At 38.1% G+C, this 72089-nt stretch overlaps 2 protein-coding genes, 1 long non-coding RNA gene and 1 pseudogene across 3 annotated transcripts; 2 read left to right on the forward strand and 2 right to left on the reverse strand.

Annotated features, from left to right (window-relative positions):
• The first annotated feature begins 12686 nt into the window (after positions 1-12686).
• Positions 12687-13719, forward strand: LOC122011604. Its single transcript, XR_006119983.1, has 2 exons — positions 12687-13308; positions 13468-13719. It is a non-coding gene; the product is annotated as an uncharacterized LOC122011604 (long non-coding RNA).
• Positions 13720-26798: 13079 nt separating this feature from the next.
• LOC122038132 (protein WRKY1-like) lies at positions 26799-29527 on the forward strand. Its single transcript, XM_042597741.1, has 3 exons — positions 26799-28083; positions 28184-28309; positions 28984-29527. The coding sequence occupies exons 1-3, from the start codon at positions 27323-27325 to the stop codon at positions 29126-29128; spliced, it is 1032 nt and encodes a 343-aa protein (XP_042453675.1). The 5' UTR covers positions 26799-27322; the 3' UTR covers positions 29129-29527.
• Positions 29528-37750: 8223 nt separating this feature from the next.
• Positions 37751-39482, reverse strand: LOC122011612 (annotated as a pseudogene).
• A 10314-nt stretch (positions 39483-49796) lies between these two features.
• On the reverse strand, positions 49797-54535 carry LOC122038133 (protein ELC-like). Its single transcript, XM_042597742.1, has 2 exons — positions 53231-54535; positions 49797-49920 (listed from the first exon to the last, which is right to left on the reverse strand). The coding sequence occupies exon 1, from the start codon at positions 54453-54455 to the stop codon at positions 53238-53240; it is 1218 nt and encodes a 405-aa protein (XP_042453676.1). The 5' UTR covers positions 54456-54535; the 3' UTR covers positions 49797-49920; positions 53231-53237.
• Positions 54536-72089: the final 17554 nt, after the last annotated feature.

A 72089-nucleotide genomic window follows, 5' to 3' on the forward strand; every position in this document is an offset into this window, starting at 1 on the left:
GTTGGGCGGCCCTTGCGGCGGTCCACTGGCGGCCCTTATGTCGTCAACCCATTTGGCCGTGCCGTTACTCACTAGGATTTTCCACCCCTGGCCAGTGGATTTTTGCCTCCCCCAAGATTCGAACTCTAGACCTCCAGGCTTAAGTACTAGAATTTATGAACTCTAGTACTTAAGCCTGGAGGTCTAGAGTTCGAATCCTGGGGGAGGCAAAAATCCACTGGCCAGGGGTGGAAAGTCCTAGTGAGTAATGACACGGCCAAAGGGTCGTCGGTCGACGACATTAGAGGTCGCAAAATGGGCGACGACATAAGGGCCGCCAGTGGGCCGCCGCAAGGGCCGCCCAAGAGGCCAAAAGGCCGGGTCGTTACAATAAAAAAAAAATATTATATCCAATGGATATCCACATATCTTCATAATGACATAATATTGTCAACTTTGGGTCTAGGTCCTCATGGCTTTGCTTTTAGACTCTCCCCAAAAGGTATAATCCTTAGAGTTCGAATCCTGGGGGAGGCGAAAATCCACTGCCAAGGGTGGAAAGTCCTAGTGAGTAACGACACGGCCAAGGGTCGTCGGTTGACGACATGAGAGGTCGCCAAATGGGCCGACGACATAAGGGCCGACGGTCGACGACCCGAGGGTTGCCAAATGGGCCAAGAGGGCCGGGTCGTTACAATAGAAAGGCGCCCTTGGCTGTGTCTTTACTCACTAGGACTTTCCACCCCTAGCAGTGGATTTTCGCCTTCCCCAGGATTCGAACTCTAAACCTCCAGGCTTAAGTATTAGAGTTTATGAATCCTGGTAACCAAGTGAGAGTCCTAGTGAGTAACGACACGGTCAAAGGGTCGTCAGTCGATGACATGAGAGGTCGTCAAATGGGCCGACGACATAAGGGCCGCCAGTTTGGCCGCCACAAGGGCCGCCCAAGAGGCCAAAGGGCCGGGTCGTTACAATAAAAGGCGCTTTTTATTGTAACGACCCAACCCTCTTGGCCCATTTGGCGACCCTCGGGTTGTCGACCGTCGACCCTTATGTCGTCGGCCCATTTGGCGACCTCTCATGTCGTCGACCGACGACCCTTGGCCGTGTCGTTACTCACTAGGACTTTCCACCCCTAGCCAGTGGATTTTTGCCTCCCCCAGGATTCGAACTCTAAACCTCCAAGCTTAAGTATTAGAGTTTATGAATCCTGGTAACCAAGTGAGATGAATTGGTTACCAGGATTCATAAACTCTAATACTTATGCCTGGAGGTTTAGAGTTCGAATCTTGGGGGAGGCAAAAATCCACTGGCTAGGGGTGGAAAGTCCTAGTGAGTAACGACACGGCCAAGGGTCGTCGATCGACGACATGAGAGGTCGTCAAATGGGCCGACGACATAAGGGCCGACGGTCGACGACCCGAGGGTCGTCAAATGGGCCAAGAGGGTCGGGTCGTTACAATAAAAAAATCTGCATACTATTCTACTAAAATTCTGCTTATTAATACTTTATAGAATCTATATTGATCGACATGTAAATCTCTTTTATCATCTTCTAAACTAAACTTCTATTCTGAACTTATTACTTGCATAACTAAATCACTCACATACTTCTCACCTTTAGACTAAACTAACCTCAATAATCGGTACAGGAATTATCTTCCTAAATATAGAACCCACTTGATCTCCTGAATAAACTAGTATAACAGAATGTTATATCTTACAGACATCTGATTATATGTAGTGAAACCCCATTGAAATAAATCATATGATCTTCTACCCAGCAGCTCTAATGCATGGACTCTTAATCTAGAAAACATAGCTTCAAGTTGTCCATCTGCTTCAAACCTTTTCAAAGCATAATCGATATCCTGCAAACAAAAGGATTAGGTTCTCTTCACTCTTCTTAATCCGCTGATTTAGTTCTAAAATCTCCATCAAAATACCAATCATCAAGCTAAATCCACCGACAGAATCTGTCCAAGATTTTGGAAGCTCTCAAAAGAACAAAACCTCCAACCATTGAATCTTAACCTACCAATAATCTGTACCTTCCACATTAATTCCAATCCAACAAAACGTAAGGAAAGGATGCAGCAAATGCTAACAAAACTGGAATGCTAAAACTGTGATACTAATTAAGGTAACAAGGAGATCTAAGTTTGATACCATGTAAAACCTAAGTAAAACTTACACTTGATACACTTACCCATTCTAAATTAATCCTTACTAAGCAGAGCATAAGGAAAATTGCTGCTGTTATCACAAAAATTAATACAGTGATGTACTAAAACATGCACCCAATGAATCTACACAATCTAATTCTTCCAACTACGCATAGCATAAAGAAAAGTTGCTCAATAATCTATACCATTACAGGTTCATCGATTGGCAGCAAAAATTCCGAAACTTGCAAGGCTCAAATGATTCGAAAACAGAGAAAGCAAGGAAACTCATGCAAAGCTTCGGGAACAAGGAGAAAATCAAGGATTAAACGTCGGAGCTATCTTACTGCAGGTGAGTAGCAACTTACAAAATCAAGGATTATACCTTTTGGGGAGAGTCTAAAAGCAAAGCCATGAGGACCTAGACCCAAAGTGGACAATATTATGTCATTATGAAGATATGTGGATATCCTTTGGATATAATATTTTTTTTTATTATAACGACCTGACCCTTTGGCCTCTTGGGCGGCCCATTTGGCGACCTCTCATGTCGTCGACCGTCGGCCCTTATGTCGTCGGCCCATTTGGCGACCTCTCATGTCGTCGATCGACGACCCTTGGCCGTGCCGTTACTCACTAGGACTTTCCACCCCTGGTAGTGGATTTTTGCCTCCCCCAGGATTCGAACTCTAAACCTCCATATTTAAGTATTAGAGTTTATGAATCCTGGTAACCAAGTGAGATCACTTGGTTACCAGGATATCCACTGGATACAAAATCACTTGGTTACCAGGATTCATAAACTCTAATACTTAAGCCTGGAGGTTTAGAGTTCGAATCCTGGGGGAGGCAAAAATCCACTGCCAGGGGTGGAAAGTCCTAGTGAGTAACGGTATGGCCAAGAGTCGTCGGTCGACGATATGAGAGGTCGCCAAATGGGCCGACGACATAAGGGCCGCCCAAGAGGCCAAAGAGTCGGGTCATTACACGAACTCCCCCTCAAACTTTGGTGGGTAGATACTTGGTCCGACCATCTCGTGTGCTTCATTTAGCGGTTAGTCCTCCTGAAGTGTCCTAGCTCTGATACCACTTGTTAGGACCCTTGGCGACCGACTAGAGGGGGGGGAGGGGTGAATAGCCCCTGCACAAAAATAAAAGGAAAACACCTTTCTCGAACTTATAAATTAATTAAAACACTTGCATAAACATAGAAAGAAATAATGAATCAGAAAGTCGAGGCTCAGCGAATTTACTTGGTTACAATCAGGGAGGTTGTTAATCCAAGACAGATAAAAAAACACACTAAAAATTTCCTTTGGGCGGAAAAGCCTCTTACATCAATGAATGCACAGAATCATAAAGCTAAATAGAAAAAGTGGACAAGTGTTGTTTCACAATTTCTTGTTGTTATTAGCTTTTGGGAGCAGGGCTACTTATATAGCCCTACTCGGGGCGCCTGGAAGGGTTACAGGTGCCTAGAATGGGATAAAACTTTATCCCTAATCCAACGTTCAAACACCATGTCGAATTGACTAAGAATTAGGTTCCAAGTGACCGAAAGGGTTCCGGGCGCCCGGAAGGGTTCCGAGCGCCCCAGGCTGGTCCCGGCGCCCCGGGGCCAAAAATCAGCTTTTGCTGATTTTTTGTCCCGGTCTCCTGCTCTGGTTCCGCTTGTATCAGTCCAAGTCTTTCGCTCTGACTCCACTCCCTTGGGTGATTTCGACCATCCGGAATAGGGTTCACACGAACCCAATGTAACGACCCGGCCCTCTTGGCCCATTTGGCGGCCCATTTGGCGACCTCTCATGTCGTCGACCGTCGGCCCTTATGTCATCGGCCCATTTGGCGACCTCTAATGTCGTCTCATCATCTATAATCATGTAATATTTTTATATTAGAGTTTATGATCTCGCAACCAAGTGAGATGATCTCACTTGGTACCGTGATTCATAAACTCTAATACTTAAGCCCGAGGTTTAGAGTTCGAATCGGGGAAACTAACCAGGGGTAGAAAGTCCTAGTGAGTAACTGACGGCCAAGGGTTGTCGGTCGACGACATTAGAGGTCGCCAAATGGGCCGATGACATAAGGGCCGACGGTCGACGACATGAGGTCGCCAAATGGGCCGGGTCATTACAACAAAAAGGCGCCTTTATTGTAACGACCCGGCCCTCTTGGCCCATTCGGCGACCTCATGTCGTCGATCGTCCGATTTCGATTCGATTTCATCGTTAACCGACGATTTCAGCTCACCAGACTTTTCACCCACGGCTGATTTTGCCTCCCAGATTCAACTCTAAACCTCCAGGCTTAAGTATTGAGTTTATGAATCCTGGTAACCAAGTGAGATGATCTCACTTGGTTACCAGGATTCATAAACTCTAATACTTAAGCCTGGAGGTTTGGAGTTCGAATACTGGGGGAGGCAAAAATCCACTGACCAGGGGTGGAAAGTCCTAGTGAGTAACGGCACGGCCAAGGGTCGTCGGTCGACGACATGAGAGGTCGTCAAATGGGCCGACGACATAAGGGCTGACGGTCGACGACCCGAGGGCTGACTGTAACACCCATAGGGTCCTTAGCAAAATTCTAGAATATTCTATCATGAATAAAGAAAAATATATATGCTTTAGTTGAATTTTGCTCCTAGCCGAACACTTAAACAAATAAAATAGAAATAAAATTCACTTGGTTACCAGGATTCATAAACTCTAATACTTAAGCCTGGAGGTTTGGAGTTCGAATACTGGGGGAGGCAAAAATCCACTGACCAGGGGTGGAAAGTCCTAGTGAGTAACGGCACGGCCAAGGGTCGTCGATCGACGACATGAGAGGTCATCAAATGGGCCGACGACATAAGGGCTGACGGTCGACGACCCGAGGGCTGACTGTAACACCCATAGGGTCCTTAGCAAAATTCTAGAATATTCTATCATGAATAAAGAAAAATATATATGCTTTAGTTGAATTTTGCTCCTAGCCGAACACTTAAACAAATAAAATAGAAATAAAAATACATACATAAGATCTAGGACTTGAACTCTAGATCTCTCATTAGATGCCTGAATAAGATAACCACTAGACCAAGAGAAATTATTATTAGGAAAGAGAGGGAAACCATAATTAAATGTAAGAAGAAAAGACTCTTCTCTTAGAAGGAGAAGTGAGAGTTGTCTTCTCCCTCTCTAATGAAGAGATGCTCTAGAATATTCCTTTCTTACTCACCAAGAAGGGATGTATCTAGACTTTTCTCTTAATTATGAAGAGAGTAAAAGAAAGGAGGAAGAAAAATATATTTTCCTTCCTCCTCTCATAATGAATAAAAGGAGGAAATTAAAGATGAGTTGTCATTTGCTCTCATTCTCCTCCTACTCTCCCTCACCGTGACCTCTCTCTCCCTCTCATCCTCTTGCCGAGACCAAGGAGCAAGGAAGCTCTCCTCTAGGAAGGATTCACAAGCAAGGTTCCCTCCTTAGAGAATTTAGCGAAGGATGTGAGTATTCCCCTCACTGCAGTACAAGTTGTTGTCGAATCGATCGTTAAGTTTTTTTCAAGAGTTTTCAAAACCGTAAAAATTTTCTTGTGGGTTTTGATGGATGATCTTTTAGGGTCAACAAGTTTCAAGTTATATTTTATAAAAAAAAAAAAGAAATCTAAACCCTCACTATGAATATTTCGGCCAAGAGACAAAAGAGGGTAAAGGCTAGGTTCTTTTTCTTGTGAGAACATGCTTGATTTCATACTTATATGATATGTGAATTTTATGTGTTGATAGTTAAGTTCTCATTCTTCATGTTGTGACAAAAACAAGGAGATTTCTATACATATGTTTCGGCCAACATGACTTATAGGCCTTAGGTCAAGAATTTTGCATAGAAACCATAGTAGTTGTACTCTTTTATGATGTAGGAAATTTTATATGTGGATAACTTAATTTTTTTTTATGCTTGATATGGAATGAAAAATCATGAAACCCTATTGATATGTTTCGGCCAAATTTAGATAAATAAGTTAGGGTTAAAATTTTGAATTCAAATAGTCTCATTCATGAAGTATGGTGCATGACTTGTATGTGCTTGTACAATGCCTTGTATATACTTAGATTAAGTTTGCATGCTATATGGTTAAGTTTTATGCTTCATATGGAATAAAATGATATGAAACCCTACTGATATGTTTCGGCCAAATTGAAATAAATATGTTAAGGTTAAAGTTTTGAACTCAAATAGGCTTATTCATGAAGTATAGTGCCTTGTATATGCTTGTATAGTGCATTGTATATACTTAGATCAAATTTGCATGTTATATGTTTAAGTTGTATGCTTCATATGGAATAAAATGATATGAAACCCTACTGATATGTTTCGGCCAAATTGAGATAAATAGGTTAAGGTTAAAGTTTTGAACTCTAATAGGCTTATTCATGAAGTATAGTGCCTTGTATATGCTTGTATAGTGCCTTGTATATACTTATATCCAATTTGCATGTCATATGTTTAAGTTTTATGCTTCATATGGAATAAAATGATATGAAACCCTACTGATATGTTTCGGCCAAATTGAAATAAATGGGTTAGGGTTAGAGTTTTGAACTCAAACATGCTTATTCATGAAGTATAATGCCTTGTATGTGCTTAGGTCAAGTTTACATATTATGTGGATAAGTTTTATGCTTCATATGCAACCAAATGATATAAGAACCCTACTGATATGTTTCGGCCAAATTGAAATAAATTGGTTAGGGTTAGAGTTTTGAACTCAAACATGCTTATTCATGAAGTATAATGCCTTGTATGTGCTTAGGTCAAGTTTACATGTTATGTGGATAAGTTTTATGCTTCATATGGAACCAAATGATATAAGAACCCTACTGATATGTTTCGGCCAAATTGAGATAAATGGATTTAGGTTAGAGTTTTGAACTCAAACATGCTTATTCATGAAGTATAATGCCTTGTATGTGTTTAGATCAAGTTTACATGTTATGTGGGTAAGTTCTATGCTTAATATGGAATGAAATGAGGATGAAACCTATTGATATGGTTCGGCCAAGATGGATTAATTGGGTTAGGAAAGAGTTTAAACCTAACTAAACATGTTATGTATTCTCATGATATGTAGCCTTTGATATATGAGTAGATTAAGCTTTCATGCTTCATGATATGATGAAAATATGCCTTATGATATGTTGCATTGCTATGTCTTATGATATGATATGCCATGTTCATGATATGATATGATAGACTTATGACATGATATGCCATGTTAATGATATGATATGCTAGACTCATGATATGATATGCCATGTTCATGATATGTATGCTAAGTTCATGAGATGATATGCCATGTTTGATGATATGAAAATGACATGTTATACTTTATGTTATGATAAGAACATGTTATGTTTCATAATGCATGTATGAATGGCTTATGTAAGAAGAAAAGCCTAAAGAGTTGCTTCCCTTAAGCTGGGACCAAGAGCACTCTTCATGTTATGGAAAAGAGTTGCTTCCCTTAAGTTGGGATCAAGAGCACTCTTCATGCTATGGTAAAGAGATGCTTCCCTTAAGTTGGGATCAAGAGCTCTCTTAATGATATGACAAGAATTATGACATGTATGATATGATGAGATATGATATGCATGATATTTTACTTTGTATGGCTTGTACCAAGGGTGGGCTCCATAAGCGCCCCGGGGTCGACGGACTATGAACGGACCTCGTTAAGGGATGGGCTCCTCAGTACGCCCCTAGGTCGATGGACTATGAACGGACCTAGATCCCTAGTAGGTTCGGGGCTAGCTACCCTGTCCTAGGGATTGCACGCATTTATGTTTACATGTGGTACAAGTCAGGGCCCTTCTCATGATGATGATATGATATTCAAGTATGTATACTATATGTTTTGAAAGAAGCATGATGCATATGTGCATTCCATGATACATGTTTTAAAAATATACATATTGCATCTACATGCACAAATTTATGAAATTATGTTTATGCACCCTTATGAACAGGTATGAGTTATGATACATGTTTACATGATATGATAGACTTCATGATATGTGCTTACAGAATGTGATATGAATCATGATATACATTCACATGATATACTTTGATATGTTATGCTCCTTATGTGATATGATATATTATGTTCTGCTTCCTCTCATGTTATGTTATGAGATGTTATGGTTTTTACATGATAAGATATGTTCTACGTTATGATTCTCCATGCTATGTTATGCTATGCTATGGTTTCTACATGTTATGTTATGTTATGTGTTTTTTTTTCGGATTTATGGGTAGGCAAGGACCTCACTAAGCCTTTGGCTTATAGCTACACGTTTTCCTTGTACTGCAGATAAAGGCAAGGAATGGATCAATTAAGGGGAGTAGCAGGAAAGGTGATGGATGTGTGTGGAAGTGCTCGGTGGATAGATCTACTTAAGTTTTGGAACTTATAATTAGTTAAGCTGTGCATGTGAACTAAGTTGGACCCTATGCTTATGATGATGATTTCAGCTAGTATTTCATACACTTATGATATTTTACTCATGTTAGAATGATGATGATATGATGAAATGTTCAGTATGCTTTGATTCACATGCCATGATAAGTAAACTAAATGCATATGATAAAAGAGATAAAAATTTAAATAAGTCTTCCGCTGCCATGAATCCATATGCATTAGAAATTGATGTCTATGTTTCAGTGACGTCCGTCCCTCCGGGGTGGCCTTAGTGCTACCTGGAAGGGCGGGCGTTACACCCAACTTCCGACCTTCTCGAGAAAACTTTCGCTCCGGCTTCTCGTCCCTCGGAATCGCTGCTTACTTCCTTCTCATCCACTAGCGTACTCTTCCATAGCTTTTCATCCTTCGAATAGCTGCGCCTTTTGCTCCTCGAGCAATCTTCTGCTCCAGCTTCTCGTCCCTCAGAAACACTGTACGCTCCCTTCTCATCTGTCGGTGTACTCTTCCACAGCACCTCGCCCCTCAGATGCACCGAGCTTGTCGGCTCTCTCCCGTGTCATCCTTCTCACTAGTTGAGTCTTTTGCTCGACTTCTTGTACTCCTAAGTTACTGCACACTTAGACACAAGGTTAAACACAACAGGACCTAACTTAACTTATTTGATCACTTCAAAACTATCTTGGGATACCAACATCTTGCATCTGCCCAAAAAATATTTTTTTATTCGAGATTCACCATCTAAATCCAGTACATAAAAAAAGTTTGGGTTCCTACTTTGCATACTACAAAAATAATTACTCAAAGCTTCAGTATCTCCTTCCCCTAACCTCAACCTTCTAACTTTTAAAATATAATTTCTACATTTTCTCTCATCAAATGATAAATTCTCATAACTTCCAGCCTCAACTACACAAGAGTGAAAACTTTTGCTTAAAGTTATTCTAGCTTGATTATTTAATTCCAATTTTCTCTTCGTAGCTGAATCCAATACTTTATTACATCTAAAATGTCGTGACTTTCCAGGGCTTAAGATATGATTATGTTCAAGGTCTACACTAGTTATCACAAAGTTTCCATCATTTTGAATAACTACATTAATCTTAGCTTTGCAATTTGTCTTACTAGAAGGTCGAGGGTGTAAAACATTTTTAGCTTGAGATATTTTCTTACGATTTTTGGCCCATCTAATAATTTTTTTTTGTTTTCCATCATCTCCATTCCTACCACCTAATTTCGAAATACTGAAACCAACATTGGTAGCATAGGAATTATAAAAAGTATGATCTTTAGAGGAAAATATCATTCCAATCTTAGGTAACTTGACTTCTTTGACGGTAGATGGAGATGGGTCTTGATCCGCATGGTCAGTATTATCCTTCATCTCATTTGAATCAATTTATCCTTCTTCCATCACACTTTCTTCACCTACACTTATTAAGAGAAAAGTTAATAACATAAACCAAAAAAGAAACAGAGTACAAACCCTGAAAAGTGAACAATATGTCTACAAGAAATTGTTTGTATCTGTATGCACAACCTCCACACATTTTAGAAAGAGCCATGTCAGATACTTTTTTACAAGCTCTCCTATCAACATTCTTTCTAAACACTTACAGATACGTGTATGTACAGTTTAATTACAACGATTCTTTCCAAACATGAGCGAATATCTGTAACTATTAATGTCTCCACGGTACCGCCAACTGGGCATTCAAGAACAAATTATCTCAAAAATAAAAAACTGTAAATGCCATGATTTTTCAAATCAATAGGGCACAAACTACTCTCACCTTGTTGCTGCTTGGCTCTAAACGAGAAAGAGAAATTAGGGCTAAGGGCCGCAGAGGGAGGTAGGTCGGTGGTGGAGGTAGTCGGTGGAGGAGGAAGGTTGAGGTCGTCGGTTGCTCTTGGGCTTAAAAATTAATAGCCCTCCAACTGGGTCTCAGCCCTAATTTTGTGAAGAAGGGAGAGGCAAAGAAGGAGAGCTTGTAAGTCACAAAGGATTTCATAAAGATAATTTTTGTATCCACTCACACCAATTCATTTACTTGCTGTTGACTTAGTCTCATCCACATGGGTCTCCAGTTGTGCCGTGGACGCGAGTCGTGGAGAAGAGTTAGGGATGGCAATGGGGCGGGGCGGGGGTGGGTTTGTCATTCCCATTCCCGCCCCGTTCTCATTTTTTCGGGTTCGGGGATTCCCCGAACCCGAACCCACGGGTTCGGGGATTCCCCATCCCCGCCCCATTTCTAAATTTAATTTATATTATTATTATTATTATTATTATTATTTAATAATAATTATTAATGATAATATTAATATTAATATCAATATCAATAATACTATTATTAATAATATTTTCAAAAATTTCAATATTAATATTAACACTATTATTAATATTTTTTTTAAAAAATCATATTATTATTTATTAATATTAATAATAATAATATTCGGGGCGGGTTCGGGGATAGGGATAGTATTCCCATACCCGCCCCAAACCCGCCCCATCCTCGAAAAATCGGGGATCCCCATCCCCATTTCAGGTTTTCTCCACGGGGCTCCAAACCCACGGGAAAAATTATCATCCCTAAGAAAAGTAGAGGCAAGTATCATTTCTCGTATTTTAAACATGGCCCTTCTTTACATAATCATCCTAAACTTCTTCTTCAATAAACTCCTTCAAGTCAATTTCACTTATCTAAAGATTCTCTAATTTCTTTGTGCCATTGTAGAAATGAGCAACCTAATAGTTTTTTATATTAACAACTTAAGTATATACCTTGCTTATAAATATGCATATCCATGCATAGTTTTCTTCATGTCTAATTAAGAGTCGATAATAGAAAAATTGTAGATTCTTCAAAACAGCGAGTCGTGGCAGTGTTGCAGCAGCAGAACCGTTAGCTCGGCTGATAAGAAACAGAATACGTATTCCAATGCCAGCGATCAGTTGGAGCTGGGACATTAATTTAACCTCCACAGAAGGAGCTTCTTCATCACACGCCACTCCAATTGTTGCCGTGTGCCATGGCAGAAGCTCAGCCTTGGACTTCCCCTTCCTCTTCCCGCAGCTCATATAAATAATTCAAATAAGTAGGATGAGAGAGATTGAGATGCTGTAGATTCTCTTGATTACAACCCTTTATTGTATTATCTCTTATTTCAACTACAGTTTGGATCATAATTTTGGTTGAGAAAACTCTTAAATGATGACTTTGGCCTGAAAAGAGTTGGTCAATTGGTTTAAGAAATCTACCAAACGAATATATAAGAAAAGTGTTGTTGTTGTCATCTATCTGCCACAAGATTTCAAACATTTCTCTTTCTCTTTTTTTTTTCTTTAAAGAAAAAGCTATGGTTACTTATGTTAGATTATATAATTAGAATTATTTGTTATAGTCTTGAGGACAATTTAATTTTTTATTTTTTTTAATTTAGGGTTTATGTTTTCTGATAATTAACTATATAAGACTTTGTAGTCTTTATTTTCTAACAACCTTTTTTTTGGATTCATCAATAAAGGCGGCTATTTTTTTTTGGCATTAATTTCTACATGATATCAGAGTTTTCATCTCTATGTTTTTTGATAATTAGATTGAAAAATTGCCTCGAAATTTTTTTTGGGTGCAACCATACAGTTTGGATTGAGTTTCTTTTGTTTTCGTAATACTTGGTTTTGTTTGCTGTTTGATTATTCGTGAACACAATTTGTTCTATCATCATGAGTGACTGCACAGAAGATTCGCTTCAATCGATTAGTGTCCGCTTGGATAGAAAAAATTATTGGTATTAGGGACATGTTATGGAAAATACGACAACAAAATAATAATTAAAAATAGGGTTATTTGACAAATAACCTTAATAGAATTTTTTGAAATTTTTAGAAATTTTTCTGGAATTAATTGGAGCATGTACGACGTATTTTGAGGGGATGTATTTATGGGCTCCAGAAAAAGTCTGATTGGAATACTCAAAAGTGGGAGTTGATTAAGGAGAGAACTTATGGTTTAATTAAGCTAAGTCTAAGTTTTTATTATATATTTTTATTTTCCTTTTTCTTAAACCTTCCCGTGCCCTAACCTTAACGCCGAAACCTTCTTTTCCCCTCTCCTTCGCTATCTTTCCCCGACGCCGACGCCAGCATCTCCAGGAAGCCGATCGCACCAGCGCCATTCGACCCACCATCGGTTGAGCTCCTCTTCCCCTCCATCGACGGAGCTCGTCCAGTGGATGTTCTTCCTCTCAAATCGCCGACCGAGGCCCCTCTCCACCCGATCCTCCGCCTCCACCTCCCGATCTCGCCACAACGCCCGATCGATTTCTCCTGTCGCCCCTTCTCCTTGATTCGAGTCGTCGCCTCTGCACAGCTTGATCTTAGCCAAGAGCAAAGATTCAACCCTAGCGCCGATGGGTAGGTGCCACTGTCCTCGATCCATCGCCATTGGCCAGCTCTCCCTTAGCGATGTTCTTGACCAGAGGCCGATAGATGTGCTGGCTGGTCGTAGGCTCCACCTTCCCGAGACTTGGTTTTGATTTCCACCATGGCCGGATGTGATTTGATGCAGCTAGATCTTGACCATGGGTGGTTGTGGCCTCTGCCGACAGTCAGATCAAATATCGCCTGAACCTCAACACAGCGGACTTGTCGATCGCCATGAGCCATCACCGGAAGAGCTAAGTATTGTTGGATTAGGTACAACCTAATGCTGATTAGATTTATTAGTGATTGATCCATACTTAGTTGTTAATTTTAAATTAATTTGAAGTGAAGGAACTATGTTAAGCTTTGATTGATCTATACCCGCTGAGTTCTAATACTCACCACCCAATAAAATGGTTTTTCTTTCGCCAGGTAGCAGTAGATGATTCATGGATGCTTGGAGAGATGTCGGCTGCCAGTCCTGGGTCCTGCGTTATATCGGTTTTACTTCCGCTTTACTTGTATTTTTAGTATATTGGTCTGTATTTGGAGTTTGATTCATAGTGTTTTGTTTTCGTGATCTTGTGGTTGTATAAGCCTAATTGGCTAGTAACCTTTAGTTGTGGATTATGAGTTTTTTCTTCATTTTTTCGCTGTGTTTTTGATATAGCCGTGTGGGCTAAATATTAACTGCGTGGTTATTTTATTAATTTATGTCCAGCCGGGTAGGCTGTGTATATTAAACTGCGTGGTTATGTTGTTTTTATTCTATGTATGTTCCAGCCGTGTGGGCTGATGGTTATCTAGATGTTGTATGTGTATTTATTACTTCAGATTGTCACTCGTACAGGGGAGATGTTGTCGGATTTTTGTCTGGCAATGACTCCTCTGGGGCGTGACATGTTATGAAAATAATTTTGCGAGGAAAATCTATGTGGAGATATGTTTTAGGTGTGCGAGTTCAACCTACAGACATTAATGCTGATGATTATGCAAAGTCGTTGGATGTTTGAGAGACCGATAATGCAAAGATTATTACATGGATCAATAATTCTGTTTCACACTCCATTAGTGGTTAGTTGGTCAAGTACGAGACAACCAAAAAGGTTGGGATCATCTGGCAAGATTATACACGTAGTGTAACTTTGCCAAACAATATCAATTAGAAGCAGATATACATGCACTTCGGCAGCAAGATATGGAGATCTAAGATTTTTATTCTGCCATGCCAGAACTATGAGACCAGTTAGCACTCATAGAATCCTCAGAATTGTGAGCATTCCCAGCTTATGTCACTTGTAGAGAAGAGCAACATCTGGTCCAATTCTTGATGGCTCTTCGTGATGACTTTGAAGGATTGCATGGAATAATTTTGCATCATAGTCCTCTCCCTTCCATTGATTCAATAGTACATGATTACTAGCTGAGGAGATTCGTCTTAAGTCTCAGGTTGATAAGAGGACTATTGCACCATCTACGCCATCTGTTTTTGCAACACCACAGCGGTCTATGCCGCATAATCAAAGTAGGTCAACTTTGAACGTTTCTAGTGATGAGTGTGCTTATTGCAAAGAAAAAGAGCATTGGAAGTCTCAATGTCCATTATTATTGAACAAATGTAAACTACTGCAGCAAAAATGACCATCACAACAACAATATCAGCAGCAACGACCTCAACAGCCACCATTGCTATATCAGAATGTTTCATGGAAATCTGGTAATCAACCACAACAGTCACCAAATGGATTATCTCAGTCTAGTGATGCAGTGGTTATGTGACAACCGTGCACTCTGTCGTCACTACTCCTGATGAGTGACCGAGTGGACGGGATGCTGTCGGAGTACACCTATCCTCCTACCCCAAATCATAGATGGGGGAGCGCAATGCTCTCAACTCCCGGTACTCAAAGACGGGGAGGAATCCCTGCCGGATAACACGTTGTGTCACACTACCCATGAGCGGACCAACGGTGCCTAACAGAGTCCCTGCTGCAACACACTCAGCCTGAATCGACCACTAACCCATGAGTGGTGGTGTGTGCAGATCCATGTAACTAGCGATGTGCTCAACAATAATGGAGCGGACTATCGCACAGCATGCAATCATGCAAATGGTGCATGGCACTAACCACAAGAATATCCTGACCTAATCCACATATATATAAAAATGCATCAAAGGTCAACGAATCCAAAACAATCCAAAGGTATACAGAAGGTATAAAACCTAGGTCCTGAACATGGTCAAGCATGACATATCACTACCCCTATAAGCATGTATAAAATATACAGAGATGCAAAACCAATCAATCAATCAAGCATGTAAGATTTGGGTAGTGATTAACCGAAACAGATAAGAAACACAATTAATGCAACATGTTAATTTAATTACTAAGCATATCAAATGACATAAGTCAAAAGTACCCGCCTCCGATAAAATAGAAAGGTCGTATCCAAAATAGATCCCTCGTCGAGACACCGTCTCGAGTCAAAGTCCTGTGATATCAAACAGATAAGGTATTTAGCTATATAGCTAAATAAAAATCTCCAAACCTATTTAATAATCTTATCCATTCCTTAATTCAACACGTATACCTAGGTTAACATTAGTTATTAACCTATCTATCAATCATCAACAAATGATAAAAACCCAAATTCACTCAAACCACATATCACGATTATGTAGAATTAGGGCACCCTAACCAGTCCACAACAAAAAAATGAAATATAGTAACTATACAAAAATTACCTCTACAACTTGTCCAAATCTGATTGAAAACGTTGCTTCTGTAAATCAACAGTCGGAGCAAAGTTAAATTGCCAATATCCCAAACAGATAAACCTAAATCACAATTAACACGACCAAAATTAATATCAGACCCAATTCCTCAAGGATCACACCCATAATTCAAACAACTTACCCTAATCTGAAATTTCTCCAGAATGAACTAGATCCAAGTACTGTTTTGGTGAACACAAAACTCTTCCTCTTGATACCGAAGAGGAGAGGTGTCTCAAAGGTTCGTCCCTCGTTGAATCTGGAAGAAGCCTCGTAGGAGAAGCAGTGGCGTTGGCCGTTGGCCGACCGGCCTGGCTTCGGGCGGTGGCAACACAGAAGTGAGAAGGCGTCGGCTCACAAGGTCGGCGTCGGCTCTGTGGTGGCGGCAGAGGAGAGGAGAAGAGAAGAAGGCAGTCGGGCGGCGCCGGGTGGCTAGGGCACCGAGGGGTGCGGCTCGGGAGGAAGAAAAAGGAGAAGAGAAAGTGGCCGATTGCGTCGCCGGCGGCTAGGGCTTCGGCAAGGGATCGACTGCCGGCGTTCGGGAAGAAGCAACCGCCAGCCGGCGGTTAGGGCACCAAAGGTGAAGGTGCGCGGCGGCGTCGGGGAGAAGAAGGAAAGGGTGCGGGGGGGTTGGCTCGGGTTCGGCGACAAAAGCAAGGGAAAAGAAATAAAGAAATAAAAAGGAAAAGGATATATAAATATAATCTTTTCCTCGCTTAAATCGGGTAGCTTAAACAAGCTTTTCCGGGCCCAGTTTTTATCCCCATGAACTTATCCGTGCGAGCTCCGAAAAATTCCCGAAAAATATCCAAAAATTCCGGAAAATTCCCTTATTCATATCCGCCTATTTCCGGTATTTTACAGGTTACCCCCTCTTTACATCCTTATATGATTGAGCAGTTTCAATAATTCCTTGCTTCACAGCTCTCTGCCATGTCTGCTTCTTCTCATATAGGTTTGCCATCCTCCGGTACATCAGGTATATCTTCCTCTTTATGGATATTAGATTTTGGAGCCTCTCATCATATGTCACCTAACTTATCATCTTTTATCTCCTTATCTTCTAATTCATCTTTATCAGTTATGACAGCTGATGGTACTCCGATGCCATTATTAGGTGTTGGTTCTATCGTTACAATTTGCTTGTCTCTTCCTGATGTCTATTATATTTCTAGTCTTACACTTAATCTTGTTTCTATTAGTCAATTGTCTAAGTCTGGATATTTAGTATCTTTTTCTTCGTCCAATTGTTATGTGCAGGACTCGCGATCTCAGAAGGTGATTGTGATAGGCTGTAGGCAAGGGAGACTTTATGTCTTGCATAAGCTTCAAGTACCAGATGTTGCAGCTTCTAGTGTTGATTTGTCATCTTTCCGATTAAGTCATTATTCTTCTGAATTTTACTTGTGGCATACTCGTCTAGGTTATGTTTCAGCCTCTTGTTTACAATTTTTAGCTTCGTCTGGAGTATTAGGAACTTTAAAAAGTCATGATATTTCATATTATAGTGGTTGTAAACTGACAAAATTTTCTACATTACCTTTTAATAAAAGTATATCTTTTTCTCCTAATTCTTTTGATCTTGTCCATTCTGATGTGTGAGGGTCTTCTCCTATTACTCTAAAAGGGGGATCAAGATATTATGTTTATTTTATTGATGATTACACTCACTATACTTGGGTTTATCTTATGAAACATAGATCTGATTATCTTACCATTTTCAATAACTTTAAAGCTTTTGTCAAAACTCAACATTCAGGAATTATCAAGTGTTTTCGTTGTAATTTGGGGGGCGAATACACTTTCAATAATTTTTCTCATTTACTTGCATCAGAAGGTACTATACATCAAACCTCGTGTCGAGAAACACCTGAACAGAATGGGGTTGCAGAGAGAAAACATAGACATCTTGTTGAGACAACCCATTCATTCTTATTGTCTACAGATGTTCCTAGTATTTTTTTAGGGAGAAGCAGTTCTTACTGCTACTCATGTAATTAATAGGATTCCAACTTCTCACAATTCAGGTTTGTCTCCTTTTCAAAAACTATATGGTCATGCTCCTGATTATTCCTCTTTATGTGTTTTTGGTTGTACCTATTTTGTTCTCCGACCACATATTGAGCGTGATAAGTTGTCCTCTAAGTATTCTTTGTGTGTCTTCCTTGGTTATGGTGTTGGTCAAAAGGGATATCGTTGTTTTGATCCAGTTAGTAAAAAATTGTATGTCTCTCGTTATGTTGTGTTTCTTGAGCATATTCCTTTCTTCTCCATACCTCTTCTATCACATGACATGACTCATGCAGATCTTATTCGTATTGATCCCTTTAGTACAGACACCGACGAAGCCTCCCCGGCGGCTACTCTTCCACATGATGGCTTCATTGAATTTGGTATTCTCGAGACATCTCCTCCACCTCCCCCTCCTACGACTATTCCTTCACCTCCAGAGATTGCAGACAATCCTATTCGTCAGTCTACATGCCCTCGTAAGTCTACTAAACTACCTGATTTTGCTTATTCTTGTTATTCTACTTCCTTTACCTCTTTTGTTGCTTCTATTCATCATCTTTCTAAGTCTTTATCCTATAGAGAAACTGTTGGTAATCCTCTTTGGCAGATTGTTATGGACGAGCAATTAACTGCTCTGCATTATACTCATACTTGGGATTTGGTACCTCTGCCACCATGGAAACGTGTCATTGGTTCTTGTTGGGTCTATAAGATCAAAATTAAATCTGATGGTTCTATCGAACGGTACAAAGCTCATCTTGTTGCTAAAGGTTACTCTTAAGAGTATGACATGGATTATGAGGAAATTTTTATTGGTGTGGGAAATATCCGACGATCGAACTTATATTTTAATTATGTTAAAGGGTCCAAAGTTAAGTTATCTTATTATCTAACAAAGTTCATTGAGCTTGCAGGAAAGTCCAAAGTTGTCTTAGGCAAAAGTCCTAAGGCGATAACCCTAGGTGGCGGAAAGTCCTAACTGCGGTTAGCCAGGTGAAAAATTCTAGGGGTGGTAACCCTAGGTCTTAGGGGGTGGTAACCCTAGGTGGTGGAAAGTCCTAGTTGCGGTTAGGTAGGTAGAAAATCCTAGGGGGTGGTAACCCTAGGTTCTAGGGGGTGGTAACCCTAGGCTGAAGAAAATCCTAGGGGGTGGTAACCCTAGGTTATAGGGGGTGGTAACCCTAGGCTGAGGAAAACCCTAGGGGTGGTAATCGTAGGTCGTAGGGGGTGGTAACCCTAGGCAGAAAGTCCAGTCGATCTAGAGGACCGATCTGGTAACAGGTAAACTCTCTTGAGAGAAGTAGGTAAGAGCGCGTTCCCCGAAGAGGGAACAGTAGGAGTCAGCTCGACCTAGAGTTTCGATGAAACTCAAAGTCAGAACCGGACAGTCAGAGGTTGTCATAATTTTATATTATATGTATATTATTTTTACCTGGAGTAACTTTATTTTGCAGAAAATAAAGGCTGGAGAAAGTTTGTCCGAGCTACCGGAAGGGGTCCGGGCGCCGAGAGTCCGGGTGCCCGAGTTGGTCCAGGCACTTGGAGTCGATCCAGGTGCCCGGAATTCAAAAGTTATCTGCAAGCTGATGTGGCGCACGCGGAATTCCTTGTACTATAACTGTAATCATTTTGTACTATTCCGGATTGATTAGTAATTATCCATCGAAAGTACTCTTACGTGCGGGCCTTGGAGTAGGAGTTGCAACAGGCTCCAAACCAAGTAAAATCTTGGTGTTTGCATTATGTGTTTTATTTTTCGTTGCATGTTTTACTCTAAACGAACGAATTAGCCACGAGCGTTATTCATACCCCTCTAGCGCTTTTGATCCTACAATTGGTATCATAGCAGGGTTACTTTGAATCGGTACAACTACCGTTCGAGCATTCTTATTCGTCACTTTTTCGTCCATTTTTGTTAAAAATAAAACTTTACGCCTTTATTTTTTTCCCTCCAAACTGTTTTTGAAAAATTCATTTTCATCTTTTCACCATTAGTCGGTATTAGCGAAATATTACATTTTCAAAAATTTGTAATAATATTTTTATTAATAATTTATTATTTTTTTAAAAAAATTAGTAAATTGCTATTTTTATTTTTCTCCCGCATTACTAATCCAAGACCAAGTCTTGGGACATTTGTTTCTTTTTTACTTTTTGTGTGCGAGATTTTCTTCTACAATGGCACGCCAAGAAGGCAACAACACCGCACACCTATCACTCTTATCCAGCGAGAATTTCAGATACTGGAAAGACTAGATGGAGCACTAACTGAAGACCCAAGTGGAGATATGGACCATAGTCCAGATCGGATTTATACTCCCACCGAAGAAGGTGTGCCCATCACCGATGGCAAGTGGGATGCACAAACAAGAAGAAAATCAAGGCAAATGCAAAAGCAACATGTACTCTTCTGTGTGGACTAACAAATTCAGAGCTTGATCGAGTTGGAAAGTTCAACAATGCTAAGGAGCTTTAGGAGAAGTTGATCAAGCTTCATGAAATTCTTTCAGAGTCAGAAAACCAAATCGAACCTGAGTTCAAATCTGAGTCTGAATCTCCAGAGTTAACCTCCGAATCAGACTTAGAAGAATCAGATCAGATCGATTTCATAGCATTGATGGCCAAGGAAGAGATACCTGAATCTGAGTCTGAATTCGAGACGACAACAGTCAAGGGGGAGAATCTATCATGGATCTAAAAGGTAAAATTGTAAATTCAAAATTTAAATTTCACATAACTTGTTTTAAGTGTAGGGAGAGAGGGCACTATAGAAACAAGTGCCCTACTCTTAAGATTCGGCCGGCACAACAGGAGGAGAAGGAGAAATCGATCCGGAAAGGAAAGAAGCACATTGAATGTTCCAAGTACAAACGAATGAGTCACTACAAAAGACAATGCCCAAAAAGAAGAACCAAGAATCCAGGAGGAGAAATCAAGGTTAGTAAATTTACATTATAAGAAAAATCCAATTTTGCAACACATGTCGGTACCCTAACTAATCCTGATTGCACTAGTCTAGATTTCTCTCGAAATTAGATATGCATGCTAATAATGTAATGAATAAAGTTAATTCAAATCTAAATAAGAATAACTCAAAAATATTTATTAAAAATAAAAAATTAACTCTTAGAAAATTAGAAATACAAAATAATATTTTAAAAGATAAAATTGATAAATTAGATAAGATTGTTAATAATTTAACCAAATCATAAAATCTAGACTTGGATTACAAGTCTAAGGTGAAACTTAAACTCTACAAATCAAGCTATAATCATGTACCTTTTAACTATGAAACCAATTAATAAATACTAAATTAATCGGTAAACTTAAAACTCAACATAAAAGTTAACTTAAAATTGTAACTTGCTAACTTAACTAATAAATGCTTGATTTGTTTGATCCATGCATAATTACCATGAATATGTATATAAGTAATTAATTGATAAATGACATTCATGATTACTAATTACTTGATCAAGAATAGGATAGATTAGGATAGATAAGGACTTAGGCTTGATTCACACTTAACTAGTTAGACCTAGGATTTTCAGAAAGAAAATTAAATATTCAATTTCTTTGAAAGACTTTGTCTAGAAGTGGTGGATGATCTCATATCCAAGAACGTCTAGTGTCTTGCCACAGCCTGGAAGTTAATCATTGAAATAAATATTTAGTTGACTAACTATAAAACCTTAGTCTAACTCAATTATAAATCAATCCTTAGATTAGAATTTAAATTGAAGATTAAATTAACCATCTAACAAAAACTATTAAGGTTCCCTGATTGAAAATCTAGAAAAGGGTGAGATGGTCCTAGATTTAAAATATAAAGTAGTTACCCAAACTCAAATTAATTAATTCAATTAAGTTAACTCAATTAATTTCAAAAGCTTAATTAATTTTGAAATCTAATTAATTTTAAAATCATAATGAATTCCAAAAATATTAATTTTTTTATTATTAATTTTAAAATCATAATTAAATTTTAAATTATTAATTCTTAGTTTTTCAAAATCTTAATTATTTTTAAATGATAATTTTTAAATCATAATTAATATGTAAGTTTAAAATTTCAAACTTAATTAATTTTTAATATATTTTCAAAATCTTAAAAATTTTAATTATTGTCAAATGTTTAAATCTAATTAAACTTATATTTTAAAATTTGAAATTCAAACTCATTGAAAATTCAAACTTATATTTTAAAATCTCAATTTCAATATTTTTAAAATATTGATAAAATTAAAATAAACTTAACTCTATTTCACACATACTCATAAGCTGAACATGTTTGATAACCTAGAATGAGTGAGATGGAAAATCATGAAAGTAAATAATAACTTTTATATATTTTTTTATGCTTGGACTCTAGGACTCTAAAAAATTTTTTTTTAGCATTAATTAAGGGGGTGCAAAGAAGTTTAACACATTATTTTTAATTTTGTTAAAGCATTATTTTTCAAAGTTAAACTTTTCAAAAAGAGAAAGTTCAATTTTTTACTATTTTTGAAAAGAAAAATAAATTATTTTTTGAAAAGATAGAAACTAATTATTTGATAAAGTATATTTAATTATTTTTTTCAAAAAAAAAAATTATTTACATAGCTAAGTATTTTTACAAAATATTATTTTTAAAAGTTAAGTGTTTAAGCAAAATTATTTTTAAAAGCTAAGTGTTTAAGAAAAATTATTTTTAAGCTAAGTGTTTAAGAAAAATTATTTTTTAAATCTAAGTGTTCAAGCAAAATTATTTTTAAGCTATGTACTTAACTAAGTTTTTATCAATTTTTTTTGCTAAGTACTTAACCTAGTTTTTATCAAATTTTTTAAACTAAGCTTTAATCAAAATCCTTTTTAAGCTAAGTACTTTTAACTAAGTCTTTTTCAAAATCTTTATAAAACTAAGTATTAAAGCTAAGTTCTTATCAACTTCTTTTGAAAGCTAAGTATTTGACAAAATAATTATTTTTAAAGCTAAAAATTAGCTAAGGTTTTTAAGTGTTACTCTTCAGGGGAGCTTAAAGTTAAATAGATTTAATATATTTTTCTATCTTTACATGTTAAGCAACCTTCTCTCTGTTTATTATTTTGATTTATGTCAAAGGAGGAGAGAAAATTCAAAATTAAGAATTTAAACATAATTCTTATGAAAGGGAGAACATAAGGAAATTTTTTATTATTTTAGTTATGCTCATGCTTAAATACCTTAATTATCTTGTTATGTTTTACTTAACTTTGAACCGTATTGCTATAATAAAAAAGAAGGAGATTGTTGGTGCGGGAAGCATCCAACGATTGAACCTGTGTTTTGATTATGTCAAAGGGTCCAAAGTTAAGTTGTCTTGTTATCTAACAAAGTTCATTGAGCTTGCAGAAAAATCCTAAGTTGTCTTAGGCAAAAGTCTTAGGAGCGGTAACCCTAGGTGGTGGAAAGTCCTAGCTGTGGTTAGGCAGGTGGAAAACCCTAGGGGGTGGTAACCCTAGGTCCTAGGGGGTGGTAACCCTAGGTGGTGCAAAGTCCTAGCTGCAGTTAGATGGGTGGAAACCCCTAGGGGGTGGTAACCCTAGGTCCTAGGAGGTGGTAACCCTAGGCTGAAGAAAACCCTAGGGGGTGGTAACCCTAGGTTGAGGAAAACCCTAGGAGGTGGTAACCCTAGGTCCTATGGGGTGGTAACCCTAGGCAGAAAGCCCAGTCGGTCTGGAGGACCGATCTGGTAACAGATAAACTCTCTTGAGAGGAGTAGGTGAGGGCGCATTCCCCGAAGAGGGAACAGTAGGCGTCGGTTCGACCTAAAATTTCGACGAAACTCAAAGTTAGAATCGAGCAGTAGGAGGCTGTCATAATTTCATATTATATATATATTATTTTTGCCTGGACTAAATTTGTTTTGCAAAAAATAAGGGCTGGAGAAAGTTGATCCGGGCGCCCTAAGTTGGTCCGGGCGCCCGGAGTCGGTCCAGGCGCTCAGAACCTAAAAGTTATCTGCAAGCTAATGTAGCGTACGTGGAGTAGCCGAGCCACGTGGTCCAGGCGTCCGGAGGGATTCCGGGCACCCGGAACAGCCTATAAAAGTAACCTCGACCAAAACTTCAGAACAACACAACGAACAACTTCCGCTTTTTCGAGCTTCTCAGAAAATGCTTCCACGATGCCCGAAAGCTCCGACGACGTTTCTTCTAGAGATTTTCTCAGACAGAGTTGTCAATATTGTTTTTATTTAGAAGTTCCTTGTACTACAATTGTAATCATTTTGTACTATTCCGGATTGATTAATGATTGCCTATCGAAATCACTCTTATGTGCGGGCCTTGGAGTAGGAGTTGCCACAAGCTCCGAACCAAGTACAATCTTGGTGTTTGCGTTGTGTTTTATTTTTAGTGCATGTTTTACTCTAAACGAACGAATTAGCCACGAGCGCTATTCACACCCCCCCATCTAGCGCTTTCGATCCTACAACTTTTGCCCCTGTTGCTAAAATGACCACTATTCGTATGTTAATTGTTGTTGCCTCTATTTGTCAATGGAAGATATCTCAGATGGACGTAAAGAATGCTTTCTTTAATTGTGATCTTCAAGAAGAACTGTATATGGTGCCTCCTCCTGGAGTTGCTCACTGATTTGGTGAAGTTTACAGGCTTTGCAAAGCTCTCTATGGACTCAAACAAGCACCACGTGCTTGGTTTGTCGAGTTCTCCACGGTGGTTATCTCGCTTGGTTTTCATCCCAGTAATCATGATTCAGCTTTATTTGTCAAGTGCACGCGTGGAGGTCGTATACTTTTATCATTATATGTGGATGATATGATAATTACTGGTGATGATTTTGATGGAATTAAGTCTTTGAAGTTTAAATTAGCTCGTTGTTTCGCTATGAAAGACTTGAGTTTACTATGTTATTTTCTGAGGATTGAGATCACCTCTTCACCTAAAGGTTATCTCTTATCTCAGTCAAAGTACATAACTGATCTATTTGAGCGTGCACGTCTCACTGACAACAAGGTAGTTGATACTCCCCTTGAGACTGCTAGGTACTCTCCATCAGATGCTTCTCCTTTGCCAAATCCTAACCTCTACCGTACAGTTGTGGGAAGCTTGGTTTATCTCACCGTGACTCGTCCTGATATTGTGTATGATGTACATGTGGTTAGTCAGTTTGTCACTACACCCACCACAGTTCATTGAGCTGTTGTTCTTCGCATTCTTCGGTATCTTCGGGGAACTCAGTTTCAGAGTTTCTTATTTCCTTCTACTTCCTCATTAAAGCTTTATACATACTCTGATGTTGATTGGGCGGATGATCTTATGGATCGTAAGTCGACCACTGGCTTCTGTATTTTTCTTGGAGATTCTCTTATCTCATGGAAAAGTAAGAAACAAGATGTTATTTCGAGATCCTCCACAGAAGCTGAATATCGTGCCATGACTATCACTATTTGTGAGATTGTTTGGATATGTTGGTTGCTTGCGGATATGAGAATTTTTTTTCAGAAACCTACTGTTTTTCATTGTGATAATCAGAGTGTTATTCAGATTGCGCAATATAATTTTTTATGAGAGGACGAAGCATATTGAGATAGATTATCATTTCACTCGTCATCATCTACAAATTGACACTATCACATTACCTTTTGTTCCTTCTTCACTGCAGATAACTGATATGTTTACCAAGACTCATTCCGCTTCACACTTCCGATTTTTATCTGACAAACCCTCAATGTTTCTGACTATAGCATCATGAGTTTAAGGGGATATTAGATTATATAATTAAAATTATTTATTTATAGCCTTGAGAATAATTTAATTTTTTATCTTTTTAATTTAGAGTTTAGATTTTTTGATAACCCATTATATAAGACTTTGTAACAATTCTTTTTTTTAACTCATCAATACAGATGATTACTTTTCTTCGATATTAATTTCCACAACCTAGATTTGTTTCTGTCTTTTTGTGACTGTAGCGTTGTTGTCTGAAGATTTTGGATATAAAGTCCTCAAATTGCATACGTGGAAGGAATTTCATTGTATGTCCTTATGCATATGCGACTAAGCTTCCTTTTGTGTTGCTGTTGGCTGTTTCTGTATCAATCTGCCTATAAGACTTGGATTTTCACTTTTCTTTTTTTTTTGTTTTTTTTGATGTGCCTTAAAATGTAAATTTAAAGCTCAATCCATCGTTAAATATATAATTGACTCAAAATGAATTTAACAATCTAGAAACTTAAGAATTTGATTTTGAAAATATACAATTGATTTATTTCTACCTCAAATGTGCATTTTGGCTAATCTATCGCTTCAAGAAATACAGTTTGACTCAAAGTGTTTTTTCATAGATTTTTGGACAGATGTCCACACAAAATTTTTGAAAACTATTTAAAATTTTCAAAGCCAAAACAATATTTTGATTAACTCACTATTGTTACAAATTTGTATACAATAATAATCTATTTGAAGAAGAGTATTCCGATTTTTAAAAATAATTTTGTTCAACCGAATTACAAGTGCAGCAGAAGTGGGTCCCACCCGTCCCTATGATCTGTCACGGTCAACATGAAATGTCGGCGTGTCGCCAAAACATTTGCTGCCTCAACTGATACGACTTCGATCACCCCCAAGTTTCCCTCGTTGGGATCCGTGTTCCTTGAATCTTGATCGTCCAATTGGAGATTGGCAACAGTCAGACCAATTACATTTCTATAGCGCTTGGAGGGAATCCCACACCCTAAAAGCAAGATGTTAAAATCGCAACAAGACAACTGACGACTGGCGCAGAACTTGAACAGCTTAAAGCTACCCAAATGGAAGGTGATCGAGCCCCGGTCTACCACAGCACCGTCCGATCTTCCGTCAACGGCCAAGATCTCCCTTTGGAACAGCGAAGTGGCCAGAACTGTTCGTCTTGGCGAGCCTCCATGGTTCGATAAATAAGTGCGCCAATCTCCGCCTTGCGAATGCTTAACCTTCGCTCCTTCACTGATCGAGGAGTAACCAAACAAAGAACCTCTCATCTGCAAGCGGTTCCTAGGGTTTTAATCCCGCCAAGGGTTTCTTTTCTCTGCGTTTTAGCTTGCTTCCGATGGTCGGCGACGAACTATTTCATGCATATTTATGTCTCGCGGAATCTTAACTTTATTGCCTAAAGCTCGTTGCATTGCAAAAGGCTGCAGCTTTACCTGATCGGTGCGGTCAAAATTGGAACTTGGATACCCACTGCTTGGTTACCTCTTTCCTCCCTACTGGTTTTGGCGTTGGGTTTTTTCTTTCACTTTATCCTGCTTTGAGTCCCTTGGATATCGTGTGTCTTTTTTAGCTAATCTAACCAGTTCAGATGACGGCCGATCAATCTTCCCTCTTGTATTGTTTCAATCAATCTACTTTCTGAGATTCAAATGTTCCTACTTGAAGGTAGAGAAAGATTGCTATATCTTGTGAAATGTGTCATTTTTATATGCTTTATTAATATCTGATTGCTGGGAGAATTGGAGAAGTCGTTTGTTTGAGATGGAGGGAGTAGAAGAAGCTACTCGGGCAGCCGTGGAGAACTGCCACAGAGTGTTGAGCTTACTCACTGAGGGCCAAGATCATCCCTTGGCTTGCAAAAATCTAATGGAAAAGACAGGGGAGGCCATTTCCAGCTTCAACAAGGTTGTTTCCATGCTTAGTAAAGAGGTGGGTCATGCAAAACTGAGGCGGCTCAAGAATGCCCAACAGCTTCAATTTAATCGTAGCATTTTCTTAGATCCCACAGCAATATCTAGAGCTGACCTTTCTCCACTATTGCTCCAATTCCTTCCAAGAGACCTATCACAAAAACCAGCCATTGACTTTAACTCCACTGCTAAAATTGCTTCACTAACCCCCTCAAGGATGCTTCCTGATAAACCTGGTGTAGAAATGGAGACTGCTTCCAAGAGCAGTGTTCAAGTTGCTTTCAGCAATTATTCACCAGCTCATTTTCATTTCCTCCACCAGCAGCACAACAGCCAGTTGTTTCAGCTTCAGCAACAGCTCAAGCTCCACAATGGAATGTTTGGGAGAAACAACAACTCGAGTTGCACAGGGACTGTGTCATCTTCTAAGTCCTTTTTGTCATCCCTGAGCATGGATGGGAGCATGGGAGGGCTGGGCTTCAATCTGATTGGTGGGTCAGAGTCGGTCAATCCAATCAACTGGCACTTACACAACAGGAGGTGCACTAGTGGAGGTGATGAAGGCAGTGGCAAATGTGTTAAAACAGGCAGGTGTCACTGCTCAAAGAAGAGGTTGGAGCTTCCCTGACATGATGACTTGATTTCATTTCTTTTTTCTTGCAAGAAGATGTTCTGATTTTGATGAAATCAACCTTTCCTTGTCCTTGTACAGGAAGTTAAGAGTGAGGAGATCCATTAAGGTTCCCGCAATAAGTAACAAGATTGCAGATATCCCTTCTGATGACTACTCTTGGAGGAAGTATGGGCAGAAACCAATCAAAGGATCTCCTCATCCTAGGTATCAAATAGTAAAAAACTTATAGTTTTCTTGGCTTTATAGAACAAAGAATTTAGTTGCTTTTTACAAGACATGCTTATAATTCAAGCCCAACATATTCTTCCCTACTTTGTTGTCATACTAATACTATCTTAGATGAAGTCACCATTGATCATTTTTCTTATTCTTCAAATAAGAAAACTATATGGTTTTATTAGCCATATTGGTTAGCCTTTTAGAACTTTAACTGACATCTAAAATTGTAAATTGCGAAGGATCAGTGCTCATAACATTAGGTAAGTTACTAACTTTCCTCGTAAACATTCACAGCTTTTGTTTGTGCTTTAATTAAAATACCAATTAGCATATGAGACTGTTGGTTATCACATGTTAGTTAAATGTAGGCGCATTATTACTTAATCTGACTTTCTGATACCAAGAATCATGAATTAAGAGCATACTAAATCACTGACATGCAAAACATTAGTCAATAATGAATTTTAGCAACAAAAATTCATCTGCATAGATTAAAAAAATTATGGAAAACTTAGCTCAGTTTCAGAGTAATATCTTCAAATAAATGATATTCTATCCTCTGAAATGTTGTACATTCAGCTCGATTTGACATCAAATGCCATGTCATTTGCTTCTTCAATGAGATCATCTGCCATATTTGTCTGTCTTAAACCATGCAGAGGATACTACAAATGCAGCAGCTTGAGAGGCTGCCCAGCAAGAAAGCATGTAGAGAGGTGTGTTGAAGATCCAACAATGCTGATTGTGACATATGAAGGGGAACATAACCATGCCAAGTTATTAACTCAATCTGTTCATGCATAGATGTTGATCAAAGTGCCAGTAGCAGTAGTTGAAATTCTATTTCCTTCAGGACACACCAGAGCAGCGTATCCTGTAAATATTCCTTCTCTTCAAGAAAAGCAAGTCATGACATAGTTATTAGATGGTTTAGGTTCTACGTTGGAATTCCATGATAGACAAGGAACGGGCACTCTGTACTCAGAGGTCCACAAAAGGATGTTTTTAATTGGTCGCAAGAAAAATCATTGACAGTGGAGAATTCTTGCAACTTTTTTACTTGTTTTAACTTTGAACTAGTTTAGTTGTAAAAGAAAAGGCAAACTGAAAATTGTAGAAGGGAACTGATAATGAAGAGCTAAAAATGTCAAAAACACTTGTGTTTTGGCTTAAACGAAAGGAAGAGTTATTTTTGTATATACCTGAATGAGTTTATTTAAGGCTACTTCATTCCTGCTTGTGCTTGCCTAATTCAATATGTTATTTATCACAAGATTGATTAAGTGCCCACTGTGCAATTTGAGCAGCCAGTGCCACAGCTAAGAACTTAACCTTTGTTGTTACAATCCCTGTGATTTCAGCTAGAAAAACTGATGCGATAAGTCAGCTTCAATTCCCACCATTATTTGCCGTTCAAAAAAATGGATTGAAATAGCAAATGATTAGCAAAGATGTAACATGGAATGAGTGCATTCAACTGTGAAGTAGGACAAAGCATGAAAATAGGAAGTACACAATTATAATATAAGTGTTACAACATTTATACCGATGACTGAAGTCTGAAGTCTTCCATAATCTCATTGGTTATTCTTTTATTTATCTTATCGTAAATTGCATCGATCTTTTGAAAATAACAGTACGTTCAACTTTTCTTGAATAAAAGATCAAAAACAATGAACAGACCAATCCAAGATCCCAGTGCGCTGCTAAGGTGGGTCGATAACCATTGAAACACGTTTTCATGATGTGTCTTCAACATTATTATCTCCGTCCTCCCAACATCACTTGCATACTCGATCTCCACAAAGATATGTGTTTTCCATGTAAATGGGTGGATCTGGTGCTTGTTGTTGGAAGGTGGTGGACTCTCAAATAATTTTATAAGAAGAGAAGAGTTGTAATATAAAGATTTATGTATAAAGCTGACTTGTTCAATAGAAATCTCTAGATCATACATCATTAATTAGATCCATGCATATATTCTATTTAGGTATATAAATTCAAGATTCATATATTATTTTGGTTCATGTACATCAAGCATTTATTATACTTCATATATATTCAAGTTTAATTCAACTTCTAACATTTTATTTTAAACTTGAATATTTCTTTGTAGCAAAAAGATAATTATGCTTATCTTATGCATCTTTCACAACCTTCCTCAAGTTATGTGAAGGGAGGTAAATCACGGGATCAGTTTATAGCTGACCACTAAGTGACCAGAGGGTAGAAGGTTTTTTTTTTTTTTTTAATTTGAATCTTCCTTACGCCAAGCATGAATCTAAATCTTTGAAAAACATCAAATTTGAGTGACTTTATAAAAATATCAGTAACTTATTCATATTCTTCATATACTCAAGTTCAAGTTCAACTTCTTTCTTTACAATGTATTCTCAAATAAAATGATATCTTATGTTAATATATTTGCTATATTAATAAAACACCATATTCTTTGCTAAAATTTGAGCTAACTTATTATCATTCATGATCTTTATAACATCTTTTGGAATCAAATGAAGTTCCTATAATAATCTTCTCAATCATATTGATATAGCATGACAAGTGCAAGAACTAGCTGCAACATACTTGTTAGTTAGAGCCCTAGAGTCAATCATATGATGATTGTTATATGGACTCATTGTATCATATTCCTATATATATATAAAGACATTTATTTTGGTTATTATACTTACTTATATTGGTGTCAAATAACTAAATATAATAGTGTCCTTGAGTAGAAGGTTCCTATCTATATCAATCGATTGGTTGAATCGGTAGTGAGATGATATAGAGAACACTACTCTTAATCATTCCTAGTCAAGTATTAACATTCAGGGACAATGTTAATGCGACGAGACTAGCATGTAGGTCAACTCGATGACTTGATCTCACAAGTCATGGATATGGAGATATCAAGTTGACACATGGGTATGCATTGGAGAATGTATACTGAATGACCCGTCATGAGAAAGTATCATGGATCATTATATGAGTGTCATATACTTTCTCATGTGGCTATTAGTATGACTATTAGTCCTTGGACCTGAAGTCACCATGGTTCCCTACATAAGGAGTTGCATACTTTGGCTTCGTCAAATGTCACCCGTAACTGGGTGGACTATAAAGGCGATTACTGGGTATGTAACAAATTATGCGGAGGGATGTGAGTGATGTAGATGGGATCTATCCCTCCTATATAATGGGGGTGACATCGTTATTCTTGATAGAGTGAGACCACTAAGTGCATGGTCATGCCCAAATGAGTCAATATGAAATATTGAGCTCATTTGATTATAGTGAGTCTACTTGGAGTTCAAGATTTAGATTGATCAGATAATGACACCGTCTATGCCTCAAATTGATCAATCTAGATGTCAAGGATAGAAGGACACTTGTCATATATTGTGAAGAGTCACAATTATTAGTCACAAGGTGATGTTGGATCTCAACATTCTTGTAACTTGGATAGCAATGATGTATTGCTAGATGCCGCTCATTGTTTATATTTCTAAATAAGATTTAGAAACATTGCCAACGTTACAAGAACCTATTGGGTCACACACAAAGAACGAGTGGATGGAGATTAGGTTCATATGATGAACCAACTGGATTAGGTTCATATGAACCAAAATTGGATTAACAGTAATCCGAATTAGACTTATTGGGTTAGACTCAATTAGATTCAATTATTGAATAAGTCTAATTTATAGTTGCTTCATTGAGTCAATTTATATTAATGAACTGTGACTCATTAAATTGAAATTGACTTGAATCAAAGATTGGATTTAACTCAACAAGGAAGATGTGTGGTCAAGTTTGACTTGACCAAATGGGAAGTTGAAACATCAAGTATGACTTGACTAAATGCCACTTCATGAAGGATGACTCATCCTACATGGCATGGCCAACAAATACATTCTTGCCACATCATCTCCACATCATCAAGGGAGAGCAAGAGGCATGGAATGTCCATGTGTGGCCGGCCATATGAATGCAAGATTCATTGGCATTGAATGTAATTTATTGGCATTCCATGTGTGGCCGGCCATATGAATGCAAGATTCATTAACATTGAATGTAATTTATTGACATTCCATGTGTGGCCGGCCAAATGAATATGAGATTCATTGGCATTGATTTGAGTGTGATGGTTGTTGTCTTTTTCCTCCTTAGCTCCTTCTTGTTCTCATTCTCTTTTTGGCCGAGAGTTTCAAGCAAGGGAGTTTATGCATTCTTCCTCCTCAACCACCAATTTGATCATGACTAGATTTATCACTAGAAGCTCTATCATCAATATCCTCAAAAACAACACTTTCATCATCATTGCCATCACAGTTATGTTGACTAACCCTCTGTGTAGTTACTCCACCAACTTGGCTTCTTTGTAATTCAATAATTATAGCATCTTGTCTCTCTAATTTATCTAAGATTTAACTAAATTTGATTTTTCATGTGCTCTAAGATTGTCTCAAGGCACGTTGTTCAAGTGATTATCTAGTTCTTGCTTCCTTTCCACTTGTCACTATTAAAGTAATTTGTTATTAGTAAATCACTCAACCCACTAAGGTTAGATATTTAAAGAATTTAGAATTGAGGCAATTCCCTGTAAGCACATTCGTTGATTAATTGAAAATTTTCATGGCAAATAATAATGATTATGATAAAAGATAGGAATTAAAAGAATAACACAACTTAATAGAATTGATAAATTTGAATTGAGTGATGAAAAAAATTATTAGAATTGAATCTAAGAAGATACCAGAATTGAATCTAGGTAAAATTTAAGAGAATGTAGAATTGAAAGATAAAGATACTTGAAAAAAAAATGCTAAAAGAAAATTTATCTGAATTTAATTTAGGCATATGTCAGAATTGAATCAAGACTAAACTTAAAAGAAATATAAAATTAAAAATTAGATACTTTTAATAAATGCTGAAAAAAAATTGTTAGAATTTAATCTAGGTATACTGTAAAGAAAATACAGAATTAAAAGGTAAAAATTTGAAATAAATGTTGAAAGGAAATTTGCCCGAATATAATTTAGGCACATGTGAAAGATAAAGAATGGTAGAAGAAAATGTAAGTTTACTCTTTTTGTTTCCTCTTTTTGTTTTTTCTTTTCCTCCCTTTTTCATTTTTTTCTTCTAAATTTTGGGTCCCCCTTTTTTTTTCTTTCCTATTTTTTTTTTAATTATAATTTTTTCTTTTTTTAAAAAAAAATAATAACTACAAGGCAAATAAAATTTGCTAAGATTGGAATGATTGAAAATGACCTTAACCGAATGCTTAAGAAAGCACGGATCTTCATATAAGAAATGGAAGACGTTATAACTTTGGAATTGAGATTGATAAGGCTTTAAACGTCCATAAGAAAATGTTTTGATAAATTTTAATTCAATAAAAAAACTAACAGAGTCTCATTGTTTTTTTAGAGGGAAAAAGCCAAAAGATACATATGTGGATCCCACCTTATTATTTATAGCTATAAATGACCTAAAAATCCTAAAAGGTTAAAAGAAAATTCATTTAGTAAAAACTTATAAAGACTAAGTTATTTTGAGTTTATAGTACCATTACAACTCAAATAAAAATATAAATTAAGCATAAATTGTGTTGACATATTAAATATATCCCTACTATATAGACATAAAATTTAAATGACTGATTAAACTTATCTAAAACTTGAATTAGATTAACTAAGTCACATAAGTTGTTCTGGGTCAAATCTTTTTCAATTGTAACTTTGATCTTCATATTTTTAATTAGCACATTAAGTACTTTTTTCATCATTTTAGCCTTAATTCTTGTAATTTAGCCTCTATGGATGTATAATAAATCATCTTTAATATGGGTTGCTCATTTTCTTCCATAGCCTTACCTTAGCTTGATCCATATGAATAACTTGTTAGCTCGTTGGTTAGCTCATTGGACAACTTATTTTCTTTCACTCCATCACAAAGAAAAATAATTGACTTCGGTATGCGTCTTAGAGCATCCACAGTGGTTAAAACCCACTGTGAGCTCTTTCATTGCCACATCCACGCCACATCAAAAGTTAAAAACCTCACACATCTTTCCACTATCAAAAAATCTCTCAACAACTTCTTCATGGGTCCTACACTTTTCATTATATATAATTCATATTTCTCCTTCATATTTTACATTATACACCATTAAATTTTTATAAAATTTAAATTTACCACTTGCTAACATGAAATAACATTAATAATTTAAAAAAAAAACATAAATATTACAGTGCATCAAATGAAAAGACATACATTATAATAATATATAAAAATAAACGTAAACTCATCTACACCAGGCCATGTCTCTGTTTAATTTTTTCCACCATTTTCTCATGTAAATAAAGTTGTCCTGATGTCATCTCACTAGTATCCTGTAATGACCCGACCCTCTTGGCCCATTTGGCGACCTCTCATGTCGTCGACCGTCGGCCCATTTGGCGACCTCTAATGTCGTCGACCGACGAACCTTGGCTGTGCCGTTACTCACTAGGACTTTTCACCCCTGGTCAGTGGATTTTTTCCTTCCCCAGGATTCGAACTCTAAACCTCTAGGCTTAAGTATTAGAGTTTATGAATCCTGGTAATCAAGTGAGATCAATATCCTTCATAAGAATTTCATAATCCTTATGAAAGATCTCGACTTCCCGCAGAGCCATTTTTTGCATTTGATATTCTTTAATATCTTGCCATTCTTTGTCGATGTTATGTTCCATTATGTCGCCCTCTCTGCTTTAGATTTGCCCTTCCTCTTCGCTGCCTTTTGCCCTATCGGACGAATGCGGACTTCAGAGTCATCTAAATCAACACTTGTATCTGGATTTGATGTTGAAGTGTTTCCTCCTGACTCGGATGTCCTTGTCTTCTTGTTAGAGTAATGAGCAACTGATTGTGGAGTATATTTCTCGTAGTCTTTGAGAACCCTCCACACATGCATATACTTAAAATCCTTGTTATTGTTGTTGACTTTCCACATATTCAGTGCATTCTCCAACACATTCTCGTTACTCTAACCACTTTACCAATGAGTATAAAAATTATTATAAGTTGCAGAAAATTTATTTACCATCGGTGCAAACCTGTAATAATGTGATTTCAGACGCTGATAACTTCTCATCATAGATCCAGTGGGGTGATGTTTGTTGTAGTAATCAGCAATACGTTTCCAAAAAGCTTGATGTTGGTGCGGGAAGCATCCGACGATCGAACTTGTGTTTTGATAATGGCAAAGGATTCAAAGTTAAGGTGTTTTGTTTTCTAACAAGTCTACTTGAGGATTTCAGGAAAGTCCTAGCTGCGGTTAGGCAAAGGGAAAAACCCTAGGGGGTGGTAACTCTAGGTCATAGGGGGTGGTAACCCTATGCGGTAAGTCTTGGTAGGTCGACGTCTTCAGGCAAAAGTCCTAGGGGGTGGTAACCCTAGGTGGAAAGTCCTGGTGTCGCGAACCAGGTGAAAGACTGGACTGGCCGGGAAGCGGATGTCCAGCAGAAAGTCCGGAAGCGTCGAGTGCTGAGCAAAAGTCCAGTCGATCTGGAGGATCGACTGGCAACAGGTAAATCTCCTGAGTGGAGTAGGTGAGGACGCGCTCCCCGTAGAGGGAACAGTAGGCGTCGGGTCGACCTAGGGTTTCCGGTCGAAAATCCGAAGTCAGACCCGGACAGTCCGGAGATTGTCGAACTTTCATTCATATTTATGATATTATGTGTGCTAACTTTGTCTTGTAGGATATGTGTGTAGTTTGTAGACTAACACATTGTGCAGGGACAAAAGAGCAACATTAGCCTCGGATGAATAGTGTCCGAGGCGCCTCCATGGAGCTTGGAGGCGCCTCGGGTGCGAAGGTGAGCTGGCTGTGCGCTGGCTTTGGAGGCGCCTTAAAGGGCAGTGAAGGCGCCTTGGACCGCAGCATGGAGGCGCCTTCAGAGGGATAATGCGCGACTTGATCAGCGCTTATCGACGCATGCAACCCGGGGCTTGGAGGCGCCTCGGACAGCCTTGGAGCCGCCTCCAGCGCCCTTTATAAGCAGTGTTCGAGCACCTCTTTCAAACACAACTCTCTCTGAATAATCTCTTGCTACGTGCTGCGAACCTGACGACCCAGAAGTGCTGCGACGCAACACCAACGACCCGGAACTACGCTTCTCCATCTTTAGTTGTCGGTATAAAGTTTATGAGCTGTAAATTCCTATAATTGTACAAATTATCGTGCTTATAGTTGTTGCCCACCGAAAGCGATCAAGGATCGCGGGCCTTCGAGTAGGAGTCGATCTAGGCTCCGAACGAAGTAAATAGTTTGCCTCTTTGTGTGATTGTTTTTATTTCCGCTGCATTTACTCGAACGGTTTTACGATTCCGAAAAATGAAATAGCCGCGAGCGCTATTCACCCCCCCCCCCCTCTCTAGCGCGGTCTCGATCCAACACTTGATCCTTCTGGTCATTACCAATGATTGCATCAGTGCTTATAGTTGTCCATGACTTCGCAAGGACCACATCTTCATCGGGAGACCAAAATCTTCTTTTCGATTCATTTTCCTCCAGCTCAACTTCACGCTCTTCTTGTGATGAGTGTGGTGGCACCTGAGTTGCTGGAACAGATGATGACCTTAGAGATTCTTTGTCGCTGATAGATGGATGAATAGTCGCCCTGCTAGATTCATTCGAAAGTATGACAGATGATTGATTAGGAGAAACCCCGTAAGGATAATGCATTCCAAGTTGGCTACCCATTGTTGACCAGTCTTGGGATGGATACATACCAAATGGAGCTGAGGCGGTGTTACTTGGATTCCATGGCAGCAAAAAATTTTGAGAACTTTGGGAATTTGGAAAATTTGGAGAATATTGTGGAACATATGAAATATTTTGAAAATTTGGAGGATATTGTGGTTGAGAGAAAAAATGAGGATATTGGATATTTGGAGGAATGCGAGTATTTTGAGAAGATGTATTTCCTTCCGTATTTGAAGAATTCAAAAGATTCGTAAAGGAAGTATTGAGATTTTCATCCATAACGAATACAAATAGGGAATGAAAGGAAGAATTGAATTGAGAGCAAGGATAGCAATGAAATGAATAGAATGAATGAAATAGATCTCATATTTATAGATTTTTTATATATTAAAAAATTTAATTATAACCGTTGAACAACGACTAAAAATTAGCCGTTGCTCAACGACATACAACGGTTGTTCTCACTGAAATGAGAAGCAGACTTTAATTACCAGACTTTTTAATTTTTTTTTAATTATTAAAAAAATAAAAAAAAATGAAAAGACGAAGAAGCGGCTTGCTTCTTCGTTTTAATCAAAAATCCTCCCTCCACTATGGAAGGGAGGTTTTCGCCAAGTTCACGTCACAGTGGGAGCTCTTTCCGAGCTCCTACTGTGGATGCTCTTAGAGTATTGGTTGTCAACGAGACTTACATAAGTTGAAACAGTGCAGATAGTACAACAATAAATAGGACTTGTATAATTATTAGCTTGATGAGGAAGGAGATAAGAACTCTCAATCAACATAAAGTTCGAATATCTAGTTGATGATTTCTTGCTCTTGGAATAAGAACAAGTGGTCGAGCCTTCTTCAACACAATTCCAAACACCTCACTGAGCTCAAGTTCATGCCCTTCTGGCAACTCCCAATCAAAGCAGTGCAGGAAGGAAGCCAACATGTACATTATCATCCTCTGCGACAAAGAAATCGCCACGCATATCCTCCTCCCCAGTCCAAATGGCAGATAGATACAAGTATTTCCACGAAAATCATAATTCTGATTCCCCTGTAAAAATCTCTCGGGTCGAAACTGCAAGGGATCTTCCCACAGAGCAGGGTCTCTGTGAATTGCCCAAACATTTATGAAGACCTTGGAACCTTTGGGAATGGTGTACCCACCTAGTACGAAAGTGGAGCTGGGCGAGTGGGGAACCAGCAGAGGAATCACTGGATGCAGGCGGAGCGTCTCCTTCATCACAGCGCAAAGGTAAGGCAATTTTGGCAGGTCTGACTCTTCCACTAGGCGTCCTTTACCGACCACTGCGTCGAGCTCATTTCTTACTCTCTTCATAGCTTCGGGGTTGCACATCAGCTCAGACATCGCCCATTCTACTGCACTTGTGGATGTATCTGTTCCTGCCATTACTAGATCCTAAAACAAAAACAATAAAACAGAGTGATGTTAAGTTTAATGTGTGCGTTAAGCTAGCGAGATGGAATTGAGTAAAGCAAAATAGATGGAGGGACGTACAAGGAACAAGCCCTTGTCATTGTCCAGAGTGAATGACTCCTTATCATCCTTTTCCAGAACCTGCATCATCACTTTTAGGAAACCTTCGCCGTGTTTCTCTTCTGCAAACTTGGCAAACAACAAAGTATAACGCTCATAAAGTTCCTTCATCCTCCTCGACAAACCCTGCAAATCCAGCGCCGCAATCTTCGGAAAAAAGTCCGACACGTTTGGCACTGACAACATCCAGATGGACTCCTGGATCACCTTCCTGAACTGGCTCGCCGCGTCGTCGCTGGGCGTCACTCCCCATAGCATGCCCGTCATCACGTGGAACACCGTGGTAAACACCAGATCCCGCACGGCTACCGGCTCGCCGGCGCGGAGGCCGGAGACAGTCTGCTGGACCTCTCGGCACCGCAGGTGGCTGACAGCCTCGATGCCGGAGACGCTGAGGAGCTCGCGGACGGTGACCTTGCGGAGACTGCGCCAAAGCGGGCCGTGGGGGCACCACACCATGTTATGGCGGAGGGCGTCGGCGCTGCAAGCGGGGGGGTCGTGGTTAGCCAAGGCCTCGTCGTGGTCCTTGAAGGCCTCTCGGACAGCGGCTGGGGAGGAGAGAACGACGTGGAGCTTTGAGCCGAGGCGGAGGCTGAGGACGGGGCCGTGTGTAGGCGAGGCGGCGGAAGTAGACGTGCAGTTGGGGTTCGAGGGAGAGGAGACTTCCAAGGAATGGAAGGCCGAGGGGCCCAGGGGGTAGGGGCGGCCGTCCTCGGCCGCAGCTCCGCCATCTCAGCCACCGCAGGAGGAAGACGGAGCAGAGTAGGGTTAGGAGAGAGATGGCGAGGTAAGACCTGATGGAGACCTTGTTACTTCCCTGCATTGGCGTAGCGATGCAATCAAACTCCTGATACTCAGCGCTATATATTAAAGCCCATCACCGTCTTATTTTTCCTCTACAATGTAAACTTACCGATGATGATGGAAGGAAAATTCACCTTGACTCAATTATTGAACAGGAAGGTGGGACTATTAACTAATTAACATGTGTTTCAGGCCTAAATTCTTGAACCATTAACTGATTAACATGTGTTTCAGGCCTAAATTCTTGAACCATTAACTAATTAATATATATATATTTTTGGATATTTTTTTTAAAAAACTTATTTTTATTATTAAAATGATGTTTTATATAAAAATAAAATAAGAATCTCATTCTAAATTTTTAGATTACTCCTTTTATATTATTATAATATTTTTTTGTCAAAATTATTAATTTTAAATAATTTTGATTAATATTAAAATACTTCTACATTTTTATAATTTTGCCTATTGTCTACTCATAGTTTTGACCCACGTTATATTAGTTTTGACTACTACTAAATAATTTCTACTATTAAAAGTTAACTATTGGAATAAAACTAACAATTCTAATAAATAGCCAATCTAAGTGGTTAGGTTCCAACAGCTAGTAAATGTAAGCGTCCAATTCTAACGTTTTCAGTTCCACATCTAGAAATTACAAGTACAGAAAAATATTAGAGTCTAATAAATAAGATTTCATTCTCCCATTTACAAAATAAAAAAATTATCTTCTCCTTTAGCAAAAGAAACACTCCTTCTCTTGCACGAAGTGTTAGACCAATTTAACCTCTTTTTTGTGAAGCTTCATTTGTAATATTTATTCTTAATTATCTTTTAGAAGAGTTGTTCCCTCTTTGCTTGTGGATTTAATTTTTTTTTATGAATTTTCACATTGATGGGCGTTGAAGTAGTTTTGTATTTTTTTTTTAACTAATGTTAACTTAATTTTACTAGCACGAAGACATCTGAGATTAAAGAAATTAAGATAAGACATTTTTTTTTCATATGAGATACCTTTTAATGATAATAAAAATAAAAAAAAAAATTTAAAAATTTTTACAATTTATTTTTACACTAATTTTTTTATAAGAATTAACTGGTACGTTAGAAATCACCAAAGACAAATTAGAAAAATCCCTAGAAATTATGTACCTCCAAAATTTTTAGTAAATCTAGTTGGTAGGAACCTATATTGGGTTCTAAAATCTTTTTTAGATTAAATTCCTAAAATTTTAAATTATTAGGGTAGAAAATATTTTAATTAGAAAAATTTCAAGTAAAATTTTCTATTCAAAATTTTTATTTATTTATTTTTTCAATTTTTTTTTCAATTGAGTTATTTTCTATAAAATTATTAGCAAAAATCATATTTTAAAATTTAAAATTATCACGTAAACTTATTGTTTGAAAATTTTATTTTTTTGTGATAAAATATGATATTCTCTATCATAACAAAAAATTTTATATTTTTTTAATATTATCTAAATTATTATGAATTATTTTACAAAAAGTAAACTTTTAATATTACAAAGTTAAGAAAATAGAAATTTAAAAAATTTTATTTTTTTTCCCTGTTAAACAATGTATTTTACATATTCAAATAATTTTTAGAGTTGGAAAAAATATTTTTTTAAGACTTATTTTTAAAAATTAGTTGTTTTAATAAAATAAATTATTTAATACTATCTTTCTTTGAAAAATTTTTTACTAGTCTATCTTATTCTACTTAAGTTCAACAAAAAATATTCAGGATTTTTCACACTAAAAAGTAATTTTAAAATTTTTTTTGTCGAAATAGTAGGTTAATTATTAAAAATAGAATATGTTTGAAAATTAAGTTAAGAGGGATTAAGGGAGAGTTAGGAGTACTTATTTTGTAATTTTATTAACTTATTTAATTCATTGCATTGCGATTTTTTGTTATAATTACAATTTACTATGTTATTTCATTTTGGCTTAACCCTAACTTGGGTTGATGCACATCAAAAAAGGAAGATTGTAAATATCCTGGGTTAATTTTTGATATGATCAACCAGGTTAAGTTAGATCCTGTCTATATTTGAATATTGTGTCTAAGTGTGCAAGAACTTAGGAACACATAGAGTCGAGCGGAAGACACAGCTAGCAAGAAGGATGACACGGGAAAGGAGTCGACAAGCTCAGTGCATTCAAAGGATGAGGTGCTGTGGAAAAGTACACCTGCGGATGATAAGGACGAATGTGGAGGTACGAGGGAGAGAAGATAAGGAGGAAGGCTGCTTGAGGATGAACAGTATTTGAAGATGCCTTCAAGCATTGGAAGGTACCTTCGCACTGTTCATTGAAGGCGCCTTCACTGGCTTGAAGGCGCCTTCCAATGGATAAATTTTGGACCCCGTCACAGGTAAGGCACAACGAAGTCGGGATCAGATTCACCATGTTGAAGGCACCTTAAATGGCTATGGAAGGCACCTTCCATGCACTTTATAAGCCAGTCTTCACCAAGTATCAATACACAACTGATATACGAGCTACTGTGCGTCCATTTGAGGTTCCAACTGCTCCAATTTCCTACTGTGACTCTACTGCAAAGATGTTGCGCCCGATTGTTGTTCCGAAGCTTCCGATCGCGACCGGTAGACCGACGCTGACACATGAGCATTTTTCACTTCAATCCCTATATGTCGGTAACGAAGTTATTTCCTTATACTTAATTATTGAAAAAGGGAAGTATAGCGTGTTACACTTTGCCTATTTTCTTTGTACTCGATCCTCTTTTTCGTAGATACCGGAAGAGGTATTTTAATAGATTACCCATCGATAGGTTCGCGGGACCTGGGTCTTGGAGTAGGAGTCGCCGAAGGCTTCAAACCAAGTAAAACTGACCATGTTTTATTGTGTTCGTTTTTTTTACTTAGTTTTCTGCTGCGTACTCATTTTTTTTAAATTCAAAAAGAATAAGTTTTCAAAACCACGTGATTCACTCCCCTCTCACGTACGACTCGATCCAATAAGTGGTATCAAAGCGAAGTTCTGCTCTAAATTGGTGTAACCACCAATCAAGCGAGGGGGAATTATTTTATTTTCTTTGGATTTCAATTTTTTCGCATTCTATTTGAATCGGTAAAAGTTTGCCTCTTCAAATAACTTTTCTTCATTCAGTTTTTACTCAAAGTTGGTGCAACATCACTCGAGTTATCAATATTTCCTTTTTTTTTACTTCATACTCTACTAATCCAAGACCTAATCTTGGGGCATTCCTTCTAATTTTTTTACAAGATATTTGAAATGGAGCACAAGAGACGCTCAGGCAAAATGTCAAAAAATCACCTCCATATGAGATGTACATGAGGCATGAATACAATCTGTGGAGGATGCAAATGGAATGCTTCATCATGATGGGCGACTTCGACTGTGGAATAGCATTGAAAAGAACCACTCAAAATTCAGAAACAAACCAAAAGATAATAAACTTTATTTTAGAGTTGTTGCCTAATAAAATTGTGTGCAGAATCAGAGATTTCAAATATGCCTACGACTTTTGGACCTGGCTAAACGAACATCATGAGGATGTGTCACAACTAGAAGATCGAGTCAAACTCGAGCTTGGATTTGAATCTGAATCTCCAGAGTCATCCTCAGAATCGGACTTAGGAGAATTATACCAAACTAGCTTCATGACATTAATAGCAAAGGAGGAGGTAAAAGGATCTAAATTAGAGTAAGAACAAAAGTCAGAATCCGACTCTAAAATGATGGTGGACAAGGAGGAGAATCCTAACAAGGATTCAAAAGGTAAATTTGTAAATTTAAAAGTTAAATATTATATAACATGCTTTAAGTGCAGTGAAAGAGGACATTATAAAAGTAAGTGTCCTACTTATAAGACTCAAACTACATAACCGGAGGCAAAGTAGAAATCAATATCAAAAGTCCAGAAAGGGAAGGAGCACATCCAATGTTTCAAGTGCAGACAGATGGGTCACTACAAACATCAATACCAAGAAAGAAGACCCATGGATTCAGGGAGAGCAAAAGTTAGTAAGTTTACAGTACCTGAAAATCATATTTTTTTTTTCTACACATGTTAATAACTTAGACAACCACTATTGCTCAAGTTTAGACTATCCCCAAGAATTAGATATGCTTGCTCACTTAAACAAATCAATTAACTCAAACAATTTAACTAATAAAGTTAACTAAAGTCATCAAGTTTAAAAATTTATCTTCAAATGTTAGATGGGTATAAAAATAAAATAAGTTTTTGAAAGATTAACTTAATAAACTAAAAAAAAATTATTAATGACTTTATCAACATATAAAATTTAGACTTAAGTTACAAGTCTAAATCAAATTTAAAACTTAAACTTCACCAACAAAGTTATAATCAATTATTTTTTAATTATGAAACTAATTAATAAAAATAAAATAAAATCGACACAAATCCAAAACGTAAAACCCAAGAATATATTCATGGGGAGGTTCCAAACTAGTTGGCACCTCCAAAATTAATAAACTTGCCTGAATGAGTAATTAGGACTAAGCTAAAAAGGGATAAAAATTTAACTTAATCAATGGTACTGGTGAAATTTTGAATGATAGTAGGTTAGAGAAATCTAAATAATGTCTATTTATTGAACCCAAAGCTAAACTTAAATCTAACGCATAGTTAAACTCAACCCTGAAATTCAACCTAATCCATCTCACATTATTATACGATTCCCTGATTGAAAATATATATCGGGTGAGATGACTAAAGATTTAATTTAAATTCAAATTCAAATTTAAATTATAAATTAATTAAATTCAATTCAATTAAAATAAATTAAATTAAAATTAACCAAAAATTAAATTATAGTAAATTAAATTATTAATTTAATTTAATCCTAAAATCAAAATTGAATTACTTTAAAAATATTTTAAAAATCTTTTTAGAAATTATTTTAAAAATCCTTTTAGAAATTATTTTAAAATTTACGTTTAAAAATCCTTTTAAAAATCATTTTAAAAATTACTTTTAAAAATCCTTTTAAAAATATTTTTAAAATTATTTTAAAAATATTTTTAAATTTATTTTAAAAATATTTTTAAATTTATTTTAAAAATCTTTAAAAAATTACTTTTAAAATCCTTTTAAAAATATTTTAAAATTGTTTTAAAATTTATTTTTTATTTTTTAAAAACTTTAATGAAATCATAAACTTTAATTAATTTAATTAACTTAAACATAAATCTTGATTCAACAAATAATCAACTAAAACTTAATCAACTTAAAACTTAAAAATTAAGACTTAAACTTAATTAGATAAATTCAAATATAAATTAAATTTGAACTTCAATAAGTGTTTATTTTAGTTAATCATTTCAAATTTTATCAATTTATCTAAATTCATGTAACAATCAATTAACTTAAATTTTAATTAGTTAATCATAATTTAATAATTCATTTAATAATATGAATTTTAATTATTCTGATCAATTAATCAAATCAATACTAGTATAAATTAATCAACTGAATAAAATTAATTCAATATTTACTATTAATCCAAAAATAATTGTAACTTATTTGTTAATTTAAATTAGGATTAAATTATATTTAGTAAGTTAATCAGAAGTTCAATTATTAACTCAATCTTAACTTAATACATTAACATCTGATCTATTAATTAATAAGTTAATATGAAAATAATATTAGACTTGACTTAAATACAACTCAAGATTAATCTAAAATTTTATTTTTAAATTCAAAATAACTAAATAATCTGTGATTAATTAATGATTCAAGACGTTAATTAATCAAATTCATGATTAATTTTAAATTATTTAAGTTAGAATTTAAAAATAAAAAAAATCAAATTATGTTTACCTTAGATAATACATATTAAGCATCTCTCTAAACATGCAAGATTATCATGTTTGAAAATCTAGAATGGTTGAGATGCTAGGAAATGAAGATTGAGTCATGATTACAATTAGTATACACTCTTTAAAATGATTGTTGATCAACACTTAGTGACTTGATCTTTTAAAGTCAACCATAAACTTGTAGACCCGAGACACATAGGTGGTTAATAAGGGTTTTCTAAGAAAATTTCAGATTAAGGGGGAGATTCATTTGAAAGATAAATTTAATCAACATAATATTTTTAAATCCTTATGAAAATTTATTTTTAAATATAACTTTTAAAAGTCTTTAACAAGAATATTTGAAAAATATTTTTCTTTCAAACATTTGAAATTATTCTGAAATATCGTTTTAAAAAAATATTCTAAATATAGTTTAAATATTCTTTTAATTTAGATCCAACCCTCTAGACACATAGGAAGTTTCCCCTATAGTTAACAAGGATTCCTAAGGGTGTGTCAAGTTGAGGGGAGTCCTGATTGAAAATTTAAACATAATTTTTAAAATTATTTCAAAAATCAATTTTACAAATATGTGAAAATCCATTTAAAATTACTTTGAAAATCTTTTAAGAAATACTCTTTTGCAAAACTCTTGGTTCATAACATTATTTGGAATATTTCTTTAAAAACACCTTGAAAAGTATTTTATAAAATTCTTATAAAATTTTATGTTTGAAAATTGTGTGCAACGTATCATTTAAAAATACTAGAAAAAATTTTTCTTTTCAAAAATGTTTTGAAAATTGAATGTCAAAAGTTGCTTAAAAAATTAACTTAAAAACCAACTTTAAAAATTAGTCTACAACATCACCTTAAAAAATTATTTTGAAAGTCCCCTTTAACAACTACTCTGGAAAATTACATCTTAATTATGTTTTTGAAACACTTACTTATGTCTTCCAAATATTATTGTTGGTGCAAAACCTAATGGAGAATAGCCTTCATGTTATGTCTTTTTGATGCGTGTCAAAGGGGGAGGGTGATCTTAAGTTAGAAAAGTTAAGAATATTTCTAATCTCAAACTTTTCGAAATCTCTCAAATTTTGAGAATTAACCCTTAAAGACCCAAGCTTAATATAAGAAAATTGCCAAATATCAAAAAGGGGGAGATTGTTGGTGTAATCGACCTCTAGGGTTTCGATGTTTGACAATATAGCTTAATTTGATCAGTTTAACCAAGGGTTGATCCAAACATGACTTAATGTTTGGAAGAGAAAAGTCTTATCAAGACTAGATGACTAGAAAGGGTAAGTCCTAACCAAAGGATATGAAAATGAGAAGTTTACTGAGTGACTAGTCCTAACTGGAGGTTAGGTAAGGGGAAGTCTTGATGAGTGAAGCAGGCCCTAGTGAGTGAAGCTAGGTAGTGAAAATCCTGGTGAGTGAAGTCGAGCTCTGGTGAGTAAAGCTAGGTAGTGGAAGTCCTGGTAAATGAAGCCGGACCCTAGTGAGTGAAATTAGGTAGTGAAAGTCCTGGTGAGTGAAACCGGACCCTAGTGAGTGAAGTTAAGTATTGGAAGTCCTAGTGAGTGAAGTCGGGCCATAGTGATTGAAGTGTTAGGTGGTGGAAGTCCTGGTGAGTGAAGCCAGACAATGGAAGTCCTAGTGAGTGAAGCTGGACATCCTTAGGGAAGACAACCCTAAGTAATATGTGGTCGATTGGACCAGCGAATTATTAATAATGCTAACACTGTTTTGTCTTTACCATTTTATATCTACGGTGCTAACTTAGTGTTGTAGGCAATTCTTAGTAGATCAACTTGGTCAGATACTAAGCAAGGCCAGAGAAAGTCCAAACAGGTTTGAAGGACCAGATGTTTAGCAGGTAAGTAAACGTAAGTCGCTAGAGGAGAGTGACTCGATAAGGATGCGTCCCGATTGAGGGACAGTAGGTGTCAGTCCAGGTTAGGCCCATTTTAGATCCCTAATTTGAGACCTTGGTAAGTTCTTGGTCCTGGGAGAACAGGAGCTAATTACTACTTCTCATTATCACTGTGTTAACTTTGTTTTACAGATTAGATGTTTTAGATTTGGACTAACACAACTTGCAGGGCAAAAGGAGCAAAAATCTTCGGATGAACAGTACCCAAAGGCGCATTCATACTGTTCATGAAAGGCGCCTTCAATGGCTTAAAGGCGCCTTCCAAGTAATAACTTTTGGACCCCATCACATATAAGGCACAGTGAAGTTAGGATCAAATTTACCATGTTGAAGGCACCTTCAATGGCTATAGAATGCATTTTCCATGCCCTTTATAAGACAGTCTTGATCAAACATCAATACACAACTGATATACAAGCTATTGCGTGTCCATTTGAGATTCCAAATGCTCCAACTTCCTGTTGTGATTCTGCTGTAAAGCTGCTGCGCCTGATTATTGCTCCGAAGACTTTTGATCGCGATCGATAGACCGACACTGACACACGAGCATTTTTTACTTCGATCCCTACGTGTCAGTAACGAAGTTATTTCCTTGTACTTAATTACTGAAAAAGGGAAGTGTAGCATGTTACACTTTACATATCTTCTTTGTACTCAATCCCCTCTTTCGGTGGTACCAGAAGAGGTATTTTAGTGGATTACCTATTGATAGGTTCGCGGGACCTAGGTCTTGGAGTAGGAGTCGCTAAGACTCCGAACCAAGTAAAACCGATCGTGTTTTATTGTATTCGTTTTCTTACTTAGTTTTTCGTTGCATACTCATCTTTTAAAATTCAAAAAGAACAAGTTTTCAAAACCACGTGATTCACCCTCCTCACACGTGTGACTCAATCCAACACTATTTGCTCAAGAAGATGTAAACCCGGTCCTAGCAACTGGAGGTAGTATTAAAGCCAACGTCTCAACTATTCCTGTGGCGTCCTCTTGAGATTGATGTTTAGGGGAGCCATTTTGATTCAATCTATTGCCTTTGAAGGAGAGGTTCTTCCTATCATCGTCAATCAGAGAAGCTCTAATCCAATTCCCAAATGGTGGTTCATACCTTAATCTCTTGTGTCCCCACAATCTCTGAGTACATGGCCTAGCCTCCCACATGAGTGACAAAAATTTGGAAGGCATTTGTAAAGCAAAATGATGCACACTGCTTCCGATGAATCTTTTGGCATAACTATATCTCTTGCTTCATCGGTTGATAGATATATGTTGCCACTCGAATTCTAGCATATTTCCCCAACCACCTCCCATCTTCTCCTGAGTCAATTGCAATCACCTTCCCAATCGACGAGCCTACCTGGTGGAGGATAGTCGAATGCATAAATGCAAGGGGAAGATTATGACATTGAACCCAGAGGGGAATTTCATAGAAAGTCATATCTAATGGTTGTTGCAAATATATGGATATGAATGACAATATGGTGGGGACGAGTTTGTTGTCCTCATCCCCGTCCCCAAAGTAAATGTTCGTCCTCATCCCTGTTCACATCCCCATCTCTCCTAATTGAGGAATCCCTATTTCCGAACCCACAGGGATTAAACCCCCATCCCCGTCCCCATCCTCGTCACAGAGATGACAATGGGGCGGGTATGGAGAGGATCCCCGTTCCTGAGAATTAAAATCCCCGTCCCTAGGGATTGTTTTAATAATAATAATTATTATTATTAGGGATATTGGGGGCAAGTTTGGGGATGAGAATAGCATCCCTATATCCGTCCCAGTCTGTTGATCCCTAAACCCAAACTCGATAATGTTTTCCTGAACCCACCCCATTTTAGATTTTCCCCATAGGTATCCGAACTCGGATACTCACAGAAAAAATTATCATCCCTATCCATGAGTGTCTTGAAGATGAGGAGATCTTTGATGAAAGACCAAGGCCCATCAAACATAGCATGTCGTTGATCGATAAGTGAGGCTAATTTTAAAAGGAAAAGATTCTCTCCAACAATCTCAATATTAATATGCTTTTTCGTCTAAAATATCCTAGACATCTGAGCTCTAGAGGTTTCTCTATTCACCACTTTAGAGATAATACATTCCCCACCAAATTAAAAACCCAACGTTATCTTAGATATGGATGAACAAAAAATTCAGTAAAACTAAATTAATCGAATCGATCGAATTTAAAAATTCAATTTGATTAATACAATTTTTATTTTAAAAAAATGATTTGATTTTTGATTAATTCGATTTAATTTTAAAATTTGTAATTCAATGAAATTGAATAAGGGCATTAATTTGATTATGTTTTATTTAAAAATATAATTAATTAAATAAAATTTAAATTTAATTAATTTAATTTTTAAATTTTGATTAATTCAATTAATTTGATAAAAAATAGAATTAACTGATATTTAATCATTTCAATTTATTCGATTTTCATAAAAAATTTCGATCGATTGATTTAGTTGGTTATACAAAAACTGATTTATTCAATTTATAATTTGTTCGATTTAATCTATTCTAATCAAATGCTGAGCCGTAGCCCCAAATTCGCCACATTCGCCAATAGAATAACTCATTCTTTCAAGCTGATGAATGAGACCTTCCACAAATTAACACGCATTGTAAGTTCCTCAGGATCCATAATAAACCCTACTTTTAGACTTATGACCTAGAAGAGAGAATCTATACGCTGGTAGGATAGCGCCGCACACGAAACCTGGGGACGAGAGAGATTACGTTAAAATGACACAAACTTTCTAGACTTTTAACTGACCTCAAATGAGAGAAATCATTTACTAACTTACTAAACTGCCCATTTTATGAGGAAATTAGCATAAATTTACATAATAAAAAGCACTACTCAATGCGATTATAATAGTCAAATGTTGTGAGTTCCATACAAATAATAATAAGCATTTACTTATTTTTTACTCTAATTTTAATTCATTATTATAGTATTTTAAAATATTGCACTTATATTTGGAAGCCAGGATGAAATGTGATAACATAAAAAAGAACAGAAATGAAATATAATAATAAATAACATGACATTATTATTCTCTTAATTATATTATTATCATTATGATACATGAATGTAATGATTCAGTAAAATAAGTACAAGCTAAAAAAATTCATCTCTTATTATAATATGCTATTATATTAATATTATTTGAATGAATATAAGTATATAGTTCAATATGCTATTAAATCTATCTAACCTAATTCATATTAAAAATATATAAATCCTAAGATTTTATAAAGTTCTAGCAAAAAATAAATTGGACTGAAAGAAAAGGAGCATATAATATAATATTATTTAGCTGATCCAACACTAGAAATCAATATCTGTACCATTCTAAGAATCCAATCAAACTTCATGTAAAGTCCTATCAAGATTCAGGAGCAGATAATGAAAACAGAGAATTGATGGAAGATGAAAAAAACATGTGGTAAAAGATGATTCGTTCACTTCTAACACCTTTATTAACCCATTTCTAGGCCAACACAACAAAAATAAATCACGGACGACTATTAATCATTAGTACAAGCGGCCACGATATGAGAGAAGATATGCTCGTACGTGCTGAATTTTAACCCCACGACCTCATATGGCAGCAACTATGAAAAATACAGCACAAGGCATGAATGGCTAAAGCTTCAAATTCATAATTTTCATGCATCAATGCTCACACCACTGAAGTTTTTTTAATGCCATTGATGAATACATATAAATGGAGTCTAATAAGAATGTGTGCTATAAATGGGAAATACTGCTTCGGAAAATCTAGAAGTTCTTATGGAAATGAATGTGAAGCAACAAAATATAAGTAAATGACCTCGTGTGTTGCCATTGATTAATGCTTGAAGAAATCAGTAAAATGAGAAAGATCAAGAATGATATAGGAAAGACAATTGTAATGCCAACGTCTACAAGTAGGAAAGTTTTAATATTATTTTCATCAACATCTATTTATTTTATAAAGTGGGTATCACAATCAATCTCAGTGAAGTAACTTGAGTTTTTGAGGGATATGTTACCAAAGACAGAAAAAAAAAAACTGAACAGAAAAGTTTTTTCTTGAAGAAATCAGTAAAATGAGAAAGATCAAGAATGATATAGGAAAGACAATTGTAATGCCAACGTCTACAAGTAGGAAAGTTTTAATATTATTTTCATCAACATCTATTTATTTTATAAAGTGGGTATCACAATCAATCTCAGTGAAGTAACTTGAGTTTTTGAGGGATATGTTACCAAAGACAGAAAAAAAAACTGAACAGAAAAGTTTTTTATTCAGTTTAGCTTCAGGTGTACTACGAGAAGAGCTTAATATAATTTCCAGAAGCATATATACCAAATTAAATCCAGGTTTGATTTCTTTGTCAAATCAAACTGAACTGGAGAAATCAGTGTTTTAATAATGCCATTACTTCTATAGCTCTGCTCATCCAAAAGAATAACCAAGAAAATAAATCTAAATTTAAATGATTCAATTTGAACCAAATGAAAGGTCATAGCTTAGGCCTTGAAGAGTAAATTTAGCTTCTCTTTTGTTTTTTTTGAGATTGTTTACCTATCATACAAAAAAGGTCATACTATGTGGATAAAATAAATGATCTAGTATATATCCAACTGAAATCTTAATGCAAAATTGAAAAATCAACAGAGTAGGAAAAATCCCTTACCAACAAGAGACCACAATATTGTGAGATAAGGGTGGACTAAGATTTAGAAAGTTGTACATGAGCCAAGCTTGACATTGAATTGGATTATAGAAGCCTCGAGCTAATAAGCTCTCTTTTAAACCATGGACTTCTAGAATTATTAGTCCCTTGTAACAATTATAGACCAATGAAGCATGAATTAATATTGATGAAGAAATGAAAAATGTGATTGCGTTTGATAGATATGATGGTGACATTATGTTCAATAACTCCCTACACCATAGAGAGAAATAATACTTGTGAAGTTTTGGTATGATGACAAAAATGTTTATGGAAAGAAAGACATCGAAAATTGAAATCGTCAGGATTTAATCTGAAGCAAGAATTCAAAAAATGTGATCTGAATCCCAAGATGCCAATTCCGTAGAATTGAATTATTGTTCGAGTATGATTGAATCATTCAAATCACCTAACTTAAACATCATCTTAGCTGACTTATCAGCCAAATCAAAAGTTTTGCAGCAGTGTGAAGAAAGTCACAGCAAAAGTCAAGGGAGATGATAAAATGTGACCCGCAATATGTTTTTATAGATTGTTTCATCAATCAGTTAGATTTCTCATCCATTGTCAAAAATGATCTGTTTACCACAGAAATCCATATAACTACACAACACTCTGTTTTCCAAAAGATTGAACTCGCCAATAAACCAATTGTGTCTGCCAATAAGACTATAAGACTCTGAGCATCAGAAGGAGAACATCATCATAAACAAAAATCAGAACATGAATAGGAACATGACCATTTATCTAAAAATACCCCTCGGGGTGGTACGGTGGTTGAGACATAGGGTATTGCCACATGAGATCTTGAGGTCAAAACTCAGCACGTCTGACCATGTCTTCCCCAATGTCTTAGCCACATGCACTAATAGGTAGTAGTCACTCGTGATTTACCTCCTCTGTGTTAACTTAAGGACGGATTGGTAGAAGTGTTGGGGGAAGGCGAATCGCCTTTTGTCATATAAAAACAAATTGATAAGATATATCTAACTTCAATGAGAAAAATTGCGTAAAATAAGCTGGAGCTCCCAAAAGTAAGCCAGACCTCACAAAATACAATCGAAACCTTCCTTTCAAACAATCTCATTTCCATTTCGTATGTAACATACAAATAGGAACAAAAATTTCCTGATTTCAAGATGAGAGTTTGGAGAGTTCAGATGGATGAAGACGTAGACCAGCTGTTTAGGCTAACTTATTTCGGTGATAAGAGTTTATGTATTATATAGCAAATACCCAATCAGAAAAATAGCAAATAGAAGCAAAAATATCAACTTTTATGATACAAGATCACGACTAACCTCCATCCTAGGAAGCATATAGTGGAACCCTCGGTGCCATTTTTGTAACTTGAGCTTGCACCTGAACAGCACGGGCCTTGGCCAAGGTTGCCCTGTGGAAGAACTGCTCCCTGCACAATGTCCTCACACTCTTCAGATATGACTCGGACGTGATTGCCCCCTCTTGCACTGCCTTGTCCAGTGAGTAGATCGTGTCCTCCAACGCCAAGTCAGCTGCCGTGAGCTCCAGTATCTGTCTTGATAGTGCATCCATCGGTTCAAACACATTGTCGACATTTAATGCGTCCACTTTTCTACTGCTAGCCTCGGTCTCCCTCACCCATCCTTCAAGAACGTCGGTGTTCATAAGCACGAGCTGCAGCTGCTGCTCCAGACCTTCCTTCTCCCCAACCATCTCGCGGACCCCGCGAGAGAGTTCTTCCCGTCTAATCCGCAGCTCCGCCTGGAGAGAAAGGAGAGGTTCCATCTCGGACTCCTGCGACCTACGCAGGCTGGCTGCATCTCTGTGTACATTCTCCACAATTTTAGAGATGGCGTTCCGTCGGAAGACATCCGCTGGGTCCTCAATCGGATGCGACGCAATCTGGGTCTGTGGTGAGGGAGGGAACCGACCACCACCGTATGGCGACGGCAGAGAGGAGTAGATTCGAGCCGGAGATGGATTGGATGAGGAGGGAAAAGGATGCCGTGTGTTAGGAGGAGATTGATTTTGAGGGAGAGCAGCCGCGGGGTGGGAGTAGAGAGGAGGGTCGAGGCCGAAGAGGTGTGAAAGGGAGCGGACAAGGTCGACGAGGTTGGACGATGGGTAGACCCATGAAGCGAGGTACGGAACAGCCGCGGCGCGAACGAGGCCAGAGGGATCGACGAGGCGGTGACCGGGCTTGACAAGCATGTCCGAGGTCGGGGTGAGGAAGACGGAAGGGGGACGGCGAGGGTACTGTTCGAGGAGCCAGACAGAGGCGGGGAGGTTGTAGGTGGTGCCGCGGTAGACGATGGGGATGGTGCCCTCAGCCTGGAGGAGGTATGAGGAGCGTCCGTCGTCGTGAGTGAAGCTGGCGGCGCGGGGGCGAAGAGATGCGAAGGCCCCGGTGAGCGCCATCAGGTGCTGGCGAATCAGCCACTTGCCGTCCTCGGCGTACGGGAGCGCCGCCGGACCGCGCTGCGATAGGGCGGCGCTGAGAAACTGCTGCACGTACTGGGCGCCAAGCGCCGCCGGGTCAGCCATCCAAGGAGGCGAGATCCGATCGCCGCCGCCGCCTCCTTTCGTTCTCGGATGGATCGACGGATCGAGTGGATGGAAAATGAGGGTATGCAATAATTTCCTAAAATTAGAAATTTATCGGAAAATTTCTTTTTCCCCTAAAATGCTCCCAAAGTTTAACAATTGTGAAAATACCTAGAGATTTTTTTTAATATAGATCCGTTACATTAATGACTTTTTTAATATCGATCTCACGAATATAAAGAGAGATATATATAAATATATACATTATGTTAAAAATATCATGTACCCATTACCTATATTATGCCTTGAGGGCATACTCGTAGATTTTAAAACCATCAACTATGGAAATAACTAAAACATGCGGTATTTCAATTATTTTTTCTAAAATTTGGTAACTTTAATCTCTTAATTTTTTATAAAAACAAAACTTCTCAGAGTATTGGGTTACTAAGATTGAATAAATGATATACTTATCAAGAGGGGTCCATTAAAAATGAGTCAAAATAGAGAAGAATAGTTGACGTGAAGGTCAAAGTTAAAATAGTTAAAGGCCCAAGACCATGAATTAGGTGAAGTTGGTCGAACAGGCTTACATATCAGGCAAAGTTGGTTGAACGAGCGTTAAATGTCGGTCGAATGTGATTGTCTGAACGACCATCCTCTAAAAACTTGCGACTGGAGTTAAGAAACAAATAGTAAATTTTCCATCCCACCATCCCTGTCGATCGGATAGCATGTCTGGTCGAACAAAAAGTAGCTCTCCGATAACAGAAAAGTCGGGTGAAGGACATGCCAATAGCTCTGATCAATACGACCGAGATGGGATGTCCCTGCCAAGCAGCTTCCAGTCGGCCAATAGTGGGACTCACTTACATATTTTATCGTACTCTTTTGAAAGTTTGTACCGCCAACAACAGAGCATGCCCAACATATAAATTATACTTTGGAAGCTTTTAGCATATCATATCGAATATTTGCGTGTTCGCTTAAGAAAAGATGTCAGGGACATTTTTGACTTGTCTTTTTCTAGGATATTTTAGAAAATGTGCACGTGTTTTGGGATGCTTGTACAGATGTTATAATGACACTATATAAGAGGGTCTCCATCCACAGACGGAGGTACGTGAGGCTTCATTGTTCTACATACTTTTTGCTAATATTCACTTCTACTATTCCATTCTACCGAGCCGAATACTGACTTGAGCGTGGTCGGAGGGTCAACATCGAGGACCTCTTCTTGGCCTAGCACTAACGCTCCCGGTTTTGCAGGACAACACGGAGTCTTATTTGGTCATCATCAGAGCCACCGCGAAGTCTTCGTTCAATCAACGCCAGTGTCACATTCCCAGCTTGCCATCTTCTCAACTTTCGGACATGATTATATTTGACGACGTCTGTGAGAACTGCACTTACATCTGAGACATGAAGATGGAAGATACTAAACAACTCAGCATCGTGATGCTAACCCAAGAAGATTTAGAGATGTTGTTAAATGCCTGGGGCTGCAAAGATGGTGCAGCATCAACAAGAGACAACAACCGATGACTGAGCGTCAAACGACCAGCCGCGTAGGCGACAAGCCAACGAGCTGACCAAAGAGCCCGAGCGGAAGACCATGTCGACCCCAAGCCGAACCACAGGCCGATTAGCGCCTTTCGGGAAGCACGGAAGACACTGATTCCATATCACCGGGCGTTATTTTGCACGCCCTTAGAAGAGCAAGGTCGAGCTAAAAGGACACAAGGATCCTCTTCCAAGAACGCACCCGTCCAAGATGGGTGGAGAGGCAAAACACCCCGACTTGATGACTCTCCCCAGCGGATCAATAGGTAATTCTCCTAAGAAATCCTCGACGATCAGTTGCCACCTCACTATAAGCTTCTGACGATTGGAGAGTGCACGGGGTCAACTAACCCCGAAGACCATCTAATCAAGTTCGACAATATGGCCACACTCTACCAATATACCGACGGAGTCAATTGCCGAGTATACCTCACCACGCTCTCCGGATCGGCACAAAGTGATTCAAATGCCTACTGATCAGATCAATCTACAACTTCAAAGACTTCTGAACGACTTTCCTTCAACATTTCGCTAGTAGCCGCTGCTACCAAAAGATGAATGTGAACCTATTCATGGTCAAACAAGGGCCCAAGGAAGTATTACGGGCCTACATAAAGAGATTTACCCAAGTGGCCATGGACTTCTCGTTACCCATCCCGAAAATCCTGGTAAGTTCCTTTTCCCAAGGACTTATAGATGACGATTTCTTTTGCTCACTCATCTGAAAGCCCATGAGGGACTTCGACCACCTTTTCGGGTAGGCTACGAAGTATATCAATATCGAAGAGGCCTAGTCAAGTCAGAAAAAGGAAGTGATTCCTGAGCCGACTGTTGTCCCAAAGTGCTAAGCGACCCACACCCATCAACTGCCAAAAGGGCCTTGAGCGGGCACAACCCGACAACACCTGGAGCTTTAATTAAAGCCCATTCAGTCCAGCATGTGGAGGCAGAGTGGCCAAAGTTCACTGAGCACTGACAGTGGACTCCGGTTTTCTATTCTTATCATCGCTCGACAACTAAAAACTTGAGAGACTGCTATCATCTCAACCCAAAGCTGCACCGACCAACTCCTCAAAGATTCCATCGTCAATCTCCATCTCCTGGTCTCCACCATCACCGTCGATCGGATGGACAACATGATAAGGGCAGGGCAGCACCTAAGCAACACCGACCGTAGCCCCAGCGAAGAGATAATCAGAGGCATGCTCGTGCATCTGTCGAGCAGCAATGCTCATCAGCTAGAGAAGAAGAGAATTGCAACAATACCACTCGGGATGACATGAGCATGATTGCAGGAGGCTCGACTGACGGTGATTCCAACCAAGCTCAGAAATCAAATGCCAGGCGATTAGAAATCTATGCAGTGGGGTGCAGCAAAGAAAAAACACAGGGACCAAAAATCAGTTTTGGTCCCCAAGATTTGGAGGGAGTAGAAGTCCTTGATGATGGCGCCTTGATCATCAGGGTGATAATTGATAATTAATTATAATATTCACCGTACTTTTATTGATTCAGGCAGTTCGGTGAATATTATATTCAAGAAAGCATTTGATCATCTTTAGATTGATCAAAATAAACTTCAACCCATGACAACTCCATTATACAACTTCATAGGTAATGAGGTGTTGTCGATCGACTAGACTCGGCTGACCATATCACTTGGTGAAGAGCCACTTGTGAGGATAAGGACGATAAATTTCATTATAGTAGATGCTCCATCTGGCCGACTAGCATTGAACGAGTTCCGAGTGGCCGTCTTCATATTCTGCCAAAAAAATCATATTTTCTGTGGATAACTTGGTCAGTGAAGTTAAGGGCAATCAGCTTGCAACTTGTCGTTGCTATGTGGAAATGGTGAAGACTAAGTCATGAGCCACTCAGAAGGCCCAATGGCTGGAGGTCAATACAATTCTAGAGGAGCCTCTCACCCTAGTCTATGAAGAAAAAGAAGAGGTTCAAGTGCACCCCAGCCGACCGAAGGCCACTACCTTTATTGTGGCTGATTTAAGCACAGAAAAGAAGGCTAAATTGGTTGTCTGTCTAAGAAAAAATCATGATGAGTTCTTGTGGGAAACTCATGAGCTCCCGGGTATCTCGCCAATAATAGTGTAGCATGAATTACACGTCTGACCAGATGTTAGGTCAGTCAAGCAGAAGAAAAGCGATTTCAGCTCAGAACAAAATTAGATTATCCAAGTGGAGGTGGAAAAATTGCTAGAGGTGGGGCACATCCAAGAAGTACAATTCTTGAGTTGGCTCGCCAATGTGGTGTTGGTCTCCAAGCCGGATAACAAATGACGAGTCTGCATCAACTTTAGAGATCTGAACAAGGCATGCCCAAAGGACTACTACCTTTTGTCGTGCATCAATCAGATGGTTGACTCTACGGTGGGTTGCGAGCTAATCTCCATGCTTGATGCATATCAGGGCTGCCATCAGGTTCTGCTCACCAAAGAAGATCAAGAAAATGTTAGCTTCATCACGGTAGATAGGACCTTCTGCTATAACTGTTGGACCGCTGTGGCCGGCTAGAAGGGGGGTTGAATAACCTACAAAAATAAAAACACAAAATCCTTCTCGACTTTTCTTAAACTAACACTTGCATAAAATAAATAAGCAGAAATTAAAAGACGAGGCTCATAAAGATTCGACTTAGTTACAACCGGGGAGGTTGTTAATCCAAGGAAAATATCGCACTAGTACTCCTTCAGACGGAGAAGCCTCTTACAGCAATAACGCATAGAGAAATAGAAGCTAAACTACAACGGGAAGCGCACAATTGTTGGAATACACAATTTCTGAGTTGATGAAAAGCTTCTGGACCAAGGCTACCCCGAAGGGGTTCCGGGCGCCCTGGGGGGATAAAACTTTATCCCCAATGAAACTGATCGCGCTTGATGCGATCCGGTCAAAAAGCCACTTTTGGGCCCTCAAAATGGTTCTGGGTGCCCGGACTGTCCGGGCGCTCGGAATGGATCCAGGCCTTCTGCTCCGATGTTGCTCGCCTCGGTCCGGGTCTTCCGCTTCGGTTCCGCTTGCTTGAGTGATCTCTGCCATCCGGAATAGGGCTCACCCGAACCCAACTTCCTGTCTTCTCGAGCAGGCTTCCGCTCGGCTTCTCGTCCCTCGGAATCGTCGTGTGCTTCCTTCTCGTCCACCAGTGCACTCATCCGCAGTCTTCGTCCCTCGGTCCTACTCCGTGCTGACCTTCTCGCTAGCTGCGTCTCTTGCTCCCCAAGCATTCTTCGCTCCGGCTTCTTTTCCCTCGGAACTACCGCATGTTTCCTTCTCATCCGCCGGTGTACTCTTCCGCAGCACCTCATCCCTCGGATGCACCGCATGCCTTCCTTCTCGCTAGCTGCATTTTCCGCTCGATTACTTATGCTCCTAAGTTCCTGCACACTTAGACACAAGGTTAAAAACACACAAAACCTAACTTAACTTGTTGATCACACCAAAACAACCTTGGGGTTCCAACAATAACATCATGCCGTTCGAGCTGAAGAAGCCTGGGCCACCTATCAAAGATTGATGAACAAGGTGTTTTGGTAGCAGATTGGTAGAAATATGGAGGTATACATCGATGACATATTGACAAAATCCCTTTGAGATGCTGACCTTTGTGCAGATATAGAAGAGACATGTCGGACCTTGAGGAAGTATGGAGTCAAGCTCAATCCTAGCAAGTGCTTGTTCGGAGCAAAGAGAGGATGATTCCTCGGTTACATCGTAACCGAGCGGGGAATCGAAACAAATCAGAGAAAAGTGAAGGTACTCCAAGACATGCTCCCTTCATGCAATTTGAAGGAAGCTCAGTGACTGACCAGACGAATTACAACCTTGTCAAGATTCATCTCCAAGTCATCTGACTGGAGCTAGCAATTCTTTAAAGTTCTATGCTGAGTTACCAGGTTTTAATATGATGCTGAATGCGACAAAACGCTGGAAGAACTCAAGAATTATTTAACTTCTTTACCTGTACTAGCAAAACTCATCATTAGCGAGCCGCTCTGGATGTACTTGTCTTCCACAGAGTGAGTGATCAGATTGACGTGATGGTGCAGCGGGGCCGGCAAGAGGGAGGTGAATTGCCTGCACAATAAAAATACTCTCCTCGTTTCTTTCAACTCAATAAATGTAATAATAAAAAAGAAATAAACTAACAGAAATAAAGAGGAGACAGAGAATTTAACTTGGTTACAACCCAGGGGTTGTTAATTTAAGGCAATGAAAAAGCTCAGAAAGATCTCATTCTTTGAAGGCGGAGAAACCTTTACACACTGAAAGCTCTAAACTATTGCTAGGAATTGAATACTGAGTTGATTGATCAATTTCCTAGCTCCAGGGGCCTTTATATAGCTCTTGAAAATCTTATCCCGAGTGTTGAGGGTGCCTCCAAGAGGGTTGTGGGCGCCTCTAAGCAGTTTGACCAAATAAAGCTCTATCCGATTGCAAATGGTCATGAAAACTAGGTCCGAGGCGCCTGCAATGCCCTTGAAGGCGCCTCAGACTGGTCTGAGGTGCCTTCAAGGTGATGGAGGCGCCTTCAATGTTGAGGGCACCCTCAATGATGTTGAGGGCGCCTTCAACCTGCATCGTATAAATACTGCCTTCAACCTGCATGGTATAAATAGCTTCCAGCTTATTTTTTTTCTCTTCTTCCGAAACTCCGATCGCTTGGGTGATTTCGGCCAACCGAAATAGGGCTCGCTCGAATCCAATTTCTGACCTTCTCCTCAAGCAAGCTTTCGACCCGGCTTCTCGTCCCTCGAACACCGCACACGTTCTTCTCGTCCACCAGTGTACTCTTCCGTAGCTTTTTCGTCCTTCGGACGCACCGAGCCCATCGGCTCCCTTCCCGTGTCGTCCTTCTCTCTAGCTGCGTCTTTCGCTCGACTTCCTGCGCTTCTAAGTTCCTGCACACTTAGACACAGAGATTAAATAACAAGCAGGATCTAACCTAACTTAGTTGATCACATCAAAACACCCACGGGATTCAAAAATCTCCCCCTTTTTAATGTGCATCAACCCAAGTTCAAGTTAGGGAAATAAAATAGACAAACAGTAATTTATAGAAATTACTAAACTAACAGTTCAAGCATAAGGATTGCAATAGAATTTGCAACACAAGTTGAAAATAAATTTAAGTAAAAAACATTAAAAATTCTCCCTAAACTTGTACCTATCTTTCTCCCACTTTGATCACAGCAAAATGAATGGGATAATAAATATCAAGTAAAAAAAATTTAAGTAAAAAAATGATTTTTAAAATCCAAGTGCAGCATTTTCAAAATGATTTCTAAGAAAAAAAATCTTTTTTAAAAATTTTCTAAGTAAAACATAGGTAAGACAATTTTTTTGAGAAAAAAGATAAATATACATTTCTAACTTCAGAAGAAATTTTAACTTAAAAAAAATATTATTTGAGAATTTTTTTAAGTAACAAATATTTTTCTTAAGAGAAAAAAATATTTTTGAAGAATTTTAAAAAAGATGTTTGAAAAACTTTTTAAAGCATTATTGAATTCTAATTTTAATACTTTTACCAGAAAGTTAATTAAACATTTTATTTTGATATTTTGGCTTCCAGGTCGTGGCGATCCACTAGGCCTTCTTGGTTATTGGAGCAACAACCACATTCTTAGACAAAGCCTCATAAAGAAATTTTAATGTTTAATTTTCTTGCTGTAAGCTCTAATTTAAAAAAAAATTAAACTAGCAAAGATTTTGGAACCTAGTATAGGTTCTTTCCTACTGGATTTTTTAAGAACTTAGGGGGTGTTAACAATTCGAGCCGCAAAAATCGCTTTTTGCGTTGCGGAAACCCTGACTCTAGCCACGGATCCGTGCGAAGATATATTTAAAAATTAAATCATGTACATGTCTCTACCCTAGATCTACCTTAGATCTACATGAAAAAAGAGTTACCCTTGTAGCGAAGCCCTTCGCTTATCCCACTCGTCCAAGAGTTGCCGGATCTCGTAGGGTGTCAAGTGTACACCCCTCTATATGTATCCACACGGACAAAAAGTGGAGAAAAATCACTTAGAGTGTGCTAGCACTCTTGGTGGTCACGATAATGGAGGATAGGGAGAGAACAAGAGAATGAGAGGAGGAAGAAGAAGACTTCAATTAACACATAAAATGCTTAATGCACACCATTAAGTGGCCAACCATCTTATGAGAGGTTATATACCTCCATGTAATACCAAGAGTCATGACTCTTGGTCTCCCTCATGAGGTGGCACACACTTGATGTAGCCTTGATGATGTGGACCATCATTATTGGCCGGCCCTATGCCAAGTGACAATGAGGTGACAATTGATTAAATCAAACTTGACACTTCATCTTCTCTCTCAAGTCAAGTCAAACTTGACCCATTTATCTCCTATGGTTGATCAAATCTAACCATTGATTCAAGTCAATTTAATTTAATGAATCTCTATTCATTGAATTAAATTGATTCAATGAGTCATAATCTAAATTAGACTCATTCAACACATGAATCAAATTGAGTCCAACTCAATTGATCTAATCTGGATTACTCTTAATCCAATTTGGTTCATCATATGAACCTAATCCTCTTGATCCATCATATGAACTTATTCTCCATCTAATTGCCCTTTGTGTGTGACCCTATAGGTTCTTGTAACGTTGGCAATGCTCCTAAACCCATTTAGAAGTATAAGTAATGAGCGGTATCTAGCAACACATCATTATTACCCAAGTCACAAGAATGTTGAGATCCAACATCACCTTGTGACTACTAATTGTGGCTCTCACAATATGTGACAATGTCCTTCTATCCTTGACATCTAGATTGATCAATTGTGGCATAGACCATGTCATCCTCTAATCAATTTATATCTTGAATTTCAAGTAGACTCACTCTATACAAATGCGCTCAATATCTCATATTGACTCATTTGGGCATGGTCATGCACTTAGTGGTCTCACTCTACTAAGAATCTTGATGTCACTCCCGTCATATAAGAGGGATAGATCCCATCTATATCACTCATATCCCTTCGCATAATTAGTTACATATCCAGTAATCGCCTTTATAGTCCACTCAATTACGGGTGACGTTTGACGAAGCCAAAGTATGCAACTCCTTATGTAGGGAACCATGGTGACTTCAGGTCCAAGGACTGATAGTCATACTAATAGTCACATGAGAAAGTATATGACACTCATATAACGATCCATGATACTTTCTCATGGCGGGTCATTCAGTATACATTCTCCAATGCATACCCATGTGTCAACTTGATATCTCTATATCCATGACTTGTGAGATCAAGTCATCGAGTTGACCTACATGCTAGTCTCAGCGCATTAACATTGTCTTTGAATGTTAATACTTGACTAGGAATGATTAAGAGTAGTGTTCTCGATATTATCTCACTATCGATTCAACCAATCGATTGATATAGATAAGAACCTTCTACTCAAGGACGCTATTACACTTAGTTATTTGGCACCAATACAAGTAAGTATAATAACCATAAAGAAATGCCTTTATAAGTATATAAGAATATGATCATCTCCCACTAGCACTAGTGCCAATTAGTGTAGGCTCTAAGGCCTAATGACTTAGTGTGATCATTATGCTTTCTCTGTGCTAAAGCCTTGGTCAAGGGATCAGCGACGTTAGCCTCTGTGGGTACTCTGCAAATCTTCACATCTCCTTTATCGATGATCTCTTGAATGAGATGGAAGCGCCGTAGTATGTGTTTAGTCCGCTGGTGTGAGCGAGGTTCCTTAGCCTGTGCAATTGCTTCATTATTGTCACAATAGAGCTCTATAGGATCGGCTATACTAGGAACCACCCGAAGCTCAGTAATGAACTTACAGATCCAAACTACCTTCTTTGCTGCTTCTGATGCAGCAATATACTCGGCCTCTGTTGTAGAATCAACAACTGTGTCCTGCTTCGAACTCTTCCAGCTCACAGCACCACCATTCAAACAAAACACGAACCCAGACCGCGATCTATAATCATCTTGGTCATTTTGGAAGCTGGCATCACTGTAACCCTTTACAGCTAGCTCGTCATCGCCTCCAAATATCAAAAAATAGTCTTTAGTCCTTCTCAGGTACTTAAGAATATTCTTGACCGCTATCCAGTGACGTTCACCTGGATCTGACTGGTATATGCTCGTCATGCTCAAAGCATACGAAACATCAGGACGAGTACATAGCATGGCGTACATGATAGATCCTATGGCCGAAGCATAAGGGATCTTATCAATGCGGTCTCTCTCCTCCCTAGAAGAGGGACTTTGAGTCTTCGAAAGACTCACACCATGTGACATCGGCAGAAATCCTTTCTTGGAATTCTGCATGGCAAACCGTCGTAATACCGTGTCAATATATGTACTTTGACTTAGGCCAAGCAATCTCTTAGATCTATCTCTATAGATCTTTATGCCTAGAATACAGGCTACTTCACCTAAGTCCTTCATTGAGAAACAATTCCTCAGCCAAGTCTTTACAGACTGCAGCAAAGGGATGTCATTTCTGTTGGGGTTGCAAGGTTGCAAACATAGTCCCATATTGGAAACACATGGAAAAGATCATGGGTTTATAAGAGAAAAGATATCTCCATTGGCATGAGACCTTTTGGGGAGAGCCCAAGAGCAAAACCATGAGGGCTTAGGCCCAAAGTGGACAATATCATGCTATTGTGGAGATATATAAATTCTTTTCGATCCTACAATTGGTATCAGAGCCCGGACTGCCAGAAGGTTTAACCACCGACTGTGCACAAGAGCTATGGTCTGATTGAGCCATGTGAGTACAATATTTACCTCGAACAAACAAAGTGGGAGCTCCTATGTTCGGATCAAGAGGACCAGACACCAGGCAGGAAGTCCTAGTTGCGACTAGGTAAGGAAGTCCTAGTAGGTCGGGTGGACCGAGGGGCAGGAAGACCTAGTGGGTCGAGGATCGGATGTGGGAAGCCTATGGTCCTTTGTTTGAGGGGGGAATTGTTGGGGTTGCAAGGTTGCAAACATAGTCCCATATTGGAAACACATGGAAAAGATCATGGGTTTATAAGAGAAAAGATATCTCCATTGGCATGAGGCCTTTTGGGGAGAGCCCAAGAGCAAAACCATGAGGGCTTACGCCCAAAGTGGACAATATAATGCTATTGTGAAGATATCTAAATTCTTTTCGATCCTACAATTTCCAATGAGTAGTATGTCATCCACATACAATACAAGGAAGACAACTGTGTTCCCAACAACCTTCTTATAGACACAGAGTTCATCTTCATTCTTGATGAAACCAAACTGTTTGATCGCATCATCAAATCGAAGATTCCAGCTCTGAGAAGCTTGCTTCAGTCCATAAATGGCCTTATGCAGCTTGCATACTCTTCCAGTATGCTGTGGATCTACAAAACCCTCAGGTTGTGTCATGTACACATCCTCAAACAAGTTTCCATTCAGAAACGTGATTTTGACATCTATCTATCAGATCTCATAATTATGGTATACTGCAATAGCAAGCATGATCCGAATGGATTTAAACATCGCTATTGGAGAAAAGGTTTCATCATAGTCAATACCATGAATTTGCTTCAAACCTTTAGCTATCAAATGACCCTTATAGGTAATAAGTCCATCCATGTCAGTCTTTCTCTTAAAGACCGACTTACACCCAATGGGTTTGACGCCTTCAAGTGGATCAACCAAAGTCCATACTTGGTTGGTGTACATGAATTCCATATCGGAGCTCATGACCTCTAGACATGACTCAAAATCTGGTCTCATCACAGCTTCCTGATAGGAGGTAGGCTCATTCTCAACGAGCATAACGTCATCATGGTCAGATAAGAGAAATGATTATCTCTCAGGCTGACGGCGTACCCTATCAGACCTGCGAAGAGGTAGGTCTACTTGAACTGGTTGTTGTTCCTCAACTCTTTGTGGAACAATCTCATCATCCACAACATTTTGTGGTTCCAGTTCAACTTCCATCAAGGCCTCAGTGCTATGGTCCATATCTTGAACTTCTTCAAGATCGAATGTACTCCCACTAGTTTTTCTAGAAACAAAGTCCATTTCTAGAAATACCCCAGTCTTAGCCACAAACACTTTGTGTTGACTGGGAATGTAGAAGTAATATCCCTTCGTTTCCTTAGGATATACAATAAAATAGTACTTGTCGGATTTGGGTCCCAGTTTGTCCAAGACTTGACGTCGAACGTAAGCCTCACAACCCTAAATCCTCATAAAAGACACTTGGGCATCTCTCCCAGTCCATATCCTATATGGTGTCTTTATCACAGCTTTGGATGGAACACTGTTAAGTGTGAAGACTGCTGTGTTTAGAGCATATCCCCAAAAGGATATAGGAAGATCTATGTGACTCATCATAGATCGTACCATATTTAATAGGGTACGATTCCTCCTTTCGGATACACCATTCCACTGTGGTGTTCCAGGAGGAATGAGTTGAGATAGAATCCCACACTCAGCTAGATAGTCACGAAACTCATGGCTAAGGTATTCACCACCTCGATCTGATCAAAGTATTTTAATACTCTTGCCTAGCTGGTTTTGTACTTCATTTTTGAATTCTTTGACCTTTTCAATGGATTGTGACTTATGTGTCATCAGATACACATAACCATATCTACTGAAGTCATCAATAAATGTAATGAAGTACCTATAACCACCTCTGACAGCAACATTGAAAGGGCCACATACATCGCTATGTATAAGTCCTAACAAGTTAATTGCTCTTTCACTGTGTCCACTAAAGGGAGTCTTGGTCATCTTGCCTAGTAGGCATGACTCACATGTCTCATATGATTCAAAATCAAATGAGTCCAGCAAACCATCTTTATGGAGCTGGGATAAGCGATTCTCATTTATATGACCTAAGTGACAATGCTAGAAATTTGTTTGGTTCATCTCATTTGACTTGAACCTTTTGGTAGTTATGTTATAGATGGGGCTCTCTAAGTCTAGAATATAGAGTCTGTTTATCAGAGGTGCACTACAATAGAACATATCGTTTAAATAAACAGAACAATATTTGTTCTTTATTATAAACGAAAAGCCTTTCTTGTCTAAACAAGATACTGAAATGATGTTCTTTGTGAGAGCAGACACATAACAACATTCATCTAATTCTAGTACAAGCCCAGAGGGCAGAGATAGATAGTAAGTTCCTACAGCAATAGCAGCAACCCGTGCTCCATTGCCTACTCGTAGGTCCACCTCGTCCTTCGTCAATGGCCTACTATTTCTTAGCGCCTGCACATTAGTACAAATGTGAGAAGCACATCCGATTTCCAATACCCACGATACAAAAATAGATAGATTGACTTCTATAACATATATACCTAAAATAGAAGTCTCACTCCTCTTCTTCTTAAGATCTTCTAGATATACTTTGTAGTTCCTCTTCCAGTGCCCGGTCTGACCGCAATGGAAGCAGGTAGCATCCTTGGCAACCCCTCCTTTAGGTTTCATTACCTTGCCTTTGCCCTTGGCTTGGGACTTTCCCTTATCTTTAGGCTTGCCCTTGCCTTTATGCTTTTGCACCATCAAAATGGAGTTGGGCTTTACCTTCTTAAGGTTGAGCTCAGCAGTTCTTAACATGCTTAGCAACTCAGACAGAGGCTTATCAATTTCGTTCATGTTGTAATTCATTTGACTATAGCTCTCTGGCAAGGATTGCAAGATCAAGTCTGTGGCCAGCTCTTGGCCAAGTGGGAATCTCAACCTCTGTAGGTTTTCTATGTATCCAATCATCTTGAGCACATATGGACCTACGACAGTCCCATCTTGCATCTTGCATTGAAACAGTGCCTTGGAGATCTCGAATCTCTCGTGTCGCGCTTGTCCTTGATATAGTTGACGAATATGTTCAACCATATCATAAGCAGACATCAACTAATGTTGCTTCTGAAGCTCAGAGTTCATGGTCGCGAGCATGAGGCATGACACATCTAATGCATCATCTTGATGCTTCTTATAAGCATCTTGGTCAGCTCGCGTAGTAGTGACAGGAGGTGCCTCAGGAATGGGTTGCTCCAGGACGTACAGTTTCCTTTCTTGTGTGAGAACAATTCTTAGATTCCTGTATCAATCCAGGAAATTAGCTCTATTGAGTTTGTCCTTGTCAAGGACAGAACGCAGGGAGAAGGTGTTCGTGTTTGTCGACATGGTAATCTACAACAGAAATAATGCAGAAAGTAAATATCATATTCCATTTATCATTTAATTATGTTTTTAACTAAATAATGCTCCCACTGAATTATAAAACTTTTGTAGAATCAAGTCATGGATGTGGTCAAACCACACTACTAGATTCATACCAATTAGCTATAATTCTCATGGGACAAGATCCACATCATACTATGCCTTGAGTTAGCTTTGGCTAAATCACCCAAGACTTAGACTAATTATCAATTACATCTCTATGCAACTCTTGTTTATAGGATCAAGATCCTCATATATAAGAAAACTTGAGTTAGCTTTGATTAAATCGCCCAAGATTTAGTATAAATATGATTTTTATCCTATCTTCCAACCGTTGGAAAATGTCTATAGTTATACCCGATCAAATTGAGTTAACTAGTTATACTCAATCTAATTGAGTTTGTACTCACCCAAGCTTTGATAGGCGGGACCAAGATTGTCCCTCAGTACCCTATCAAGATAATATGTGTTGCTCTGCTTTGGCAGATTCAACAATAACAAATGATCGAGGTAGTGATGAGTATCAAAACTTTATAGATATTTCGAGTTGATTTGATTAAGATCTAATCTAATCGTGAATGTGGTCATGCCCTACAATAGCATGCATCACATACACACAAAGAAAACAATTTGTGATGTGGCCATGACCCTACTACGATCTTTTCAAGCCAATGAAAAGATCGGACGGTCAACCTAGGGTCAACGGCTTCTTCAAGCGCCTCTTTTTGATCGCCATGTGTTGATCGCACTCTCCTCGTAACTCCTTCTTGAGTGGACCTTCCACTGTTTCATTTTGTACATTAAAAATATGAAACTCGAGTTACATTCGAGTCTAAAAACTATTTACAACAGGAATATAAAAAGAAGGTACGACGCGCAGGTCGCATATCAATACAACACGCACAACACAAAAATGGCGCGCATGCCATATTATGAATTACAACACATTTTAACCAATCATATTGGGGTTTTTGGGCCATGACCATCACAATATCACACATAATTCTAAATTATGTATTTTACATAAATTTCTATAATTTTATTACTGTTTTTATCAATTTTATGAGTCACAACTTCCCGGCGGTCCCATTTAGCGATTTTCGGGCACGATCGCGGGACAATGCCCCTTGCGAGGTTAGGGACAGCGCCCCTACTCCCGAAATGAATATCACGAGTGTCACATCTTGATCTAACAGCGCCTTATGCCACTATCCCAAAACAATTTAGGCGAGACCTTGCCATTTCGAAAGGTTTTTCTCGGTAGTTGAAGCCTACAAGTGTCCAAACACTTGTTGCTTCGCCTCTACGAGAAAAATACTCACAAAATCCATAAAAATAGTAAACTTACAGAAACTTACAGATCTGATATCTTTTCATAAAAAGAAAATACAAACAAGTATATGCTTCACACGTGGCTCTGATACCACTGTTAGAAATTCGAGCTGCAAAAACCGCTTTTTGCGTTGCGGAAACCCCGAAGCTAGCCACGGATCCGTGTGAATATATATTTAAAAATTAAATCATGTACATGTTTTTACCCTAGATCTACCTTAGATCTACATGACAAGAGAGTTACCCTTGTAGCGAAGCCCTTCGCTTATCCCGCTCGTCCAAGAGTTGTTAGATCTCATAAGGTGTCAAATGTACACCCCTCTATATGCATCCACACGGACAAAAGGTGGAGAAAACCCACTTAGAGTGTGCTAGCATTCTTGGTGGTCACGACAATGGAGGATAGGGAGAGAATGAGAGGAGGAAGAAGAAGACTTCAATTAACACACAAAATGCTTAATGCACACCATTAAGTGGTCGACCACCTTATGAGAGGTTATATACCTCCATGTAATACCAAGAGTCATGACTCTTGGTCTCCCTCATGAGGTGACACACACTTGATGTAGCCTTGATGATGTTGACCATCATCATTGACCGACCCTATGCCAAGTCACAATGAGGTAGCAATTGATCAAGTCAAACTTAACCCTTCATCTTCCCTCTCAAGTCAAGTCAAACTTGACCCATTTATCTCCCATGGTTGATCAAATCTAAACATTGATTCAAGTCAATTTAATTTAATGAATCTCTATTCATTGAATTAAATTGATTCAATGAGTTATAATCTAAATTAGACTCATTTAACACATGAATCAAATTGAGTCCAACTCAATTGATCTAATTTGGATTACTCTTAATCCAATTTGGGTTCATCATATGAATCTAATCCTCTTGATCCATCATATGAACCTATTTGCCATCTAATTGCCCTTTGTGTGTGACCCTATAGGTTCTTGTAACGTTGGCAATACTCCTAAACCCATTTAGAAGTATAAGTAATGAGCGGTATCTAGCAACACATCATTATTACCCAAGTCACAAGAATGTTGAGATCCAACATCACCTTGTGACTACTAATTGTGACTCTCACAATATGTGACAATGCCCTTCTATCCTTGACATCTAGATTGTTCAATTGTGGCATAGACCATGTCATCCCCTAATCAATTTATATCTTGAGCTTCAAGTAGACTCACTCTAGACAAATGCGCTCAATATCTCATATTGACTCATTTGGGCATGGTCATGCACTTATTGGTCTCACTCTATCAAGAATCATGATGTCACTCCCGTCATATAAGAGGGATAGATCCCATCTACATCACTCACATCCCTTCGCATAATTAGTTACATATCCAGTAATCGCCTTTATAGTCCACCCAGTTACGGGTGACGTTTGACGAAGCCAAAGTATGCAACTCCTTATGTAGGGAACCATGGTGACTTCAGGTCCAAGGACTGATAGTCATACTAATATTCACATGAGAAAGTATATGACACTAATATAACGATCCATGATACTTTCTCATGGCGGGTCATTCAGTATACATTCCCCAATACATACTCATGTGTCAACTTGATATCTCTATATCCATGACTTGTGAGATCAAATCATCGAGTTGACCTACATACTAGTCTCAGCGCATTAACATTGTCCCTGAATGTTAATACTTGACTAGGAATGATTAAGATTAGTGTTCTCTATATTATCTCACTATCGATTCAACCAATCGATTGATATAGATAAGAACCTTCTACTCAAGGACGCTATTACACTTAGTTATTTGACACTAATACAAGTAAGTATAATGACATAAAGAAATACCTTTATAGGTATATAGGAATATGATACATCGAGTCCATACAACGATCATCATATGATTGGCTCTAGGGCTCTAACTAACAGGGGGTACATAGCTTTTGAGAACTTTTCTAAGTTGACCCTGATGCTTTCTAATATACCAATTCAATTTTCCATAAATTTTAATTTTTGATTTTGGAAATATTTTTAGGCATGCATGATTATTTTTCAATTTTTCAATTTCAATTTTCAATTTCAATTTTCAATTTTTCATATTCTAATTTCAAATTATCATTCATTTCTGGTGGGTATGCTTTTACTAAGTTTAATTTTAATTCAGCATTTTCTTTCTTCAATTTTGTTAGATCTTTTGTAAGTACTTTGATAAATTGAAAGGACTGAGTAGGGGTTAGAGCACATACCTTACTTACCTCACTTGGTGATGCTCCCCCTTCATCGTAGCTTTCTTCTTCTGATGATCCTCCCCCTTCATCTATGCTCTTCACCGAGCTGGTTTCTTCAAAAAGATGGTTGGCCATTAGTACTAATCCTGAGAAGGCTTCGACTTCAGATTCCGAGGATGAAGATTCATCCTATGTAGCCTTCAGACTCTTGCATTTGGAGGGCGTCGATCTTCGAGACTTCTCCTTGTCCCTTTTCTTTAATTTGGGGCAGTCATCCTTGATGTGCCCTTCTTCGTTACAGTTGTA

This window comes from Zingiber officinale, chromosome 1A (assembly GCF_018446385.1).
Source record: "Zingiber officinale cultivar Zhangliang chromosome 1A, Zo_v1.1, whole genome shotgun sequence".
NCBI classification, from domain to species: domain Eukaryota; kingdom Viridiplantae; phylum Streptophyta; class Magnoliopsida; order Zingiberales; family Zingiberaceae; genus Zingiber; species Zingiber officinale.

Excerpts from the sequence above, each read along its gene's own strand:
- LOC122038132 (XM_042597741.1), top strand. The coding sequence starts at position 27,323 with ATGGAGGGAGTAGAAGAAGCTACTCGGGCAGCCGTGGAGAACTGCCAC. Across the intron at positions 28,084-28,183 it reads TGTCACTGCTCAAAGAAGAG|GAAGTTAAGAGTGAGGAGAT; the intron begins GTTGGAGCTTCC and ends GTCCTTGTACAG. Across the intron at positions 28,310-28,983 it reads AAAGGATCTCCTCATCCTAG|AGGATACTACAAATGCAGCA; the intron begins GTATCAAATAGT and ends TAAACCATGCAG.
- LOC122038133 (XM_042597742.1), bottom strand. The coding sequence starts at position 54,455 with ATGGCTGACCCGGCGGCGCTTGGCGCCCAGTACGTGCAGCAGTTTCTC.